At 43.3% G+C, this 72,089-nt stretch overlaps 1 protein-coding gene, 1 non-coding gene and 2 pseudogenes across 2 annotated transcripts; all 4 read left to right on the top strand.

Annotated features, from left to right (window-relative positions):
* Positions 1–13,690: 13,690 nt before the first annotated feature.
* Positions 13,691–13,794, top strand: LOC149447741 (U6 spliceosomal RNA). Its single transcript, XR_016305830.1, has one exon. It is a non-coding gene; the product is annotated as a U6 spliceosomal RNA (small nuclear RNA).
* A 23,944-nt stretch (positions 13,795–37,738) lies between these two features.
* KCNJ5 (potassium inwardly rectifying channel subfamily J member 5) lies at positions 37,739–60,561 on the top strand. Its single transcript, XM_089652079.1, has 2 exons — positions 37,739–38,687; positions 59,865–60,561. Exons 1-2 carry the CDS (start codon positions 37,751–37,753, stop codon positions 60,146–60,148), a joined length of 1,221 nt encoding a protein of 406 aa, XP_089508205.1. The 5' UTR covers positions 37,739–37,750; the 3' UTR covers positions 60,149–60,561.
* Positions 60,562–62,186: 1,625 nt separating this feature from the next.
* On the top strand, positions 62,187–62,301 carry LOC149447739 (U2 spliceosomal RNA; annotated as a pseudogene).
* A 4,861-nt stretch (positions 62,302–67,162) lies between these two features.
* Positions 67,163–67,278, top strand: LOC149447738 (U2 spliceosomal RNA; annotated as a pseudogene).
* Positions 67,279–72,089: the final 4,811 nt, after the last annotated feature.

Below are 72,089 nucleotides of genomic sequence, written 5' to 3'. Positions count from 1 at the left end.
CAGACAACATGCAGAGGAGTGGCAGAGGAGGCAATGTTTTAGGAGCGAGCAGACGTGGCAGCAGAGGAAGGGGTCGAGGCAGCAGTATTCGCAGCCAGAGGCCAGTGCTCCCGGTGTCATCCAGCGGTCGTGTCTCCACCGACAACCCTGCCGTCATTGATTGGTTGGCTCGGTCGTCTTCCTCTTCCCAGGTCACCTCTGACACCTACAGCCAACGGTCGGTGGGTACGTCAGACACAACCGTTAGTTGGCATGGCCCGGGACCAAGCCCACTGAAATCACGTGTCCTCTACCTGCCCCTGTCCTTTGCTGTTCCCTCACCAAGCGAAGTATCGCATGCTGTGGGCTCAGCCCCACTGTACAGTGAGGAAGAGCTAACAGAGGGCGGTCAGGAACGGGGGGAGACATCGGCCTTTTCAGCAGCCAAGCGAACAAGTACTGGCGAGGAGAGTGGCTCGGTAGCCGGTCTAGAGACAGGTCTGTCTCCTGACCCAGACGCAGCCGAGGGGGCTAGTAGTGAGGCGGAGACCCTACTTGATGATGAGGAGGTTGATCGCACTTGGCAGCCTCGTCGTCATCAGGCAATTTCTTCCGCATCATCAGGAGAAGAGGGTGGCAGCTTGGCAGCGAGCAAAACAGTCGGTGGGTTGCCCAGGAGACAGCAGCAGGGTCGCATCAGTGTCAGTGGAGCCAAACGTCCACGGAGTAGAGCACCAGCTCCACTGCAGCCTACCACCACGGCCAGTAGTGGTGCCGGTGCGCACGGAGGAAGTAGCAGTCAGCCAGTGAAGAGTAGCGGGGGCAAAGTTTCCTACTCGGTGGTGTGGCAATTTTTCCTCAAGCCGCCCGAGGAAGTAAACGTAGCCGTATGTCGACTATGTGGCCAGAAATGCAAGCGTGGCCAGGGGGCCCATGTTGGGACTACAGCGTTGCGTCAGCATATGCAGCGTCACCATTCGGTGGCCTGGGAAAACCGTGATAAACATACGGCGGTTCTGCCTGCCCCAGCCCCCGCTCCATCACCCGCTCCGTTACTTGCTCCGTCACCCGACGTCGTCAATCGCCCTCTATCAGCCAGTCAAGGCTCCAACACCTCTGCTGAGGGGAGTTGTCGCTCATTGGCATCTTCCGCTCGTTCAGATGCTCCTTCTCCTGCTACTCCTCTTCTCGGATTCCGTCAACAGTCTTTCTTGGAATCCGTATCCAAGAGACAACAGTTTGCGAGCACGCACCCGACGGTGCAAAAGCTGAACGTCCTCCTGTCCAAGTTGCTGGTGCTGCAGTCCCTCCCTTTCCAACTGGTGGACTCAGCACCTTTCCGAGAAATGATGGCTTGTGCCGCGCCGCGGTGGAGAGTGCCAAGCCGTCATTTCTTTGCCCAAAAGGCAGTGCCAGCCCTGCATTCACATGTAGAAGAGATGGTGGGCCAGTCTTTGAGCATGTCGGTCTCTGCCAAAGTGCACGGCAGCGCCGACGTGTGGAGCTGTAACTACGGTCAGGGACAGTACATGTCATTTACGGCCCACTGGGTGAACGTGGTGCCGGCACAGCCGCACCAGCAACTTGGACAGGTCACGACGCTTTTGCCTCCACGTTTGCACGTCCTTGGTCCAGCAAGCATGTCCGCCTCTACCACCTCTTTTTCCGCCGTGTCCTCAGCCGCCACCCCCGTGCCAAGTCCCATTACCCGACCGGCATATCACATGTGCAGGGCGCAACGGTGTCACGCTGTGCTGCACCTGGTATGCCTTGGCGAACGTAGTCACACAGGGGAGGAACTGCTGAGTGTAATGAACAGAGAAATCGACAGATGGCTGTCTCCGCGCAAACTAAAAATCGGAACCATGTTGACTGACAACGGAAAGAACATGGTGTCTGCTCTGCGTCAAGGAAGGTTGTGCCATGCGCCATGCATGGCTCACGTGTTCAATCTGGTTGTCAAGCGGTTCCTAAAATCCACCATCCCACTGCAAGACATCCTTAAAATGTCACGTAAACTGTGCATGCATTTCAGCCATTCCTACACCGCAAAGAACACCCTCATTGAGCTGCAGCGGCAGAACGGAATTCCACAGCATCGCCTGATCTGCGACGTTGCAACAAGGTGGAATTCAACCCTACACATGTTAGACCGCCTTTACGAGCAGCGAAAGGCCATCACCGATTTCCTGATGTTACAAGCGGATAAAGGTACTCCCCTGTGTAACTTAGATGTCAGCCATTGGCAGCTCATGCGTGACACCTGCCGCTTGCTCAGGCCCTTTGAGGAGGCCACGCTATTCGTGAGTCGGCAGGACTATGGGATGAACGACGTCATTCCTCTGTTGCACGTCCTGGAACAAATGCTGTTAACAATGGCTGGTCAGGGTGCGGTAGACGTGGCGCACAGATCTCAACGCCACATGACCCCTGTGGGGGCAGGACAGGAAGAAGAGGAGGAGGTAGAGGAGGACATTTGTGCTCAGGAATTATTGAGTGAAATGGGTGGTTTTTCCACTCAGCGGACAGGAGTGGAGGAGCAGGAGCATCTGGTAGAGGAGGAGGAGGAGGAGACAGAGGACCCAGACGCACCGTGGCAGTATGCTGTGGAGATGGAGGCAGGGAGTCCCTCGCATTCCTTGGCACAAATGGCCCATAGCATGCTCGGTTGCTTGCGTAGCGACAGCCGAATAATAACCATCAGACAGAGGGATGACTTTTGGCTGTCCACCTTGTTGGACCCTCGCTACCGGTCCAAAATGGTGGCCTTTTTCACACCTGCTGAGAGGGAGGCCAAAATTACGTACTATAAAAACCACCTATGTAGTCAGTTGGTCTCTGCCTTTGTGCGCCAACGTCCATCCTCAGACACTGTGGGCCCTGTGCGCTCGCGTTCCGCTGGCATGGCAGCAGGGGAGGGGTGGGGTGGTAGGAGCAGTGGCAGCTCCACCAGCAGCGGCTGCCTCAGTCTGCAGTCGATGATGAGTAGCTTTCTTCACCAGCGCAGTGAGGAAACTACTAACCAGCCGCAGCAGCAGCAGCAGCATCAGGTGGACCTGGAGCAGGAGCTCAAACAACAGGCTTGGGCCTACTTGGACAGCACCCTGCCAACCGAGGTAGACAATCCCCTTGACTACTGGGCAACGAAACTTGACCTTTGGCCCCAACTAGCTGAATTTGCCCTTGAAAGGCTGTCATGCCCGGCCAGTAGCGTGGCATCGGAGCGCGTGTTTAGTGCGGCAGGAGGTATTGTAACTCCGCGGAGGACACGACTGTCCACCCAAAGTGTGGAGAGACTCACGTTTGTGAAAATGAATCAGGCGTGGATTAGTCTGGATTTCAAACCACCAGTTCCTGACACAACTGACTAAATCCGCCATGAATCATGCCTCAAACATGTGCCACTTTCAGGTCTCCTCACACTGCTGGTGTGTTGAATTTTTTGACATAGGGTGCTGGCAGATTACGGGCCTCCTATAGCTGCTGCCAGGCCCCTAATCTGCCATAGGCCCCTATATACCGCCTCCTCCTGCTGCTGCCAGGTCCAGAGTCTCTCATGGGTCCCTGTACGGCCTCCCATTGCTGCTGTCTCCATCGCCACACTCTGCTGCCATGTGCCACTTTCAGGTCTCTTCACACTGCTGGTGTGTTAAATTTTTTGACATAGGGTGCAGGCAGATTACGGGCCTCACATAGCTGCTGCCAGGCCCCTAATCTGCCATGGGCCCCTATATACCACCTCCTCCTGCTGCTGCCAGGTCCAGAGTCTCTCATGGGTCCCTGTACGGCCTCCCATTGCTGCTGTCTCCATCGCCACACTCTGCTGCCATGTGCCACTTTCAGGTCTCTTCACACTGCTGGTGTGTTAAATTTTTTGACATAGGGTGCTGCAAGATAACGGGCCTCACATAGCTGCTGCCAGGCCCCTAATCTGCCATGGGCCCCTATATACCGCCTCCTCATGCTGCTGCCAAGTCCAGAGTCTGTCATGGTCCCTGTACGGCCTCCCATTGCTGCTGTCTCCATCGCCACACTCTGCTGCCATGTGCCACTTTCAGGTCTCTTCACACTGCTGGTGTGTTAAATTTTTTGACATAGGGTGCAGGCAGATTACGGGCCTCACATAGCTGCTGCCAGGCCCCTAATCTGCCATGGGCCCCTATATACCGCCTCCTCATGCTGCTGCCAAGTCCAGAGTCTGTCATGGTCCCTGTACGGCCTCCCATTGCTGCTGTCTCCATCGCCACACTCTGCTGCCATGTGCCACTTTCAGGTCTCTTCACACTGCTGGTGTGTTAAATTTTTTGACATAGGGTGCAGGCAGATTACGGGCCTCACATAGCTGCTGCCAGGCCCCTAATCTGCCATGGGCCCCTATATACCGCCTCCTCATGCTGCTGCCAAGTCCAGAGTCTGTCATGGTCCCTGTACGGCCTCCCATTGCTGCTGTCTCCATCGCCACACTCTGCTGCCATGTGCCACTTTCAGGTCTCTTCACACTGCTGGTGTGTTAAATTTTTTGACATAGGGTGCAGGCAGATTACGGGCCTCACATAGCTGCTGCCAGGCCCCTAATCTGCCATGGGCCCCTATATACCACCTCCTCCTGCTGCTGCCAGGTCCAGAGTCTCTCATGGGTCCCTGTACGGCCTCCCATTGCTGCTGTCTCCATCGCCACACTCTGCTGCCATGTGCCACTTTCAGGTCTCTTCACACTGCTGGTGTGTTAAATTTTTTGACATAGGGTGCTGCAAGATAACGGGCCTCACATAGCTGCTGCCAGGCCCCTAATCTGCCATGGGCCCCTATATACCGCCTCCTCATGCTGCTGCCAAGTCCAGAGTCTGTCATGGTCCCTGTACGGCCTCCCATTGCTGCTGTCTCCATCGCCACACTCTGCTGCCATGTGCCACTTTCAGGTCTCTTCACACTGCTGGTGTGTTAAATTTTTTGACATAGGGTGCAGGCAGATTACGGGCCTCACATAGCTGCTGCCAGGCCCCTAATCTGCCATGGGCCCCTATATACCGCCTCCTCATGCTGCTGCCAAGTCTAGAGTCTCTCATGGGTCCCTGTACGGCCTCCCATTGCTGCTGTCTCCATCGCCACACTCTGCTGCCATGTGCCACTTTCAGGTCTCTTCACACTGCTGGTGTGTTAAATTTTTTGACATAGGGTGCTGCAAGATAACGGGCCTCACATAGCTGCTGCCAGGCCCCTAATCTGCCATGGGCCCCTATATACCGCCTCCTCATGCTGCTGCCAAGTCCAGAGTCTGTCATGGTCCCTGTACGGCCTCCCATTGCTGCTGTCTCCATCGCCACACTCTGCTGCCATGTGCCACTTTCAGGTCTCTTCACACTGCTGGTGTGTTAAATTTTTTGACATAGGGTGCAGGCAGATTACGGGCCTCACATAGCTGCTGCCAGGCCCCTAATCTGCCATGGGCCCCTATATACCGCCTCCTCATGCTGCTGCCAAGTCCAGAGTCTGTCATGGTCCCTGTACGGCCTCCCATTGCTGCTGTCTCCATCGCCACACTCTGCTGCCATGTGCCACTTTCAGGTCTCTTCACACTGCTGGTGTGTTAAATTTTTTGACATAGGGTGCAGGCAGATTACGGGCCTCACATAGCTGCTGCCAGGCCCCTAATCTGCCATGGGCCCCTATATACCGCCTCCTCATGCTGCTGCCAAGTCCAGAGTCTGTCATGGTCCCTGTACGGCCTCCCATTGCTGCTGTCTCCATCGCCACACTCTGCTGCCATGTGCCACTTTCAGGTCTCTTCACACTGCTGGTGTGTTAAATTTTTTGACATAGGGTGCAGGCAGATTACGGGCCTCACATAGCTGCTGCCAGGCCCCTAATCTGCCATGGGCCCCTATATACCGCCTCCTCATGCTGCTGCCAAGTCTAGAGTCTCTCATGGGTCCCTGTACGGCCTCCCATTGCTGCTGTCTCCATCGCCACACTCTGCTGCCATGTGCCACTTTCAGGTCTCTTCACACTGCTGGTGTGTTAAATTTTTTGACATAGGGTGCTGCAAGATAACGGGCCTCACATAGCTGCTGCCAGGCCCCTAATCTGCCATGGGCCCCTATATACCGCCTCCTCATGCTGCTGCCAAGTCCAGAGTCTGTCATGGTCCCTGTACGGCCTCCCATTGCTGCTGTCTCCATCGCCACACTCTGCTGCCATGTGCCACTTTCAGGTCTCTTCACACTGCTGGTGTGTTAAATTTTTTGACATAGGGTGCAGGCAGATTACGGGCCTCACATAGCTGCTGCCAGGCCCCTAATCTGCCATGGGCCCCTATATACCGCCTCCTCATGCTGCTGCCAAGTCTAGAGTCTCTCATGGGTCCCTGTACGGCCTCCCATTGCTGCTGTCTCCATCGCCACACTCTGCTGCCATGTGCCACTTTCAGGTCTCTTCACACTGCTGGTGTGTTAAATTTTTTGACATAGGGTGCTGCAAGATAACGGGCCTCACATAGCTGCTGCCAGGCCCCTAATCTGCCATGGGCCCCTATATACCGCCTCCTCATGCTGCTGCCAAGTCCAGAGTCTGTCATGGTCCCTGTACGGCCTCCCATTGCTGCTGTCTCCATCGCCACACTCTGCTGCCATGTGCCACTTTCAGGTCTCTTCACACTGCTGGTGTGTTAAATTTTTTGACATAGGGTGCAGGCAGATTACGGGCCTCACATAGCTGCTGCCAGGCCCCTAATCTGCCATGGGCCCCTATATACCGCCTCCTCATGCTGCTGCCAAGTCCAGAGTCTGTCATGGTCCCTGTACGGCCTCCCATTGCTGCTGTCTCCATCGCCACACTCTGCTGCCATGTGCCACTTTCAGGTCTCTTCACACTGCTGGTGTGTTAAATTTTTTGACATAGGGTGCAGGCAGATTACGGGCCTCACATAGCTGCTGCCAGGCCCCTAATCTGCCATGGGCCCCTATATACCGCCTCCTCATGCTGCTGCCAAGTCCAGAGTCTGTCATGGTCCCTGTACGGCCTCCCATTGCTGCTGTCTCCATCGCCACACTCTGCTGCCATGTGCCACTTTCAGGTCTCTTCACACTGCTGGTGTGTTAAATTTTTTGACATAGGGTGCAGGCAGATTACGGGCCTCACATAGCTGCTGCCAGGCCCCTAATCTGCCATGGGCCCCTATATACCACCTCCTCCTGCTGCTGCCAGGTCCAGAGTCTCTCATGGGTCCCTGTACGGCCTCCCATTGCTGCTGTCTCCATCGCCACACTCTGCTGCCATGTGCCACTTTCAGGTCTCTTCACACTGCTGGTGTGTTAAATTTTTTGACATAGGGTGCTGCAAGATAACGGGCCTCACATAGCTGCTGCCAGGCCCCTAATCTGCCATGGGCCCCTATATACCGCCTCCTCATGCTGCTGCCAAGTCCAGAGTCTGTCATGGTCCCTGTACGGCCTCCCATTGCTGCTGTCTCCATCGCCACACTCTGCTGCCATGTGCCACTTTCAGGTCTCTTCACACTGCTGGTGTGTTAAATTTTTTGACATAGGGTGCTGCAAGATAACGGGCCTCACATAGCTGCTGCCAGGCCCCTAATCAGCCATGGGCCCCTATACCGCCTCCTCCTGCTGCTGCCAGGTCCAGAGTCTCTCATGCCATGTGCCACTTTCAGGTCTCTTCACACTGCTGGTGTGTTAAATTTTTTGACATAGGGTGCAGGCAGATTACGGGCCTCACATAGCTGCTGCCAGGCCCCTAATCTGCCATGGGCCCCTATATACCACCTCCTCCTGCTGCTGCCAGGTCCAGAGTCTCTCATGGGTCCCTGTACGGCCTCCCATTGCTGCTGTCTCCATCGCCACACTCTGCTGCCATGTGCCACTTTCAGGTCTCTTCACACTGCTGGTGTGTTAAATTTTTTGACATAGGGTGCTGCAAGATAACGGGCCTCACATAGCTGCTGCCAGGCCCCTAATCTGCCATGGGCCCCTATATACCGCCTCCTCATGCTGCTGCCAAGTCCAGAGTCTGTCATGGTCCCTGTACGGCCTCCCATTGCTGCTGTCTCCATCGCCACACTCTGCTGCCATGTGCCACTTTCAGGTCTCTTCACACTGCTGGTGTGTTAAATTTTTTGACATAGGGTGCAGGCAGATTACGGGCCTCACATAGCTGCTGCCAGGCCCCTAATCTGCCATGGGCCCCTATATACCACCTCCTCCTGCTGCTGCCAGGTCCAGAGTCTCTCATGGGTCCCTGTACGGCCTCCCATTGCTGCTGTCTCCATCGCCACACTCTGCTGCCATGTGCCACTTTCAGGTCTCTTCACACTGCTGGTGTGTAAAATTTTTTGACATAGGGTGCTGCAAGATAACGGGCCTCACATAGCTGCTGCCAGGCCCCTAATCTGCCATGGGCCCCTATATACCGCCTCCTCATGCTGCTGCCAAGTCCAGAGTCTGTCATGGTCCCTGTACGGCCTCCCATTGCTGCTGTCTCCATCGCCACACTCTGCTGCCATGTGCCACTTTCAGGTCTCTTCACACTGCTGGTGTGTTAAATTTTTTGACATAGGGTGCTGCAAGATAACGGGCCTCACATAGCTGCTGCCAGGCCCCTAATCAGCCATGGGCCCCTATACCGCCTCCTCCTGCTGCTGCCAGGTCCAGAGTCTCTCATGCCATGTGCCACTTTCAGGTCTCTTCACACTGCTGGTGTGTTGAATTTTTTGACATAGGGTGCTGGCAGATTACGGGCCTCCTATAGCTGCTGCCAGGCCCCTAATCTGCCGTAGGCCCCTATATACCGCCTCCTCATGCTGCTGCCAGGTCCAGAGTCTCTCATGGGTCCCTGTACGGCCTCCCATTGCTGCTGTCTCCATCGCCACACTCTGCCATGTGCCACTTTCAGGTCTCCTCACACTGCTGGTGTGTTCCATTTTTTGTCATAGGGTGCTGGCAGATTATGGGCCTCCCATAACTGCTGCCAGGCCCCTAATCTGCCATGGGCCCCTATACCGACTCCTCATGCTGTGACGTTGCAACAAGGTGGAATTCAACCCTACATATGTTAGACCGCCTTTACGAACAGCAAAAGGCCATCACAGATTTCCTGATGTTAAAAGCAGATAAAGGTACTCCCTGTGTAACTTAGATGTCAGCCATTGGCAGCTCATGCGTGACACCTGCGCTTGCTCAGGCCCTTTGAGGAGGCCACGCTATTCGTGAGTCGGCAGGACTATGGGATGAACGACGTCATTCCTCTGTTGCACGTCCTGGAACAAATGCTGTTAACAATGGCTGGTCAGGGTGCGGTAGACGTGGCGCACAGATCTCAACGCCACATGGCCCCTGTGGGGGCAGGACTGGAAGAAGAGGAGGAGGTAGAGGAGGACATTGGTGCTCAGGAATTATTGAGTGAAATGGGTGGTTTTTCCACTCAGCGGACAGGAGTGGAGGAGCAGGAGCATCTGGTAGAGGAGGAGGAAGAGGAGACAGAGGACCTAGACGCACCGTGGCAGTATGCTGTGGAGATGGAGGCAGGGAGTCCCTCGCATTCCTTGGCACAAATGGCCCATAGCATGCTCGGTTGCTTGCGTAGCGACAGCCGAATAATAACCATCAGACAGAGGGATGACTTTTGGCTGTCCACCTTGTTGGACCCTCGCTACCGTTCAAAAATGGTGGCCTTTTTCACACCTGCTGAGAGGGAGGCCAAAATAACGTACTATAAAAAACACCTATGTAGTCAGCTGGTCTCTGCCTGTCTGCGCCAACGTCCATCCTCAGACACTGTGGGCCCTGTGCGCTCGTGTTCCGCTGCCATGGCAGCAGGGGAGGGGTGGGGTGGTAGGAGCAGTGGCAGCTCCACCAGCAGCGGCTGCCTCAGTCTGCAGTCGATGATGAGTAGCTTTCTTCACCAGCGCAGTGAGGAAACTACTAACCAGCCGCAGCAGCAGCAGCAGCATCAGGTGGACCTGGAGCAGGACCTCAAACAACAGGCTTAGGCCTACTTGGACAGCACCCTGCCAACCGAGGTAGACAATCCCCTTGACTACTGGGCAACGAAACTTGACCTTTGGCCCCAACTAGCTGAATTTGCCCTTGAAAGGCTGTCATGCCCGGCCAGTAGCGTGGCATCGGAGCGCGTGTTTAGTGCGGCAGGAGGTATTGCAACTCCGCGGAGGACACGACTGTCCACCCAAAGTGTGGAGAGACTGACGTTTGTGAAAATGAATCAGGCGTGGATTAGTCTGGATTTCAAACCACCAGTTCCTGACACAACTGACTAAATCCGCCATGAATCATGCCCCAAACATGTGCCACTTTCAGGTCTCCTCACACTGCTGGTGTGTTCCATTTTTTGTCATAGGGTGCTGGCAGATTACGGGCCTCCCATAGCTGCTGCCAGGCCCCTAATCTGCCATGGGCCCCTATACCGCCTCCTCATGCTGCTGCCAAGTCCAGAGTCTCTCATGGGTCCCTGTACGGCCTCCCATTGCTGCTGCCTCCATCGCCACACTCTGCCATGTGCCACTTTCAGGTCTCCTCACACTGCTGGTGTGTTCCATTTTTTGTCATAGGGTGCTGGCAGATTACGGGCCTCCCATAGCTGCTGCCAGGCCCCTAATCTGCCATGGGCCCCTATACCGCCTCCTCATGCTGCTGCCAGGTCCAGAGTCTCTCATGGGTCCCTGTACGGCCTCCCATTGCTGCTGTCTCCATCGCCACACTCTGCCATGTGCCACTTTCAGGTCTCCTCACACTGCTGGTGGGTTCCATTTTTTGTCATAGGGTGCTGGCAGATTACGGGCCTCCCATAGCTGCTGCCAGGCCCGTAATCTGCCATGGGCCCCCGTACCGACTCCTCATGCTGCTGCCAGGCCCGTAATCTGTCATGGGCCACTGTTGTCGCTTGTTGGCATATTCCGCTCGTTCAGATGCTCCTTCTCCTGCTACTCCTCTTCACGGATTCCGTCAGCAGTCTTTCTTGGAATCCGTTTCCAAGAGACAACAGTTTGCGAGCACGCACCCGACGGTGCAGAAGCTGAACGTCCTCCTGTCCAAGTTGCTGCTGCCAGGCTCGTAATCTGTCATGCGCCCCTGTACCGCCTCCTCATGCTGCTGCCAGGTCCAGAGTGTGTCATGGGCCCCCGTACCGACTCCTCATGCTGCTGCCAGGCCCGTAATCTGTCATGGGCCCCTGTACCGCCTCCCCATGCTGCTGCCAGGTCCAGAGTGTGTCATGGGTCCCTGTACGGCCTCCCATTGCTGCTGCCAGGCCCGTAATCTGCCATGGGCCCCTGTACCGACTCCTCATGCTGCTGCCAGGCCCGTAATCTGTCATGGGCCCCTGTACCGCCTCCTCATGCTGCTGCCAGGTCCAGAGTGTGTCATGGGTCCCTGTACGGCCTCCCATTGCTGCTGTCTCTATCGCCACACTCTGCCATGTGCCACTTTCAGGTCTCCTCACACTGCTGGTGGTTTCCATTTTTGTCATAGGGTGCTGTATGGCCTCCCATTGCTGCTGCCTCCACCGCCACACTGTGGCTCCACACTCTGGTTTTGGCCCCGTGACTGCCCAAATGAGTGAAGTGTGCGGTGATTCTAAGATCGACGGCACTCATCTGCATGTCATACTGACTGACAGTATTATTTCTCTTCCCCAGCAGACTCCAAGGGCATTTAAATTAAAGGTACAGTGTTCTGCACTAATATTAAGTCTCTCTGAAGCCTAGAAACACCCTTTTTTAAGTTAAATTCACAGCGAATTTATTCGACTCGAATCGAATATTGTCCACGAATTCGCCGAATCAGTCGAATCGAATTTTTCATTTCTTCGCTCATCTCTAGTTGGTTACCATCATAAGTTCCAAGAGACCAGTGCTTCTAATGTCTGCAGAATACTATTGCACTGTAATTTTTATTAAACACTGCCTGGCTGGAAGTAATGAGGTATAGTTCATTGGTCTCCTTTATTGGTGAGTTACTGGTAAATAATCACGTTAATTCTATTATAGCAATTTTTTTAAAGCTAAAATGGACTTGCAAAAGACTTGTAGAGGCAGGGGTGGACATGTCTGCCAGGAGGCAACTTGCTTCGGCAGCACATACAGTTGCAAGAAAAAGTATGTGAACCCCTTGGGATTATGCGTAGTTTTGCATGAATTGGGCATAAAATGTGCTTTGAACGTCATCTAAGTCACAACAATAGAAGAACACAGTCTGCTGAACATAATACTACACAAACATTAGATGTTGCCATGGTTTAATTGCACATAACATGTAAACATTCACAGTGCAGGGAGGAAAAAGTATGTGAACCTTTGGACTTAATAACTGGTTGACCCTCCTTTGGCAGCAATAACTTCAAGCAAATGTTTCCTGTAGTTGCAGATCAGACCTTCACAACGATCTGGAGTAATTTTGGACCACTCCTCTTCACAAAACTGTTTTAGTGTAGCAATATTCTTGGGATGTCTGGTGTGAATCGCTCTCTTAAGGTCATGCCACAGCATTTCAATCGGGTTGAAGTCAGGACTCTGACTGGGCCACTCCAGAAGGCGTATTCTGTGCTGTTGCAGCCATTGTTTTGTTGAATTACTTGTATGCTTTGGGTCATTGTCCTGTTGCATCACCCATCCTCTGCGGAGCTTCAGTTGGCAGACAGATGGTCGCACGTTTTTTTGCAAAATGTCTTGATAAACTCTGGAATTCATTTTCCCATCAATGACAACAATCCGTCCAGGCCCTGAGGCAACAAAGCAGCCCCAAACCATGATGCTCCCTCCGCCATGTTTTACAGTGGGGATGAGGTTTTGATGTTGGTGTGCTGTGCCTTTTTTTTCTCCACACATAGTGTTGTGTGTTCTTCCCAAACAACTCAATCTTGGTTTCATCTGTCCACAGTATATTTTGCCAGTAGTGCTGTGGAACATCCAGGTGCTCTTTTGCAGACTTCAAACGTGCTGCAATATTCTTTTTGGACAGCAATGGCTTCCTCCGTGGTGTCCTCCCATGTACTCCATTCTTGTTTAATGTTTTCCTTATTGTAGATGTGTCAACAAAAATGTTAGCATGTGCCAGAGATTTCTGTAGGTCTTTAGCTGACACTCTGGGATTCTTCTTTACCTCATGCAGCATTCTGCGCTGAGCTCTTGCAGTCATTTTTACAGGACGACCACACCTAGGGAGAGTAGCAACAGTGCTAAACTTTCTCCATTTGTAGACAGTCTGTCTTACCGTGGACACATGAACATCAAGGCTTTTGGAGATACTTTTGTAACCCTTTCCAGCTTCATGCAAGTCAACAATTCTTGATGGTAGGTCTTCTGAGAGCTCTTTTCTGCGAGGCATGGTTCACATCAGACAGTGCTTCTTGAAAGCAGTAAACCCAAAACAGGTGTGTGTTTTTTAAGGGCAGGACAGCTGTCAGCAACACATCCAATATCATCACACTGATTGGAGTCAAGGTTGGCTCACTCCTGGCTCCAATTAGCTCTGGGAGAAGTCATTAAGCTAGGGCCTCACATACTTTTTCCTCCCTGCACTGTGAATGTTTACATGTTATGTGCAATTAAACCATGGCAACATCTAATGTTTGTGTAGTATTATGTTCAGCAGACTGTGTTCTTCTATTGTTGTGACTTAGGTGACGTTCAGAGCACATTTTATGCCCAATTCATGCAAAACTCCACGTAATCCCAAGGGGTTCACATACTTTTTCTTGCAACTGTATACTAAAATTGGAACGATACAAAGAAGATTAGCATGGCCGCTGCGCAAGGATGACATGCAAATTCATGAAGTGTTCCATATTTTTTTTGATGACATCAAGCTTTGCAGTGGAATAACGTCCTTACAGAATGTCTCCAACTTACAAGCCAACCTCAATGCACCGTTGAATTGAACTATATGGCAAATGAGGTTTAATGTAGATAAATGTAAGGTGATGCACTTGGGGGCTAAGAATATGCATGCATCATGCATATTAGGGGGGGGGGTACAACTGGGGGAACCAATGGTGGAGAAGGATCTGGGAGTTCTGGTAGATCACAAGCTTAATAATGGCATGCAATGCCAAGCTGCAGTTTCTAAAGTGAGCAAAATCCTCTCTTGTATTAAGAGGTATAGACTCCAGAGGGAGCGATATAATTTTACCCCGGTACAAATCATTAGTAAAACCTCATCTGGAATATGCAGTTCAATTTTGGCCATCAATTCACAAAAAGAACATTGGGGAACTGGAGAAAGTACAGAGAAGAGCAACCAAACTGATAGGAGGCATGGAGGAGCTCAGCTATGAGGAAAGATTAGAGGAACTGAATTTATTCTCTCTTGAGAAGAGGATATTGAGGGGGGATATGATCAATATGTATAAATACATCAGTGGTTCATATAGTGAACTCGGTGTACAGTTATTCACCCTGAGGTCATCACAGAGGACAAGGGGGCACTCTTTTATATCAGAAGGAAAAGAGATTTAATCTCCAAATACAGAAAGGTTTCTTCACAATAAGAGCAGTAAAAACGTGGAATAGACTCCCTCAAGAGTTGGTTCTGCCCAGTTCAGTTGATTGCTTTAAAAATGTCCTGGATTCTTTCCTAGATACACAGAATATAACTGGATACTAACATTTATAGGTAATGTTGATCCAGGGAATATCAGATTTGCCTCTTGAGGGATCAGAAAGGAATTTGTTTCCCCTGCAGGAGTAAATTGGATCATGTTTTGCTGGGTATTTTTGTCTTCCTCAGGATCAACTGTGGGTATAGGATTATTTTTTTTGTTTTTTTTTTGGTTTAACTGGATGGACTTTGGTCTTTTTTTTTTTTAGCCAGAATAACTATGTACTGTAAAGTAACAGAGAACCAAGCACTTGAACCAACAGGAAAAGGCCAAAAAATACTTGTTACTGGCTGTATTTTCTAGGTACATTGGCCACCTAGCTCCTGGCTTTTAGACATTCCTGAAATAAGATGACATTGGGACATAACCTATCAAATAAAATTGTCCTAAAGAACTGTGTTTTCACAAAAAAATGATAGGGAATTTTATCAAAACCGGAGCAGCCAGAATCTGTTGCAGCTGTGCATGGCAACCAATCATCCTATATCTACAGCTTGTTCAGTCTAGCTTTGAAAAGGGAAGCTAGAAGCTGGTTGCCATGCATAGCTTCAGCAATTTCTAGCTGCTCTAGTTTTGCTAAATGTTCCCCAATATTTTTCATCCAATATTGGGCCTGCATTGAAAATAAGGTGTATTTGCGCTTTGATATTTTACTGTTGCCAATGCAAACCATTTCCATTTCAGATGAATTGTACCATGCATCCCTCACCAGAATTATTTAGTGCTTACCTTTTAGTCCTGAAGTTGTCCCTCCTGTAGAAGACCCTCTGGCCACTGTAGATGACAACAGAAGGTTTGGAGAAGGCTCATGGAGTTCTGCCTTGTAAGGGACACAGTGAAACTAAATCACACCTTCGCTCTCAGTTTAAGTCTGGCTTTCCTTGGTTGACCTTGTATACAGTAGATTTAGCCTTGATTAGGGCATTACTTTCATGAGTAAATAAGGAAGTGTCACCTCCTTCCTCTTTTTTTTTTTTTTTTATCGCACAAACATTTGCTAAAAAAATGTGTATTCAGTGCATGCACAACTTGTTTTCCCACATGTTCTTTTATTGTGGATTAAACCTGGCGTTACTGATACTTTTCAAAGTTTAGTTGGTAAATGTTGTGGGTTTTGTTACTGACATTTGATAATCACATATACTGGTGACTTGTTCACTGCTTTGTTTACCTTCCCATAGGGTGGTGGCACAATGGGCACCCAATGTTGGCACTGAAAGTTTGTATAGTCAAACATCTCTAAGCCTTAATTACATTTATAACGCCTGTAACATGACCCTATTATAATTTCTAACCATGTTGGTCTATACAAGTGTCTACTTTTTTGTATGGTGTCCTTCTGGCCTTAAATGTCAAACATACAGAAGTCCCAATTTCTTTTCCCAGCACAGTGTCTCAGCTTAGTTACAGTGGTGAGAAAACAAGTTGCATTCCCATCATGTAACGCAAGTTGTTTTATTTTGTGTAAGGTGTCCTGTTGGCATGCAATAAAGGTCTGCATAGGCACAACATTTTTAAAGATGTCTGATACTAGGCATAAAACTCACTCCTACCCCATTGTCATTGAAGTAAAAAGCTGATGGTATTTAATGAGCTGGTATTTCTTCATTTTAAAATAATGTAGTTGACTTACTAAAAGCAGTAGAGGTTGTTCACCTACCAAAACAAATGTGGATGAATTAGGTGAACCTGTGTAGATCACTGAACCCAAAATGGGAGGGGGTGGGGGTTAACCTTTGTGGATCTGGATTTCAGAAGCACCTCTCTATCAGCCAGGGTGGTATCCTTTGTTTAGAGTGTGCAGAGAGTAAAGTGCTATAGATACAGTGTCAATTTTGTATTTTGCAAAATAGATCACAAGAAAAAGCCAATATGCCTGACTAGAAACCCAAATTCTATGCTTGGTTTTACAATTTGTTGTCCTGTTTTCTCCGTATTTTACAATCAACATCTAAGCCCTGGTAAAAGGGGAGTGTTGAACCCCAAAATGTGATTTTTGGTGATCTATTGTGCAAAAAACAAGCTTGGTTGAACTTACACTCCATCTGTGGTGCTGTTGTTCTCTAATCACACTCATTAAACTTCTCTGGGAACCCCCAAAGATATCCCAGCTAATGGAGAGCTGCCTCTGAAATCCACATAAGATGTCTCATCCTTCTTGTTTTTGGATCCAATGTTCTACCACAATTCATTTTATCGATATTCTGCAATAAAAGCATCTTATCTTCTTCCTCACAATCATCTTTATACTGTACACTGAGCTGTGCAAATGTAGGTCACAGTACCAGGTGTTAGGATGAGTTACCTTCCATGTTCATGGGCAGAAGTCAGGTCATCCTATGCAGAGTTATCAAGATGGTAAAACACCCCAAATATTGAGAAACCAGGGAGAAGATTGTTTGGATCAGTAAGGGACCTTGCAGATGTTGCATTGCAGGAGTAGAGGTGAATATAGGCGGAGTTTAGTATGTCTTCAAGCATACCACACATGAAACAATCTGACTGTACAGTCTCCTCTAGTAACAATTATGCAGTGCAAGGGTTTGCCTGATTGGATATAAGTTGATTGGATAGTTTAGGAGGTGTGGTAAATGGGCTTGGCCTGTCTGTGACGCTATCGCGTATCGGAGTGGATCCATGCTGTCATCCGCTCCTATTCACCGTCTCTCTGAGCTCTTTGGGCTGTTTGAGTTATCATCCTTTTTATGGACATTTTGGAGTTGTGGACCTAATAAAGGTGCTAGGTGTAAGAGTTTTTATATAATTTACTATGGGAGGTTGTATATGTATATATTATTTTTTTTTTTAATCTGATGATGTCCTAGGAAATGGTTGTATGGCATGGTGGAATCATCTCTAACCCTGACATACTGGGCACTTTATGACCATTTATAATCTAATGGCCCAGCAGATCTTGTAAGAGGCACATTTTTGGTCCTATCTAATGGTGGTGGAGCTTTTCGCACAGTGGATAGGAATTAATTACACTTCATGCACAAGTTTAAGGTTCTGTTGCTTTTTGAATGGAGATTCTTTAACCTCCTCCCGCCCGCCATATAGTACAATGATGGGCGCAAGGCGGTTCTCTTGTTCTGGGAGGATGTCATATGACGTCCTCCCATTCTAACCGCGCATAAGCGGCTCCGGGAGCGCGCAGCGCAGTGATCGGTGGTGCGCTGTGTCCCTCGGACACAGTGGATCACCGATCAACAGAAAGAGCCTAAGATGTCGGCTCGGTCATGTGATCAGCTGTGTCCAATCATGCTGACAGCTCGTGAGGAGAGGAGAGCTGGTAATCGGCATTCCTCGGAGGGGACATGTACACTGATCATCAGGGCACTGTTAGTGTCCATCAGTGCCAGCTCTCAGTGCTCATCCATGCCACCTGCCAGTGCCCATCAGTGCCACATCATTGCCACATTTCAGTGCACATCAATGCCACATATCAGTGCCCATCTGAGCTGCCTTTCAGTGTCACCCATCAGTGCCACCTATCAATGCCAGTCAGTGCCATATATGAGTGCTGCCTTTCAGTGCCCATCAGTGATGCCTGTCAATGCCCATCAGTGCCACCTACCAGTGCCTCCTCATCAGTGCCACCTATCAGTGTCCGTCAGTGCCCATCACTACAGCCTCATTAGCGCACATCAGTGAAGGAGAAAAATAATTTATTTACAAAATTATATATTATATTAACAAAAAAAGTTTGTTTTTTTTCAAACTTTTCAGTGGTTTTTGGTTTGTTTAGGAAAAAAAAAACCCAGAGGTGATTAAATACCACCAAAATAAAGCTCTATCTGTCACAACAAAATGTTAAAAATTTCATATGGGTACAGTGTTGCATGACTGCGCAATTGTCATTCAAAGTGTGACAGCGCTGAAAGCTGGAAATTGGCCTGGGCAGGAAGGGGGTATAAGTGCCCTGTAGGCTAGTGGTTAATGGAGGTCTTTCTATGGACATCATTTTTTCCTTTTATCTTTTACATATTTTGTATTTGATTTATATATTTTGTAATCTTTTATGCATTTTCATGTAACTGGGATTTAATATTTACCACTTATATATTTTGTAATTAGCGCTGGTTTTTATTTGTAGTATGTAATTGACTGGTATCATGGTTTTAAAGTGGCTGCTTTTTTTTTTTTTCCTTTTGTTGAATTGTATGACCTAGCTTGAATATTATTTGTTTACAAATCTATAAGAGATTGTACAATCAGTGAAATGTGTATGGTGAGCTTAATACTGATTCTAGTGTGTGATGGCATTATGGCATTAGCTACGCTGAAAGGAAGACTGATGCAAATGAGTAGATAAGATAAAAGCAGAACTATGTAATAAATCTAATCATATTATCATTATTATTTATTAACCTCTTTACCACCTGATGTTCCCTGATCACTTCCAGCAGCATTGGAAATTTGCAGCCCAACATTGGTAGGCCAATATTCCTTACTTCTGTATCTCTCCTTTTTTTTATTTTAAAATTTTACAACAGTATGATCACATACAGAAAAACATGAGAAACTAACTGAGAGAATCCTGTCTAAGGGCTTTCTCACACAGCAGCTGCACTTAACACGTGTAGTGTCCATTTGGAAGAATCTTTCGAGCATCACACAGTTTGCTTTTCCTCCTTTTTTTTTTTTTTTGTTGGAAGTGACATTTTTTTTTAAGTTCTATTGGCTGTGGTGTGATGCAGTGGATTGTGGCACACAATCATGCCACACTTTTATTTTGTGTACACATCACAGCGCAGTGGTTAGTACTGGTCTCATAGGGGACAAGGCCTTTTTGCTTTGTTTTGTGTTGGGACTGAGCTGAGATGCCCAGTGCAAGTTCCAATGTACCTGGTGTGAAAGAATAATTTCTGTGTTTGCTTTTCTTTGTGTTTTTTTTTTTTTTGTTTTTTTTTTTTTTTTTCTACCTGAATTTTTGTTTTCATGATCATTCTATTGGAAATTAGTACATGAAAATTAGCAGAAAATTAGACATGTCTACATTTTTACCAATGCAGTGCAACAGAATACAACACCGTGCACAGATGTGAATGACATAATTGGATTCAATACATTTTTCTGACAGATGAGTTTTTGTGCATTCCAATAATTCAAAGATGTGAACCAGGCCTAAAAGGGCTTGTTCGCTTTTTAATTTGTGATTGTGATTGTTTTATTTTTTTTCCCCCACTTTGTTTTGCTCTGCAGATGATTGTGCATTGTAAATCAATAATAATCCACTTGTTGCACAGTGCCATTTTTTGCTTAGTGTTGCCTCAAAATTCTGAAAGTAAAGTGTGTTGAGATGTGCAGTCTGTCAGTAAAGGTGGCGGTTATGCTGCATTCATCTCAGAGTTCAGTGACCTTCATAAATGCATTTGGCCTTGTATTTTTAATAATGATTTTGATCAGTAATCTGTGTGTAAACTATTAATTTATGCTGGAAATGTGTATATCCTATTTATAATGAAGACTGTCTGGGAACTTCCCTTTTGTCTAATTGGCTAATCTGATCTAACCTGGAACTGATAGTGACAAGATTTCAATTGTAAATTTACATCAAGCCTGGTTAGGTTTTTTTTTTTTCGTCCCTGAATATAAACCATAAAATGTGGGTCACCTGACATTAGCCTGTGTTGTCGCTTAGGGCCAACATGCAGAGAAATGCTAACTTCATGCCATGTTGTTTGTAGTAATTTATACCAGAACTCTATTGATGCACCATCTAAGCCAGCCTTTCTAAACCTTTTTAACCCAAAAGAACCCTTGAAATAATTCTCAGGAACCCCTGCTAAAATGAATTCCTTGAGGGTCAATGGGAAGAGTGCCCCTTGCATTGGTAGTCAGTAGGAAATATGCCCCCTTTTACTGTGGTGGTCACAATTCTACCCTTACAAACAGCTAAAAAATATGATTGTTATCATGCTGCTTGTCTTGCCAAATGGAATTAAACCAGTAACTATGCAGGAACCATCAGATAAGAGGTCACAGCTCAAGGAACCCCTAGCAAACTCTGGAGGAACCCTGGTTCAGAATGGCTGGTCTAAGCAGTTAGTTTCTGTGTTCCCCATACATATGGCAATAGCTGTTTTTACATTTGTATTTTCCAGCATGTTTCTGCTGGCATAACTGTGAGCTGTTCGAGAAAAGTCTACTTCTGTCTGATTTTATTTTTTAATTCTTTAAAGTGATTCTAAAGGTTGCAATTTTTTAAAATAACAAACATGTCATACTTACCTGTTCCGTGCGATGGTTTTGCACAGAGCAGCCCTGATCCTCTTCTTTTTGGGTCCCCTGTCGGCACTCCTGATTTCCCCCCCCCCCAGCTGAGTGCCCCCAATAGCAAGCCTCCAGCTATGAGGGCACTCGAGCAGGCTCACTCCCTACATTGTCCATTCACATGTACAGTGTGGCTCAGTCCCGCCCCCCGGTTTCTTCCCATTGGCTAGCTGGCTATGATTGACGGCAGCATTTGAGCCACTGAGAACAGAGAGACCTGGGAGCGCCTTGGCTGTCATGCCCTACACTGGATCGAGATGGTATGTGGGTAAGTATAAGGGTGGAAGGAGGCTGAGGGGGGAGCTGCACCCAGAAGGTTTTTCTACCTTTTAATACATAGAATGCGTTTAAGGTTAAAAACCTTCTGCCTTTAGAATCACATGAACAATTTTTTCATAAGGACAGCGAAGCAGTCACAGAGATCATAGCTATTGTACACACAAGTGAAGGAATCAAAAGCCACAGTAATATGTATATAAGGTATTCCATTAGAAAATGTGACAATGTCCTGAGACATCTTAGATATCATTTAAGGCCTTGGCAATGACGCGGCCACTGTCTGGTCTCAATCATATATTCAAAACCAACCGGAAAAAGTAGCACTAGCAGAGAAAAGAGAAGAAAAAGGAGGGGGGGGGAAAAGAAATCTAGGAAGAAGAGGGAAGATAATAAGGGAAGGGGAAAGGAGGGGGATCTCTGAGGCTATTCGCTGCTTGTCCCCAGGCTGCTGGTTAGGTAAATAAAACGGAAGGTTGAAAGTTAAAGGTTAACCTTTTTGAAATAAATAATAAATGCACGTATTTTTGCAGGGAACATTTTTTTTTTTTTTTTTTTTTTTGAAGCCTGCATAACACTCATGACCAGTGGATCTTTGGTGCAGTGTCATGTTCCTGTATGCAGGGGCGGACTGACAACTCATGGGGTCCCCGGGCAATAGGGGATCATGGGGCCCCTGTGTCCTTGCCCAAACTCAAAAAAGCCTATGAAAAATGTACCAGGGGCATCTCATGGGGCCCCCTACTGACCCCGGGCCCTCGGGCAGTGCCCGAGTTTCCAAATGGTCAGTCCGCCCCTGCCTGTATACACTGCCTACATCTCTGACGGTGCTGACCAGAGTGCTTATGGTCAGTTGACACTGCCTACAGCTCTATAACTGAAAGCCTGTACACAGTCCTTTGAAAACTAAGGTCCATCTGCCACGGTGGCAGATGGGACTTGAAGTTTGTTCATTCACAGGTCTCTGTGTATAAATGACACTGCTGTGCGGGCAGACAGCTGTACTGTTTTAAAGAACCCCTGGACACTGACATAGGGAGGATATGTTCAGTGTAACAATCTTGATGAATCAGAATTGGGTTTATGAACATTTATATCTAGGATTTTTGATGCTGGAGGGGTTTGATTTTTTTTAAAATGTGGTGCTCCCCTGAGTGAGTGCACTGCAGGGGTAGGCATGGTTCACATACATTGAGTGTTTTGTTTGTTTTTTCGGTTTCGAAACCTAGAGCCCTGATCAGTCCCTACACACTGCATTCACTATTTTGACAGTCTCCCTTATGCAGTGATACTTCTGATTACCGCAGGCGTCATAAGGCTTGTGATTTCTGCCTGTTGTGTGTATGTCATTGTGTGGTGGGTGAGGTGCGCCTTATGTACATACAGTCATAACACTCAGCCAAAGTGTTTTGAGGGATTAGGGTTCTCAGGAATGTTGGAAGCTGAAAACTTTTTATGCACTAGACTAGAGTGGTGTATCATCCATGTGTGCAATCTGTGCAGTGCACACAGGTCCTAAGGGATGTGGGGCCCACTGTGCCCTTACACATTGCACAAGAAGTGTGGAGGAAACACCATTAGCCTCCTCCTTCTGTGATGCTAAGGTCTGTAATAAGTGACACAGAGTCTAGGTGTCATTAGTAGATAAGTTACTTACTGCTTACCCCTGAACATGTCAACGCCTAATGCACCTCTACAGACACTGTGCTGTGCACTTCCTATTCAGCACTGTCTCATTCTAAACTATGTAAGTCAACCCACATTCTATGTAGTCACATCCTTTAAATCACGACCAATATTCAGTGCAGCGAGAAACAGGCTCATTTCTTTGCCGTGGCACACCAGCGCACTGCATTTCCTTGTGAGGCAAGGAAGCCCAGCTTCTAATTGTAGCACCCTCATAGCTAGTGTAGGTTGCTAGGTAAATTTAGTTTAGCTCTTCTGTGGTCAGCAGAACAGGGGTTGATTTTGCTCTGGTCTGCTCAGTGTCTCGCAGGCTGCTGATTAGATTGCTTCTCCCTGCATTCTAGAGGATTCTAAAATCATAGCAGGAGAAAGAATAGAGAAGCAGCTTGAATATTTATTAAGATCCAGCCAATCCCTGGGACGGTGTGTCCAGTAGGTGTATGGAGAGCTCATAAATAGTTTGAGACCTGGGACAGAGTGTGTGGATCTTGGGTTCACTCCTGCTGAGAGAAGACCTTTGCTGTGTACCTGGATGTGTGAGCACCAGGGGCTGACTGACCATTTGGAAACTCTGGCACTGCCCGAGGGCCCGGGGTCAGTAGGGGGCCCCATGAGATGCCCCTGGTACCTTTTTCATAGGCTTTTTTGAGTTTGGGCAAGGATACAGGGGCCCCATGATCCCCTATTGCCCGGGGGTCCCATGAGTTGTCAGTCCGCCCCTGTTGAGCACTAATCTTGGGGAAAGGAATCCGTAATTATCAGCGGCTCTTTTTGGGGTGTACTGTATAATCTTGCCCACCATTCCACTGGTTTCAAAAAACATCCCTGACTAGACCTGACTTCTGTGTTCTGGCTGCTCCTCCAGGTGCAGTTATGCTCCATGCGCACTATCGTTTTTAAAGCTCCTAGAAGCTGTTATTTGCATTTTCTTCTTCTAGAAGTTAAATCATGTTATTCTATGTGTCCGTACGCACTACTTTAGGCTATTAGTGTTTTTTGAGCGTCATCGTCTAGGAGCACAAAAAAATAGTTTTTATAGTGTTTTTTTTTTTTTTTTTTAAGCGTTTTTCCAGCAGAAAAAAAGCTAAACACTCCTAACAGCTTCTTTTCTAGCTTTTTTTTCTACATGTACTGTATAAATGCTAATAAAACACTAAATGCTATTAAAACGCATTTTTTCCAGTATTTTTTGAGCGTAAAAAAAATGCTAGTGTGCATAGAGCCTTACACTTGGTGGTGTCTGAGTATTACATGATAAATTCAAAACCTGATCGCAGAATTTGTAAGTTTTCAAGCAAAAATTTTAAAGTGGTTGTAAAGGCTGAAGTTTTTTTACCTTCATGTGTTCTATGCTGCTTGCTGTGGTGGCACCTGACAGACAGGAGGAGCCAAGAGAGCCTGTGAGGGACCCAAGAAGAGGAGGATCAAGGCTGCTCTGTGCAAAACTACTGCAAACAGTAGGTAAGTACAGACATGTTTGTTATTTTAGAATTGCTTTAAGGCTAGTTTGTTAACCTTTATATGAGTTCTTCAAATCTGCTTAATAATGCTAACATATTATTCATCTAGGGTGTAAACAATTCCCCATCTTTGGTATTGGGGAGGAAATAGTGCCCAATCAATGGTGTCAGTGGAAAGAAAAGGGCCCCATTGTTGGTGTCAGTGGGAGGAATAGGGCCTCAACATTGGTGTCAATGGTAGGAATAGTGCCCCATCATGGGTGTCAGTGGGAGGAATAGTGCCACATTGCTCATGTCAGTGCCATGAATTATGCCTCAAGGGCAAGCAAAGGGCTGCATCTGGCCCCCGGGGCCACAGTTTGGAGACCACTGATGTAAATCATCCTCACTGTCCTTTCTGTAATATAGTAGACTATAGTAGAGCTCTGTTTCCTTTGCAGAAATCTATTTGCCCCTAATGGGCATGTAATAAGTGCAGAATGACTCCTTTTCAGGTGCATGCTGGCTTGGTTCAGCACCTTTTGTAGACCTGCTTTTTACATCACCTTCCAAAGTTAACCTTTTAAAATTTATATTAGGTCATTTACGAAACTGAAAGATTAATAGTTTTTTAAATACTTTCCAGGGTTGGTCAGAAGTTTACATTTAAAAACTATGCTAATTAAGGTTAATTGTGTAGAGTGTAAATTGTTAGATCCCAGTATTTCTAATTACATGCTAATCCAATGCAGTTTGAATATTGATTTGGTGGTTGCCTCCTGACAATTGTACATTCCTTTTCCTTGATTGGCCAATCTAACTTGGGCTGAAACTGATCGTGACAAGATGTCAGGTGTAAATATAAATCAAAGATAAGTAATAAATCCTAAAGCCAAGGACTCATTAATTTTCCTGTTAGATCTTTTTGGCCCTTGATGAAAACCACAACATGTACAGTGAAGGAAATGAGTATTTGGTACCCTGCTGATTTTGAATGTTTGCCCACTCACAAAGAAATGATCGGTCTAAAAATCGAATGGTAGGCGTGTTGTAACAGAGACAGAATAGACACAAAGCATTCAAAAGAAATGCATGTCTAATAAATGATGCACTGATTTGCATGTTCATGAGGCAAATAAGTATTTGATCCCCTTCACAAAACATGGTACTTGGTGGCAAATCCCTTGTTGGCAATCAGAGGTCAGACGTTTCCTGTAGTTGGGCCACCAGGGTTGAGGGATTTTGGCCCACTCCTCTTGGCAGATCCTCTCCAAGTCATTAAGCTTTGGTGGCTGATGTTTGGCAACTCAAACTTTCAGCTCCCTCCACAGATTTTCAATTTGGTTAAGGTCTGGAGACTGGCTAGTCCACTCCAGGATCTTAATGTCCTTCTTGTTGAGCCACTCCTTTGTTGACTTGGCCGTGTGTTTTGGGTCAGTGTCATGCTGGGACACCCATCCACGACCCATTTTCAATGTCCTGGCTGAGGGAAGAAGGTTCTCACTCAAGATTTGACGGTGCATTGCCCTGTCTATCGTCCATTTTGATGCGGTGCAGTTGTCCTGTCCCCTTAGCAGAAAAACACCCCCAAAGCAGAATGTTTCCACCACCATGTTTGACAGTTGGGATGGTGTTCTTGGGGTCATAGGCAGCATTCCTCCTCCTCCTCCAAACACGGCGAGTTGAGTTGATGCCAAAGAGCTCGATTTTGGTCTCATCTGACTACAACACTTTCAACCAGTCCTCCTCTGCATCATTCAGATGTTCGATGGCAAACTTCAGACGGGCCTGAGCATGTGCTTTCTTGAGCAGAGGATCTTGCGGGCACTGCAGGATTTCAATCCTAGTGTGTTACCAATTGTTTTCTTGGTGACTGTGGTCCCAGCTGCCTGGAGATCATTGATAAGATCCTCACGTGTAGTTCTGGGATGATTCCTCACTGTTCTCATGATCATTGACACTCCACGAGGTGTGATCTTGCATCAGACCTAGGGAGACTGACAGTTGTTTTGTGTTTCTTTCATTTGCGAATGATTGCACCAACTGTTGTCAACTTCTCACCAAGCTGCTTGGCATTTGATAGCCCAGTCCAGCCTTGTGTAGGTCTACAATCTTGTCCCTGACATCCTTTGGACAACTCTTTTTGGTCTTTGTCATGGTGGAGAGTTTGGAATCTGATTGTTTGATTGCTCCTGTGGACAGGTGTCTTTTTTTTTTTTTTTTATACAGGTAACAAAATGAGATTAGCAGCACTCCCTTTAAGATACTGTTTCTAATCTCAGCTTGTTACCTGTATGAATCTCAGCTTGTTACCTGTATGAAAGACACACCTGGTAGCCAGAAATCCTGCTGAATGATAGGGGATCAAATACTTATTTCCCTCATGAACACGCAAATCAGTGCATAATTTGTTAGACATGCATTTCTTTTGAATGTTTTGTTGCTATTCTGTCTCTGTGTTACAATACACTTACCATTCGATTCTTAGACTGATCATTTCTTTGTGAGTGGGCAAACATTCAAAATCAGCAGGGGATCAAATACTTATTTCCTTCTCTGTAGGTGACCAGAGCATTAGGTGGAAACCTGCCCGACATAGGAAGAACATGCTAACCTAAAGTAACACTATATAGTTTCGTTTTTTGTTTTGTTTTTTTTTTTAAACAACAAACATGTCTATACTTACCTGCTCTGTGCAGTGATTTTGCACAGAGAAGCCCTGATCCTTTTCTTTTCGGATCCCCACCAGCGCTCCTGGCTCCTTCCCGTCAAGCAGTGCTTGCAGGAAATCCACTTGCCCTGGGGGAACCGCTGCATTCTCATTCCTGAGCTACTACTCTATGCGTCCATAAGACACGTAGAGGGGCGGCTTGGGCCCGCCCCCACTCTTTCCTCATTGGCACACTCGCTGTGATTGACAGCAGAGAAAGCCAATGCTGCTGTCTCAGCCAAAGAGGAGAAAGAGTCCCCAGATAGAAGAGGCTGTCGAGAACGTTGCTGGATCAGAGGGGGCTCAGCTAAGGATGGGGGGGGGCACCTGCACACAGAAGGTTTTTTTTTACCTTCATGCATAGAATACATGAAGGTAAAAACCTCAAGCCTTTAAAATCCCTTTGATGCCATGTTCCTAGTAGGAAATTATCCCAGAACTGTAGTGATGCAACATCTAATCTAAGCCAGCCATTCTCAACCTTTTCAACACTGTGGAACCCTTGAAATAACTTTTCAGACTCAGGGAACCCCTGCTAATAATTACTATATCTATAGCTCATGGTACATTAGTGTGATGATCAATGGAAAGAATGTGCCTTACATTTGTAGTCATTGGGAAGAATATCACCCTTACAGAGACCTGGCATCAGTGATTCCTCTTCCAAGAAGTTGCCCATCTCTCACTGGAACCCCTAGCAACCTCTGGAGGGACCCTGGTTGAGAGAGGCTGATCTGAGCACTTATTTTCAACATTCCACATAAAAATCTACAGCTTACATTTACTATGTCATTTAGAATTTTTCAGCACTTACTTGCTGGCATGAGGAAAGTTCACTGCTGTTTGAAGTTCTTTGCTGATCAAAAGGACTTCTTCCAACCAAACAAGCCTTTTGTTTTATAGTCCTAATTCTGCTCCAAAGGAGTGCATTGCAGGGGGATGTTTTGCAGTGTGATTTGGATATATTTTTCTGTGTCACAGCCCAGTAGATAGGTTCATCTTTTCAAAGCAAGATGTCAGTCAGGGTGTAAACTGTCCTCGACGTCCTCTTTTTTTTAATATGTAAAACATTCCAATGTTGCAGCTTTGTTTCACCTGCAGAATTTGTCCATCACTTTTCCTCTCATTGGTCAAATATAAATGGTGCACAATGATTCCATTTCAGTTTTGTGCTGGCTTGGTTCAGCCCTTGTGCAGTCCTGCTTTGTATAAATTCACCTTATTTTTTGATTGAAAAGATACTTTTATTGCAGAAGCATCAAAAACAACATGTTACGTGTAATCGGGGTACATCTCACCCTGTACTGCGACGCAGCGCACCACATGGCAATACAGTTCCAAACATACGATAAATACATTCAGGCAAATAAATACATTCGCTCAGCGGTATGATGCCTGACGTGATGTGCACAGAGGATGAATCCCCCGGATCACCACGTCATGCATGACGCCGCTTACCCCAAAAACTGTAGCATCCTAATACAATATACATTTCCTAGTCTCTATGTCATGCACGAAAACGATAACTGAAAAAACACTATCAACAATAGGCATCGGGTGTGTGGGGGGGGAAGGGGAGGGAAGGGGGGAAACACAGGCCCGAAGCTTTATTGAAGGGACAAAGACACGCAAGGGGGAGTAGGGGGAAGGGGGAAATCTTCAGACGTCCTCTTCCTCCTTAAAGTCCAACAAGGAATAGTCTCTGAGCAGACTGAGGATCAGTCTGCGGCAGTCCTCAATGGACATCCTCTCCCGCTGGTGGATGAGGCGCTTTCTGGCGCACCATAAAGCGTCCTTAAAACAGCACAGCACCCGCCAGGCGCCGTCAATGTCCTCCAAAGAAAAAGTTCCACAGAATAGTCCATTCAACACCCCAAAGTGAGTGATGGCTGTCTGTGGCACAAAGTCCTTGAGTTCAGGTTCCAGGGCCCCCAACAGGGCCTGAGCAAATGAGCACTCCCAGAAAACGTGGTAGGACGTTTCCTCATGGATGATGCAGAAGGGGCAGTGTCTGTATCTGCTCAGGTTCCTGGCATGCATAAATGTCCTGAGAGGCAGTCCCCCCTGGATAGCCATCCATGCCAGGTCTTTGTGCCTGTTGGTGAGGATGTTGGAAGAAACATTCCTCCAGACCACCTTGCAGGTGTCTGAAGGCAGGCCTGGAACCGACTCCAAAATGTCGCTGGCTCGGATGAGCTTGTAGATCGTCTTTGGCTTCCACAAGTCCGGCTTGACTCCCTGCAGCCCTTGCTCCCTGATGAACTTGAAGGTATCCAAGTAGAACCAAGGAGTGTCCCAGTTGTAGGGGATGGAACTATCCCAAGTGTCCCACCCCAGGGACCTCCAGAGAGGCAACAGGAAGAAGCGAGACATTGCGTTCCCGCCAGAGTCCGTAGTCCGTATAAATTCACCTTATGTATAGTTGCCCTACACCAGAATGTATATTAAGTCATCTGGACAGCAGCTATACATCTGAAAGCTTAAATAGTTTTGGAAATACTTTTCACAGTAATTTACACTAAAAAGCATTTAATTGAGGTTGATTGTGAATGATGTAAACAATTAGTTTTGATAATTCTAATTGCATGCAAATCCAAAGCATTTTCAATATTTACTTGGTGGTTGCCTCACCACAAATGGACAGCTTCACAGAGTGATGCCAATCTGTGACAATGCCTGTGACAAATTATGCGCAAGTGAATTAGGTTGATAATATCTTTAGTACAGTCTTGCTGCCCTGATTTGAAGTACCTGCCCAGCCAAAGGTGTGTGTGTATTGTTTTTTTTGTTTTTGTTTTTTTTTTAATTTTGGATTGACTGAGAAGTATTAGAACTATTGTCAAGTTTTATGTCCTTCTGGGACTCAATTAGAGAGATTTTTCCTCATTGTCACAGTGACAACCGTTTCACCAGACAGGAATTGAGGATAATTCTGCAACAGAGACACTGAGAACCTAAACCTAGAAACTAATGGAGTCTTCAGCCTTCCCCTAGACTACTCTTCAACTTTGTTTTCTGGAGATTTCCCAAACAGAAGCCGTGTACTTGGCTGCACAACATGTGTATTTGGTGCTCTACCTTGCTTTCCTGACCCTTCTTTTTCACATTGGGTTTTCATCTCATTTTAATTTCCTCCCGTATAAAACCAAAAAGAACCTCCACCTTACCAAAAATAAATACATAAATGTGATGTGTTGCTGCTAATCACTTCCACACCCATCAATTATAAATATAGCAAAGTGCAGTGCAACGCACAGAAAAAAAAAAAAAAATGGACTATACTTAATCTGTGTAAGCAAAACTAAAAAAAACTAAAATAAAAATTATATATATATATATATATATATATATATATATATTAGTGTGTGTGTATGTATGTATATGTGTATGTATGTATGTATATGTGTATATATATATATATATATATATATATATATATATATATATATATATATATATATATAATCTCATACTCCATAAACAAAAATGTATAAATATGCATTCAATATAAAATTGCATGTGTAATTGTAAAATAATAAATATGACCAAATATATCATACCTACCCCAAACAAATATTTATCTGTGATAATGCAAAATGAACCCAAAACTTCAAACTATGTCCTATGATTAAGTCACTGTATTGCATGACAAAACATGTCAGGGGAGGGGTGCATGTCATCACGCCCAGAAGTCAGAGGTCAGCCATCTTTTACATCCATCCATTGACATTCATCCTTAAGAGGACATTGTGATTTTAAAAAGGCGATTTTATCTACTGCACGGGAAGTTTTTAGTGCACTTTTGTTAGTTGATCTTTATTTCTGACTGCTATAATTTAAGGTGTGTGTTTTGATACTGCACCATGAGAGTCTCTCTATATTATTTCTTTTGCTGAATGGTTTGGAGCCTGTGATGTTAAACTGATCAGCACCTACTAAAAGATTGCTGTGGAGTTGTAACCCAGGTTTCCGGGAAAGCATTCTTTGACCTTACCTGTCTGTGTGTGGGTCAATCCTTGAGCTAAGCGGCTGCAGTGAGAGGTGGTGGTACACTGTAGTGGAGCAATTCTGCAAATTGTTTATGGAATACTCATAGAACACACATGTCACTATACACTGACATCTCTGAAGAGACACAGAACTGAAAGGAAGGTTTTGGACTGGATATACACTATATTGCCAAAAGTATTGGGACACCCCTCCAAATCATTGGATTCAGGTGTTTCAATCACCTCCATGACCATAGGTGCAAGAAGTCCATCCGTGAAATTTCTTTGCTACTAAATATGTTAATTATTTCTTTACCTTTTTACTGTTCACCGTTTTTGTTGATTTGGGTTTACACATATTTTATGTATGAAAGTCATTCCATAACGTTAGTTAATTACAGTATGTCTGGTTCATTCATACCAAAATGCCAGATTTTAGAATTTGAGTTACTTGTACTTCCTAAACATCCCCCTCAGACATGTTCATTTGAATGTTTACAATGTTTGTGGTTAAACATGCATGGACTTGTATACATTTGGGCCAGATTGGATGGAAGCAAATTAATCTGACGGTGTTTTTTTTTTTGTTTTGTGGGAGGGGTTCTGCAGCACCTGGAACACTCAAACATGGGGAGAAGGTAGCGGCTCCATTCAACTGTTAGCTAATTTAATTTTGTCTTCAGATTAAAGTCCTTAAATGATTGACACCAGCACTGTGGGAACCCTGGGAAAGAATACCTTAATTCTCCAGTCAGTGTGTTTCACAGAATAGAAACGTCTGGTGTTTGGATTCCTTGCCATAGGTGTATATCCAACATGCAAACATCCTTTGGCTTGCTCATTGTTTAGGAAGTGTGATGTTCGTTTGGGATTGGGATAAGGCATGGAGAAGTGAATGATCCCGCATGCCTTTCCTCGTGCCCATTATGCTATTATCTGAGTGACTTTTATCTGCTCAATGTGGTCAGGAATGTTCTGCAGTCTTTGCTGTGACACAGTCCTGGCAGCACAGTGCAATAGCTTGAGGGTAACCCTTTATGTTCAGGCATAAGTTTTCTATAATCCTAAAATTTCCATAAAGTATGCAGTGGTGCATAGTCCTCAACTGCACAGCTGGAAAATGCTTATTTGTGGGCACCCCTGCATAGTCCTCTAAGGTCCCAGATTATGTTCACTACCTGCTTTTATATACTCACAAAACATATCTTTCTCCATTTGTGCCCCCTTTTTTCTTTCTCTCTCACTTCCTCTCTTCCATATAGTTTTATTATATTACAGCCTTTCCTAATTTGTGGAAGTGAAATTTGAATTTGGATAGATGTGGGTTTTTTTTTTACTGAATGTGACTGCTCATATCTGTTCACTGTGGATCACTGGTTCCACATGTGATTGCTCCTGCTGTACACACTCTGGTCCTTTCAGCCTGTGTTGTGTGAAGGGGTTAATCACACATCAGTAGGCAGAGGATGGGAATGTCAGAACAGTAGAGACCTTCTCGCATAGAGGAAGAGACTGACTGTCACACATGCACCTGTGAGTGACCCTCCATGCTCAGTGGATCATCTCCATAAGGTATTCATGTCATTGACATGCTGGGACAGAGGCCGGGGTTGAACAGGGTCTCCTGATACAACTGAGGGGTTTGTATAATCCTGGGTAAGGTCTGTGTTTTTTTTTTTTTTTTTAGTTTTGCTACTGTGGTCTGTTGAGGACAGTCCATCGTTTTCATTGTCTGCGATTTAACTTAGGAGATGGTAACAGAACTGCAATGAGGACACCATGACGGCTTCTCACTATCATTCATCTTTTATGACACTTATCAGAGGTCATTTACATAAAAGTATTCTTTGTTAATTTTTGTGTAATTCTTTGGTTGTGTGGTTTTAGAGTGACTGCATAAAATGTATGAAAGGGAAAAAACGGTATACTTCCAATTTGCTCAAATGACTACATTTTTCCTTAATCGTATGACATTTATATATTAAGATTTCAATAATTTTGTCTTATTTCATCTTTAAGTGCAAATTTGTGATTGGTCATCCAAAATATAGGGAAACCTGCTTTTGGTAGTATGATAGGTAAACATAGCATTGGTGTCTTACCAGCCCTGGTGTGATGGAATAAAGTACTTCCAGTTGAAACTGTTATCAAAACTTGTAATAGAGAAATTACAGCTACAAACAGATTTCTAGAGGCAGCACTTACATTTTCATCAACTATACAAAAGGTTTTGTTTTTTTTTTTCTGGTGAAATTTCAGATTTAATGTTGAAGCATATAAGCCATGAGTTTATTTGTGTATAATATATATTTTTTCCTTTTGGTAAAGTGCTAGGTGTACTGTATTTATCTTTGTTTTTGTGATTGCTTTTATTGAGAAAGTTATCGTACTAAGGGACTTATGTAGACTGCCTTTTCTCATCAAATGCTACATTTGATAAGAAGACCAGAGTTTCACCTGCTTTGCCTGCAATCCAAATACATTTTTATTGGACAGACTGTGTCCAATGAAGGTAATGGGTATCTACTGACATGTGTATGACATACATGTCAGATGCAGGAAAACAAGACCTGTCCTTATGAGTATTTATAGAGTTAGTTTCAGTAAATTTTACATTCTATTGTATGTTGTGTATTCCTCCCCTATATGGATACCAATCACAGACTTTTGATGTTCCCTTCTCCTAGGTCCTCAGTCTTGGAGCCCTGCAGTATATCATGATTTTCTTGCCGCTTGACAGCCCAATATTACATACTGTAATATCTCACAACATTCGTCATTCTTTCACAGTGACCTTTATCTGGTTACTGTACCTATTAACCACTTGGTTTCCTATTTTGTTATGCATTGATTTTGGCGCCCACATGGAACCAGTAGTGTATTGTATAGGACGTAATATTGTCAAACATATATCTTGAAGTCTTAGTGGTTTATTTTCATCATGGTGTTATAGTTCTTGCTCTTCTATTAGACTGAAGAGAGGGGGTGGAGGTTAACTTGGAGTAGAAAAGTAATAAAGAAGATTATTCATAGAGCAGTGATTGAGAGGCTGCTGTCCCCATTACTATTACAATCTATCAAGACTGATATTCCTGTGTAATATTCCCAGCTCGCACCCACAGACCTAAATCATATCTACAGACTAAAATACAGTGGAATTAAAGTATATGGCTATGCAAAGATCAATTATACAGTATATGCCTCCCTTTTCTATTTATTATCTATAGAAATATTAATGTGGCACTCTGAATGTCCCTCAGGTGGTATTACTATATTTTTACGATTTTTCTTTTTTTAATACACTTTTTTTTTTTTTTTTTTTATCCTTTTTAAATCAAAAAAACAGTTATAGATGGGAAAATATTTGTTTGTTCATTCATATTTTGCCAATAGATGGCATATTGGAAGCACTTTTTAGGTTGCTGACTTTGCTAATATAAAGCGAAGTAACATTTTGAATAATTAAAGTAAGTGATAGAATAATTTAAATACTTCACTTTCTTTTACAAAATATTGCTACCAGCCCCTCTTGTGTTGGTCTCAAATGTCAAGGCTTAAACTCTTGTTCACATGATGCTTATTGAGGGTTTGATAAAAAAAAGTCTAAACTCTAATCCTCTCTTTTAGCAGTGCTCACATGACCAAGTGCCTAGGCATTCAGACATGAGTGGGACTGTATATGCAAATTTGCAAGCTTTTTTCTTTTTTTTTTTTTCTTCTTTTACATTTTGTTTGATGTTTTTACATTTCAAAAAGGAACACAAGAAATAGTCCTGGAACAGCATGAATGGGCTTATTCCCCAAAACAGTCCTAGAAACTTGTACAGTGGGTTCTGATTAATGTGATTTCAGTCACCCATAGATATCTGGGAGCAGTTTAATGTGCATGCATGGTCCTACTGCCAGATAAGAGGTTAGGGTGGAAAGTGCACAGACATGACCGCTTGGATCGATTAAGCATCAAGTTTGTTGCTTTGAGGAGAGGCAAGTCAGAAGAAGACTGCCAGTGACACAATAGCGATTAGCATCAGAAAGGATGGATGCCTTGTCCTAGAGGACATGGGGCTTCTATAGACTTGGCACAGTTGCCAGATCTGACCCAATCTGACTAATTTTGTCATGTCACAATTTTGGTAGTTTGAAATGTAATTGAAGACAAATGACTGGCAACCGGAAGTGAGAGGAAAGCCATCAAAATGAGGGAATCCCTGGTTGGTACTAGGGTCACCAGGATAAGTGTCAACGTTGGAAGATATCCCTGCTATTGCTGTTCCAGGGACAACCTAAAATTTTGGATTTTTTTTTTAAAATTCACTTTAGATGATAACTGTAAACATGTTAAATAGGGGGAATCTCTTTAACGGGGACACAGGCAACAATAAAATCATGACAGGTGTTTAATCCCTCTCTGTTCTATCCAAAACTAAAATAAAGTATTGCCTTTTGGTTATACTTTCAAGGTCAAGTTCACCTTCTTTTCTAAATTCCAGCTCCCCTATGTACCAATATACCATTAATGTACCTGTTGTAGTGTAATGTTGCGAAAAAATAAAATCTTTCTTTGATTTGTAGAACATGGCCTTACCTTAGCCCCTGTTGTGTTCCATAGAAAACTTCATGACTTCCTGGTATGTAGATTTAAGACGTGAAAACCAATAAGACACAGGAAGCAGTTCACCAGCTGACCTCATTGGCACAGACACCCTGCACCCATGAACTATGTTTGCATGGCATCCCTCCAGGCTTTCATTTACCGGTCTTGTCAATGTAGGCTACCACAGCTGCTACATTTGCATTGCATCTTAAGTATCCCTGCAGACGTGCCCGAGCCGCATGCTAAACTTTATGGGGACGTGAGTTGGACACCTCTGATGTAATGCCGGACCTGCCTAATTGGATAAAAAGTGAATAGATAGGTGAGTTCTCTTGCTCCATAGTTTGGCAAATATAAAGTAAATTTTAGGCAGGCCTTTGGACTATATCAGGGGGGTGTCCAACCTGTGGGCAGCATGCGGCCCCAGAGAGCTTAGTATGTGGCCTGGGCCCATATGGTGGAACACTGGGGATGCCATGCAAACATAGCTGTCTGTGTGCTAATGAAGTCAGCTGGTGAACTGCTGCTTGTGTCTTATGCAGGCCATACATGGTTCAAATTCCGAACGATTTTTCGTCCGAAAATCAAAAACCTTGTTCGCTCGTTAATCTGATGGTGCCATTATTGATTTCGAAAATCGGCCGACCAAGTCATAAAATTCACCCCATATAACATGCAAAACTTCTGTTCCTTCCAGGTCAGGGCTCATGCACATATTCTTTTCGGAAAAACGTTTGTATGATTTGACCATCATTGAGTCAAAAATCGGTAGTTTTTCACGAATTTTCCAACATGCCCGATCCCTGAAAAGGGGAGGAACCACATGAAAATCAGTCGGTGCCATTGACCCACTAACAGAGCGAAAATAAGACGATTATTCTTTGGTCTGATTTTCAGACGAAAAATCGGTCGAATTTCGACCCATGTATGGCCGGCCTTTTCACATCCCAAATCTACATACCAGGAAGTCATAACGTTTTCTATGGAACACATCAGGTGCTAAGGTAAGACCTTATTCTAAAAATCATAGAGAGTGCTTATTATATTAATGTATACTGGCACATAGGGGAGCTGGAGTTTAGAAAAAAAGGGGGTTAACTTTTAGCCTTTGCACCTGCAAAATGTTTAAGGACCTGTAGTGAAGGAAGAACTGTTTTATGCTGCTCAGGGAAACCAATTTAGATATGATGGTGAACACAAGTTAACACTCCTTCCTGTCACTTTTAGTCTGGATTACACTCCTAAGCAAGTAGCAAGCAATTGCCCTATTACGCATTCCTTCAGTATAAAAAATTGTGTTGCGGTGAACAAGGTTTGCTTGTATTGGAAGGCACCATAGAGTCAAGGAGGCAGTGTTGTGCTGGAAGGCCCAACATCAGACCTCGGCTATGAAATGTTTCCATCGGTCTTAAACTTTTTTCATCTTTTGTCAGATATCAGTGTTCCTTACCTTTTGCAACCACTTCCTGTCCACATGCATGGCAGCGATGGCTGCATAGTATATTTTAGGGCGGGTTTCCTTATGGTGAGAACAGTGGACTATGCTTGCTTAAATGAAATGGCCACATGTAGCCTCTATCCTAAGCCTGTATCACAGGCATAAGAGAGTGAATGGTAGACAGGGAAAGGACAAGCACTAATATATAGCAGGATTTCCAATGACTATTTTATAAAAGTATATAACATTTACGTGATGGGGTTTATATCTACCCTAAAGAGCAATTGTACTAAAATTATCCATTGCAGCCAAATATAGGAAATTGACACATATTTGTGGTGGGTTTATAAGCTTCATTAATATGTTCTGGTTAACATTCTCTGTCTGTGCCTAATACTGTATGTCACCAGTAAGAGAGAAACCTCCAGGAAAAGTCTGGTGGTTGGGAGCTTTAATTGTTTTAATTATACATTGTGAGAAATGGCAAGCCTACAGTTGGTGTATTTGGAAACACATCTCCTGCACCACACAGATAAGCATTTAGGGACTCCCAGATAACTGGAGATTTGGAGTGGGAAGTTTATTACAGCTATTATAGAAAATAAGCACATCTCAACCCTCTATTTTCAGTATTTCTGCATTTATTTACTTTTTGTTGTAAGTAAATCAGTTTATTGCATAATTTAAACTTCCTCACAAATTTTTCAATATTTTTTGGCTTCCCACAGTTATACACCCATTATGGCACGAGATTTAAGAGTTCCCATGGATCAGGATTTGGATGTCAATATTGCACCCAGGGAGCCTAAAAAGTTACCCAAACAGGCTCGTGAAGATCCAACTTTGACTGTTGACCGTTCCCATCTCTTAGCTGAGCACAAAAAGCCCCGTCAGCGATATATGGAGAAAGACGGCAAGTGCAACGTTCACCATGGCAATGTGAAGGAAACCTACCGCTACTTCAGTGACATGTTCACCACTTTGGTTGACCTAAAGTGGCACTTTAGCTTGTTTATTTTCACTCTTGTGTACACAGTGACATGGTTATTTTTTGGCCTAATTTGGTGGTTTATTGCTTATCTCAGAGGAGACCTGGAACATTTAGGGGACAAGGACTGGGTTCCTTGTGTGGAGAATCTAAATGGCTTTGTCTCTGCTTTCCTCTTTTCCATTGAGACAGAGACCACCATTGGCTATGGCTACCGAGTTATTACGGAGAAATGTCCCGAAGGAATAGTTCTGCTTCTCATTCAGGCAATTCTTGGCTCTATTGTTAATGCACTCATGGTAGGGTGCATGTTTGTAAAGATAAGCCAGCCAAAAAAACGAGCTGAAACCCTGATGTTCTCCAACCATACAGTGATTTCCTTGCGGGATGGCAAATTATGCCTCATGTTTAGAGTAGGAGATCTCCGAAGCTCCCATATTGTTGAGGCCTCAATCCGAGCCAAACTCATTAAATCCAAGCAGACCAAGGAAGGAGAGTTCATCCCACTCAATCAGACGGACATTAATGTTGGCTTTGATACAGGAGATGACCGCCTCTTTCTGGTCTCCCCACTAATCATTTCACATGAAATCAATGAAAAAAGCCCATTCTGGGAGATGTCCCGTGCACAACTTGAGATGGAAGACTTCGAGATTGTGGTCATCTTAGAAGGCATGGTGGAAGCTACAGGTAAGTCATTTGTAGTAAACCTTTATATGAGGAACACAGAGGTTGCCAATGACTACCTCCTTTTCAAAATGCGGGTTGATTGGCTGTTACATTGATGTTCTTGCTATAATAATTTTTGGTCACTGAGCAGGAGTACGTTTGCCGATGAGGGAATTTAGAAAAAAGTTATAAGCCCTTATCTGCATCCTTGTGGTACAGTGCCTTGAAAAAATATTCATACCCCTTGAAATTTTTCACATTTTGTCATGTTACAACCAAAAACGTAAATGTATTTTATTGTGATTTTATGTGATGGACCAACACAAAGTGGCACATTGTGCAGTGGAAGGAAAATGATAAATAGTTTTCAAAATTTTTACAAATAAATATGTGAAAAGTGTGGCGTGCATTTTGTATTGAGCCCTGTTAGTTTGCAAAAGACTTGAGAATGGGGCGGAGGTTCACCTTCCAGCAGGACAAAGACCCTAAACATACAGCCAGAGCTACAATGGAATGGTTTAGATCAAAGCATATTCATGTGTTAGAATGGCCCAGTCAAAGTCCAGACATAAATCCAATTGAGAATATGTGGCAAGACATGAAAATTGCTGTTCACAGACACTCTCCATCCAATCTGACAGAGTTTGAGCTATTTTGCAAAGAAAAATGGGCAAAAGTGTAACTCTCTAGATGTGCAAACCTAGTAGAGACATCCCCAAAAAGACTTGCAGCTGTAATTGCAGTGAATAGGTGGTTCTACAAAGTATTGACTCGGGGGGGCTGAATACAAATGGACACCACACTTTTCAGATAAATATTTGTAAAAAAATTTTGAAAACTATTTATCATTTTCCTTCCACTTCACAATTATGTGCCACTTTGTGTTGGTCTATCACATAAAATACATTTACGTTTTTGGTTGTAACATGACAAAATGTGGAAAATATCAACGGGTATGAATACTTTTTCAAAGCACTGTAAATCATTGACTTCATAGTTGGCTGTACATGCAACAATTTGAGACGTCTTCAAATTGAAACTGCCAATGCAGCTTTTAAGTGGGTCTCCATGGCTGGAGCCCATCCATGTTCACTCATAATATTTTTACTCCAATCTGTTTAGTGAAATATGCAGATTGTACTGGACATGTTTTGAATGCTGAATCACACATAGATAGTGATAGTTATTTGTCAAGGCTCATGTCTGCATTTTGTCAGCAAGTATGTTCCCGATAAACCTTTGGACCAGTAAAGTGTGTTATGTATGATTGTTTGTTATACTGATTGTTGCTGAAGTGAAGTTATTTTCCTGGACCTGCTTACTAAAATAAGGTAAGGTTTCAACTACGACAAACTGCAAGATTAAAGCTTCTCAGTGGTCATGTGTATGGATTAGTCCAGGTGTGAGATGACAAAGCTGAAGGGTAAGTGAAGAGAATTTGTATCAACACTCGGTCAGTTACACAGGAATGTTGAATTGCTGTATTTTAAATTATTGCTGTTTTCATCATATCCTGTTGCACACCACCCTCATTGTATAATAGCCTATATGCTGACATGAGCAAAGCAGTACACCTGCATTCATTAATTCAGCTGTTCTCTAGTATGCAAATGTATAGTCCGATATTAACATACCAGTAGACGTGTATGTATGCGGTGTGCTTGTAAGTGAGTGTAATAAATATATATAAAATCCGCACCTTGTGTTTTAAATGGAAATTAATTTATCTTTGCTGTTCAAAGCCTCTAGAGTATTTTGGTTGGCATTGTTAGACTCCTATCCAATATTTTAGAGATTACAATCTCTCTCTGGTCTTCTCTGTATGGGCAAGATACATAAGTAAACAGGGCAAGATTAAAAGTAAAACTGTGTGCAAATATATATGGGAGATCCCACTACATTTTTTAAAGCATATGCTTCAGAATGTCATCTAGATTCATGTATCACTGACTAGTGAGTTCCTGGGCTGGAACAAATATGCAATAGACTTCATTAGCTATTTGCTTGTTCTGTCTAAGTGACTTCTGAAACTATGGTAAGATGTCAGGGTTAGAACTGCACATTTAAAATCAGAGCCATTCTGGCTCCCATATCCCCGTCCTGCAGGTTCACTTTAAAGCAAAGCCACATAACTATTACGCGTATCTGTTTTTGTGCTGCACATTCTAAATGACCAGACATTTTATGTACTACTCATACTGGTTTATTGACTCCAGTTAGACCCCAATCTGCATGGAATTGTAGTGTAATGTGGGTCTACTTCAGTGCCCAGGTTTCCTTTCAAAATTGTAAAAGTATACTAGTTGGTTACTTGGTGTCAGGCTCATTTGTATTTAGTATTCAAGGAAGGCCTGGCACTATACTTTCCTTCTTTTCTTTACCTCCCCTGACAATCCTAGAGAATAGTCACAATATAGAACATTTCTGAAGGGTTGTAAGGAGTCTACTCTGTTACTAGACACCCAAAACCACTAGGAAGAAACCAAATGTAACAGCCTAATATACTCTTTGTAAATCATGACTCCAGACTGTGTAGATCTACTGCTTTTGGTTCTGATTGTCTTCAGGTAAACTTGTGATGTAGCGAGATACTTGAAAAAATGACCGGTGAGATTTCTAAATGTGTAAGCATTGTTTGTCCTACAGGAATAAAAATACTTCTGGAGAATAATATAGGATGCCATGCATCATATTATTATTAAACTGCTCATGGCGTTTCTTTTGTAATCTTATTTTAATTTTTATGTTTATTCTTCAGGTGACATTAAATATTTCACTGGTATTATGGAAATTTATGATGCATGTGCTCCATATTAGTAGTATTACTTCCTCCTCACACATTAATGGCCTTATCATTACAGACAGTGCCAGGTGCACTTTATTGGTTTCCTTAAAGTGTAACTAAAGGCAAAACTTCTTTTTTTTTTTTTTTTTTTTTTTTTTTTTTAGATTGGAGAGGGATTAGAACAGTTGTCAGTTTTTATTGCTGTTGGTGCCCCTGTTAGGGAGTGAAAAGTGAAAGTAAAAAACTCCACTGGTCACAACCAGAGATTCCCTCACTTTGTAGGGTTTTTTCTCACTTCCTGTTTTGGTTTGGGACAGGAAGTAAAAGGAAATCTCCCCTATAGCAGATGGCAAAAAAACTGACGGGATATAACCCTCACTGAATCTAAAATGAAAAAAAAAGTTTTGCCTATAGTTACTTTGCTTTTATTTTTTTCTGACTGGCTGTTGCATTACAGTGAATAATAGAATACTTATTTCTCCATACATTTGACTTGTATGTCAGCCTTGGTATGGGGTTGTGTTAATAGAATCTTGATTACTGGCCTGGCAGTTTCTGCAAGCTGAAGGCTTTTCAACAATCACCTTTGGTTGTGATGGGGATGAATGAATCCTGAATTGCAGTGCTGCACAGTGCAGTTGTTTTCCAATTACAGGTTGATTATAAAGTCATCTCCATCATGGCTAAAATTACAACACAAAAAGCACAGTGGCTAAATGGTTAGCACTTCCACCTGGCAGTACTAGGGTCATTGGTTCAAATCCTAACCATGGCACATCTGCCTGGAGTTTGCATGTTCTCCCTGTGCCTGTGTGGGTTTCCTCCGGGTACTCCACTTTCCTCCCACACTCCAAAGACATGCTGGTAGGTTAATTGGATTCTGTCTAAATTGGCCCTAGTATGTGTATGTATGAATGTGAGTTAGGGATCTTAGATTGTATGCCCCTTGAGGGTTAGAGACTGATGTGAATGTACAATATGTATATGTAAAGTGCTGCGTAAATTGACAGCGCTATATAAGTACCTGAAATAAAGTTATACATTCTCATAACACATGATTCAGAATGCTAGAGAACAAATACCAGTAAGGCTGATAAAAGTGTGAAAATATTAAATCAATAAAAGTATTAATAATACAAATGGTGGTAATGAGGATGAAAAGTAATTATTATTAAAAATAGCATCACTCATATTGTAATACCATATCAGTATTGGCGACAGCAGTGAAATATTATCAATAATACCAATAATATATGAAATAAGGTAGTATAAAATGAAGAAAATATTTTTTAAAAAAATGGTCTTCAAGAATGAAATCCTTAAAAATATTTAATAATCTGTGTTAAATATGAATTATAATGAATACAAATTTAGAATTTTATAAAATTCATGTGTATGGGCTATAAAAAATTAATGTATCAGAACTATGTGTGGCTGTGATATGTGAAAAAGCATCTGGCTTACTAACCATGACCTTTTGAACATTAGATGTCATACAGTGAGGAACAGAAGTATTTGAACACCCTGCGATTTTGCAAGTTCTCCCACTTAGAAATCATGGAGGGGTCTGAAATTCACATTGTAGGTGCATTCCCACTCTGAGAGACAGAATTAAAAAAAAAATTCAGGAAATCACATTGTATGATTTTTAAAGAATTTATTTGTCTTGCACTGCTTAACATAAGTATTTGAACACCTAAGAAACTGCAAGAATTCTGCTTCTCAAAGACCTGTTACTGTGCCTTTAAAAATTCCACCTCTACTCCACTCATTAATCTAACTTAGTAGCACCTGTCTGAGCTCTTTAAAGACACCTGTCCACCCCACAGTCAGTCAGACGCCAACTACTACCACGGGCAAGACCAAAGAGCTGTCAAAAAACACCAGAGAAAAAATTGTGGACCTCCACAAGGCTGGAAAGGGTTACGGGGCAATTGCCAAGCAGCTTGGTAAAAATAGATCAACTGTTGGAGAAATTATTAGAAAATGGAAGAGGCAAAAGACAACTGTCAGTCTCCCTCGGACTGCGGCTCCACGCAAGATCTCACCTTGTGGGGTATCACTGATGATAAGAAAGGTGAGGAATCAGCCCAGCACTACAAGGGAGGAGCTGGTCAATGACATGAAGAGAGCTGGGACCACAGTTTCAAAGGTCACTGTCGGTAGAACACTACGCCGTCATTGTTTCAAATCATGCATTGCAAGGAAGGTTCCCCTGCTCAAGTCATCACATGTTCGGGCCCGTCTGAAGTTTTCCAATGACCATCTGGATGATCCAGAGGAGGCATGGGAGAAAGTCATGTGGTCAGATGAGACCAAAGTAGAACTTTTTGGTCTAAACTTCACTCGTCGTGTTTGAAGGAAAAAGAAGGATGAGTTGCATCCCAAGAACACCATCCCTACTGTGAAGCATGGGGGTGGTAACATCATGCTTTGGGGGTGCTTTTCCGCAAAGGGGACAGGACGACTGCACTGTATTAAGGAGAGGATGAATGGGGCCATTTATTGTGAGATTTTGAGCAACAACCTCCTTCCCTCAGTCAGAGCATTGAAGATGGGTTGTGGCTGAGTCTTCCAACATGACAATGACCCGAAGCACACAGCCAGAATAACCTAGGAGTGGCTCTGTAAGAAGCATATCAAGGTCCTGGAGTGGCCTAGCCAGTCTCCAGACCTAAATCCAATAGAACATCTTTGGAGGGAGCTGAAACTCCGTGTTGCTAAGCGACAGCCCCGAAACCTGACAGATCTACAGGAGATCTGTGTGGAGGAGTGGGTTGCAGTGTGTGCAAACCTGGTCAAGAACTACAGGAAACGTTTGACCTCTGTAATTGCAAACAAAGGCTTCTGTACCAAATATTAACACTGATTTTCTCAGGTGTTCAAATACTTATGTTCAGCAGTGCAAGACAAATTCTTTCAAAAACATACAATGTGATTTCCTGATTTTTTTTCTTTAAATTCTGTCTCTCAGAGTGGGAATGCACCTACAATGTGAATTTCGGACCCCTCCATGATTTCTAAGTGGGAGAACTTGCAAAATTGCAGGGTGTTCAAATACTTCTGTTCCTCACTGTATAGGGTTAATAGTGCCCATTTTCAAAGTGTGAGTGTGGTTTGGACAACTTGTGGTGTTTTAGAATACCATTGTCATTTTTTTTATTGTGGTGTAGTAAATGTCCATTTATTGCTTTTGGTATTATTAAGAGTTGGTTTAAAGTATTATTAATTTTGATAAATCTTGTATTGGCCTATATGACCATCTTGTGACTGTATTTGTGGCTAGAAAAGTTTTTGTGAGTGTTACATGATTAGAGGACAACATTCCATTTTGAATGAGCCGGTCTGTCTTGATTAAAATTCAGTGAGACTTCCAAGGCTTTTGAGAGTTTTTACCATAGTTCTAGGTTTACAAAATCAATGGTTGTAATTTTAATTCTAATAATTATATAATGATGTATCATGTAATGAAGTAATTATTATATAAATATAGTGTTTCCTTTTAGGACAACCATTCATTTAATTAGACTATATTCATTATGACCCATATTTCATACACAGAATAGGCGTAAGATGCATTAAGTTTGGAACACTATATACCACTTAAGCAGGTTGTGAGATGATAATCCAAGACATCATGGTGAGTTCCATACTTTACAAGCAACAATGGTGATAGGATTCATTGATTTGATCTTTCCAGTGTGTATAGATGCCAAGAGAAATGTCAGGTCATTAATAAGTTAGGAGAATAATAATTTGTTTCACAGTGATCCTCAATCGAATACATAGTCCGGTTAAGAAGAAGGAAGATGAGAGGGAACCAGTGGTTGGCATAGAACAAAGATGGGAAAGATGGCTGGCTGAATGGAGAAACTGGACTGCTGGCTGAATTCCTGCCAGAAGCTGACCACAATCTTGTGAGACCTCAGAGAAACTGCTCATTGCACAGGACCTTTCCTCAGACAGGAACTTTCTCCCTGGTGTGGCAGGGTGAGGCTATGCCACTGTGTGATTAAGTAGTTTAGGCCAACATTTGAAGGAAACAAGAACATTAATGATCAAAATAAAACAATTCCTGTGAATTAAGAACATTAATGAGCCCCACTCTCCTGAGGGGGTCAGTGACTGCACAGGAGCAGTGAGAAAGAGGTGCATGCTGCACTGATGTGTCCAGGTCAGGACAATTTGAGGGACAAGCCATTGAGTATGGGAGACAGTGAGGGACAAAGCAGCTGGGACGCTGCAGAAAGGACACCGAGCTGAGGTACAATGGTTCGTGCACGAGCACTGGATATGTTTGATGGTCAGGAGGACAAACACTGTCTAAGTTGTGCTGCAAAGCTGCCTAAAGAGCCACGAGGCTGAATACTGTTGTATTGATGATGGTGAGAACTCCTGTGTGGGAAGCCTTTTTTTGTGAACTGTTGCTTTTGTTTTAAATAAAAGTGGGTTGAAAGCTCTGAAAAGTACTTCTGGAGTGCAGTGAACTCACTGTTTGGCGCTACCAATGTGCTATTAAAGCCCAAATCATCACATTTGGAAGGTGTGTTGTGTGATTTGGATGCCTGGAGAGAGCAGTCTGTACTACAGAGCACTCCCACCATTTGTAAGGAAGGAAAAGAGGGACTGTCTCAGCAGGGTTGAAGGAGAAATCACAGTAACTCCTATTTCTCTTTGAGACCTTGAACTGAATAAAAGTACACGTCTGGAAATCCAGAGATGGGTGCCTTGGGCCTGGTAAGAATCTACTAAAATTGCACAAGTTAATCTGTTGTCTGCTGGGAACTGTTGTTTTTTTCCAAGGGTCCCAACTTTGCCAGCCAGCATTTTTATCTTTCTTTTTTCTTTTTCATCTTGTATTGGGAAGTGGAATAAAACGGTGATTGTTAGAGCAAGTTAGGACTATTTTTATATACTGTTGCTAGGAAAAGCAATTCAGTTCTGTTAATTACCAATAGAATACTGCAGGTGTTTAACCACATCTCTGAGTAACATTGTTTTATTGATTTGTATAATTATACTTGTTAACTTGTGTTATCTTCGGGTATGCAGAGAAATCACAAGACAATTCAGCTCCTGTGGGGGTACCGCTACAAGTGGGGGCTTGTCCAAGGATTTGAATTTGGGCCTGAGAAAAAAAAAATGGATGACAGCCTCCACCAGTACAGCCACCATAGTGGACCCCATCACTACTACTGAGTGATGTGAAGAGCAGAATGGCCAGTTTGGGCTCTGTGTGGTTATGAGCCTTGTTGGTGTCACCTGAACAGATAAACAGATCCAGAGAATAGTATCAATATTAGTACCTGGCTAGAAAACATTTGTGGCGGACACCAACGTTGACCAGGCAGCCTCTTGCACTTATTCTTTCTTAGAATGGAGAAGAGGAATCCTGATCGACTTTCAAGGAGGTGGCCTACAGCTATCAGTGGATCTTGAAGCTCAACCTACACAGTCAGGTATGCTGAACAGACAGCCAGAAAGTTTCAGTTCCATAGCGTTGGTTTCAGGAACACCAGATACTGTCTCCACCCATCCTCCGGGTTCACCCCTGCCTCGTGCTTCACCAATATGGAAAGACAGGTAGAAACCCTAGTTCAGAACTCGGTGGCATCCAACAATTATGGGTATCACAAGTTGAGGTTCTATTCTGGAAAATCCCTGGTGCCATCAGGGGAAGATTTTGAGACCTGAATAGATCAAGTAGTCCAGACAGCGGAAGAGTGGGAAGTCACCGATACATTCAAGAGACCAAGGATAAATGAGAATCTGAGAACTCCTGCTTCTAACCTTGTTCAGAACTTAAAAAGAGAAAAGCCACACAGCACAGCTACTGAGTATCTAGAAGCCTTGTGCAAGAGTGGAAGACCTCTAAGACACCTATCAAAATGAGCGAGAGGCATTGTTTGCCTATGTTATGCGGCTGGATAAGATTTTATTCCAGATCATTCTGAAAGGTGGCATGGAATCAGGCAACATGAGCATGGCTTTGTTGACGTAGACTCTTTTAAAGGGGCTCTCCCATTAGATCTCATAATATTGAAACTTCAAACTAGAGACCAGAATGAGCCATCAACCTTCAAATTGGTTATGATTATTTGAGAAGAGGCTGTGTGTAAGTCTAAGAAAGCTGATGTTGGTTCACCAAATGCATCTATTGCTGAGGTAGGAATTTTAGGCACAGTGGAGGTCCAGTCTAAAATAGCTGCTTTAAAGACAGATGTCCCAGATAATGGCACTAATGACTCTGTCTGCCAGGTTTGCTGCACCTTCAAGGATGAATGCGTCAAGACCTATCCAGACGGAGGCACCACATAATGCTCCCCTTTGAAAAGCTGTCCAGATCAATGGTCTGCTATAATTGTGATAGTGTTGGTCACTATCACTGTGACTATCTCAACCTACCAAGGCCACAGAGAGAACATTATAAGTCAACCGGGTGCCCTACTGAGGCAGTTCCCAGATTCAAAACAAATGGCAGGTGTGGCCCAAACCTTGTGTCAGGCCTCATCTAACACCTTGATTAGGCCACTAAATGTGGAAGGGGTTGATTGGCGTTCCATGATAGTGGGGACAAACACTGACTTGGCCAGATGGTTACTCCCTATGCTCCAGAAAGTGATGCCATGGCTGAAAGTGTCCCCTGTTGTAGTCAATATACCAATATTTGGTTCAATAGCATGAGGCCTCAGCTGGAGGAGTGGGAAAGCATTGGAAGTTGGACAAGATGACAAAGGTCTTGCAGCCAGGTGAATAATGTGTTTGCTGACTTCAGTCAAATTGAATTGGGATCAACTTAGTCTTTGTTATTCTTGACCATGAACCCAGAGTGAAGATTCGGGTTTTGCATTGATAGCAGAAGTAATTTTGACAAAGGCTCTACAGAGAACCCATTGGAAAGTTCCTGTTAGTATACACAATATTACTGGTTCTCCTGTAAAACTTTGGGTTTGAATGATGGGTCAAGTGAACCCAGCTACACCCTTTTCACCACATGACTTTGTGGGGGAAGCCACAAAAGAGGACCAGTTCTATCCAAAGGACTCCCCTATGATGCATGAATGGAAAGATTGGGCCACAGCACAACTTCTAAACTGGTGGAAAGTGTTCTCCAGAAACGAGTTTGATATGGGATGTGCAGCATCACACTTGTCTGCAAGAGGACAAACCATTCTGAGAATAGTCTTGGCAATTCCCATTAGAAGACCTAGATCATCTCAAAGAACAGATTGCAGAATTGAAGTGGATTGAAGTCATATGGGAATCCAGACGCTCCTATGCTTCTCTCATTTTTGTAGTGAGGAAGAAAAACAGATTGAGACTGTTTTGATTATCACACACTCAACAAATAACCATCCCAGACCAGCACACCACTCCTTGAATATAGAATGATATGCAATGTCTTTTCGGGGCCACATGGTTCAGCATGCTGTACCCGAGAACAGGTACCATCAGATCCCCATGCACCCTGATGACTGGGAGAAAACTGCTTATATCTTCCCATTGGGGTTCTTCTGAGTTTATTCAGATGCCACAAGATCTAACAAGAGCCCCTGCAACATTCCAGTGTTTGATAGAGTGAACTGTTGATAAGATGAACCTTATTGAAGTGTTGGTGTATCTGGACAGCATAATACTCTTTGTTCACACTTTAGAACAGTGGTTCTCAACCTTCCTAATGTCACAACCCTTTAATACAGTTCCTCATGTTGTGGTGACCCCCAACCATAAAATTATTTTTGTACTTCATAACTGTATTCACATCAACCACAGCTGAATATAAAAAGACAGATCAGCATCCAGATTAGGTTCCCATGGTACAGATATTTTTTTTTGCAGTAGTTGATGATTTTACATTACATGATTTTACATTTACCCAGTAATTTATAATTTATGAAGTGTCGTTTTACCTCCAATACTGCTGCTTTCAACACAGTAGCTGCTTTCAACACAGCAGCTGCTTTCTACACAGTGGCTGCTCTTTACACATGTGACTGGTCCACATAAGTACATTACAGCGCCAACCCTGTCACGTACACCTGTATTTGTACGGGGTGTATGTGATGGGGCTGGCGCGATGATGTTATCACGCCGGGTACTCGTATGTGGGCGTATCTGCATGTGGGTGGACCCGCCTGGAGACGGATAGAGAAGCCGTGTCTCGGTTCCTAAGACCATCGGAAATATGTGTTTTATGATGGTCTTAGGCGACCCCTGTGAAAGGGTCGTCCGACCCACAAGTTGAGAACCGCTGCTTTAGAAGAACGTGTTTAGAAATGTTTTGAATTGACCGTATGAAGGTGGGTTGAAATTCTTTTGAAAAGTACCAGTTCTATCAGTCATTGGTCACCTAACTTGGGCATGTTGTATTCACTGAGGGAGTGGCCACTGACCCCAAGAAGTTGGAATATGTCACCATTTGGCCCAGGCCCCAAAATGTGAATGAACTGAGATCATTTCTGGGGCTCTATTCTGTTCACAGGAAGTTCATGAAAGGGTTTGCAAAGGGCCAAGAAAATCCCAAGAGTCCATGGAGGGAGAATGGTCTGACCAATGTGAACAGGCCTTTCTTCACTTGAAATGGAGTATGACCAATGCAGCAGTTCTGGCCTGTACTGACCCTGCCAAGTCTTACCAGTTACACATTGACACAAGCAGGGAAGAACTGGGTGGTGTGTCAAAAAACACGATGGACGCCTGAGACTTGTTGATCCACAACTTAAGAGTTTTTGGCTTTGCATTGGAATGGTGTGGTCAAGCTGAAAGGATATCTGTATGAGGCAAAATTTAGAAGTTAATACCGATACCTACCTGCTTACATAGGTTCTTACCACGACCAAACTGGATGCCACGGGACATCGATGGGTGGCGGTGATGTCTGGGCAATGTTTCAGTTTTAAATACTGCATTGGAGTTGGGAATAGGCACGCAGATGCTTTGTCAGGAGGACCCTATGACTCAAAGATTCCTAAGGAAGAGATATTGAATTCAGAGTCCAATATTTGTGTCATAGAATTTAATACAGAGTCAGAGGGGCAATAGGTAACAAAGTCTTTCTTTAGAGTCATCACTTTTGGCATCCTAAAACTCTACTGTAATGTGACCCATGTGAGAAATGAGGATCTGCCTAGTCTCTCCAGGAAAAACCAAGCAGAAGATCCTCTCTGCTGTTTTGACTTTAAAAGCCTTGGACAGTGGTCACAAAGAGCTTCTACTACCCACAAGTCAGGGCTTGATGATTTGCTTTAAATCTAGGAGCCCGCTAAAAAAATTAAGAGCCAGTGGTTTTTTGTTTGTTTTTATTTTTTTTTGAGTAACAGGGCTGTATTTTCAATGATGGAATTGGTAGATCTTGAATTTGCACATGGAGCGGACTAGAGCCAAGAGTGCTGCTGGGTGGGATGACTTTCTTATTTGGTGGTTTCAGGCGATGCGTGTACCTTTTTGGGGCTCTCGGAGTGTGGGGATTTGACACTTGAAATTGTTGGGCTGAGGCTTTTGGTGTGGGTGTGTAGCATGCTGTGTGGGTTGGACTCTACTGGCCTCCAGCTATGCACGCGGGGAGGAGGAGGGGTGGGCCATAGTGCATACAGATTGGCTGGTGCCGAGGGAGCAGTGGCGAGTCTGCTGGAGGAGGGGGCAGAGGGTGCATGGGGTTGTCAGTGTGTGGAGATAAAGAGAGAGAAACTTTGGCTTTGCTGTGGGTAAGCAACCGAGCTGAAGATTTTTGTTTTTTGTTTTGTTTTTGGATGTGGATGTTGGAGTCTCCCACAAAGACCAGACTTCTCCCATGGTCAGTAGTAAAGGCAATTCATTCTTGCAAGTAGTCTTTTTGCCTACAGAGCACAATACCCCTCCCCCTGGCTTTCAGCCCCTCCCATAAGGACCAAAGGAGAGAGGGGTGCCAGATTAAGTGCAGTATTAGCAATGGTTTAATAGCGCACAAAGATTGGAAACTCACTAGATACAAGTGGGTCAGAGTGTCAGGGACTCCGGGAATTATCGCGGTGCATGAGTCTGCGCATACGCGGTCCGTCTAGGCGCACTAGCGTGCGGGCGCTAGGACCTGGGCACCTGCGACGGCAACGGCGGCCGTGCATGCGCACTCGCGGACGTGCGCCTGGCAAACAGACTCTGGCAATACTCAAATTGCCGTATGGTCTTTCCTGCTTTTCCTGTTATCCTGTCTTCCTGAGCGATTGCTAGTTGCCGACCCTGCCTGACCCTGATCCGTTTACCGTCTCCTGCTCTGATCCCTGGCTCGTCCCTGACTACTCTTCTGCCTACTCTTGAATTATTTAACCTCCTATTGCCGAACCTTTGCTCATGACCCGGTTACTCTCTGCCTGCTGCCCTGTACTGTTCTGCCTCTGCTGTTACCGACCTGGCTTGTCTGACCCCGCTATGCTCCATACTGTCATCCACCCATCCATCCCGCTCGGATCCAGTCGCTACTGTCCAGGGCCTGCAAGCCTCTTCACATCAGGCTCTCCTCCTGTACATACCTCCGGCGGTCCTCTCTACCACGGTTGGGCGTACCCAGGGGCCTCGACCTGGTCTCAGTTCTGCTCCAAGTCTATCCTCGCCATCAGGGGCTCTGGTGAATAAGCAGACTGGGGCTTAGACTCAACGCCCTGGGGAATCCCGTTCTGTGGTTCACTAGAAATACCGCTGGGCGGTACCTAATACAGAGGCATGTATAACAGGTGAATGTCATCTTGGTGGAGTTTCAGAGGCAGGAAGGGGAGGATAGAAGGACATCTGGGGGCCAAGGCTGTGGAGGAAGCCAGGTCTCCTGACTCACAACATGTCCCGATCAGCGTACCGCAGGTACAGTGGCCAGTCATGTATCCTGTCTTCTGCCTGCTTGACTCTCCTGCTTGACTCTCCTGCTTGACTCTGACTCTGCTAGAACTCCGCCTGCACCGACCCTGGCTATTCCTGACCATTCTCCTGCCTGCTCCTGTTGTACCTTATCTGCCCGATTGTTCCTGACCCGGCCTGCCTGACCACTCCACCTCTCCAGCCCTGACTACACTTATACATATTAATATTAGTTTAAGGTTTAGTTTTTGTTTGCACTGCGTTTGTATATTTGTGCTCTTAATACATTTTATTATAATTTCATCATTTCTGAAGCCTGCTGTTCCCTGTGTCAGTCCACACATCTCTGGTCATACCTGGATCCCTGACAAAATTATTTCACTTTCACGTCAGAATACTAAGCTATTATGAGCAACTCTCAGTACTCTTAGATGAAATCTCATCTCCAGAAGAGATATTCTTGCTGATGACACCCTTCTGATGTGCAGGGTTGGATGGGATGCCATAATTACCCCCCACAAACACATATTCAGTCTCTCCCCCCACTATCCCCTTCATTCCCCACCCATTGTTTTTCTTTTTTTTTTTTTTTGTCTTGATTTTTAAAGATTTTCCCGCTTTCTCCTCCCTTTGCCCTCTGCTCTATGTTTTCTGATGTTTTTTCTTAAGGAAACACTAAGATAATATCTGTCTCTTCCGTAGCAAGTTTCACTGATACCACGCTCGTTACTGTGCCACCTAGGACTCAGAGTAATTACTTTCTGTTACAAGCAGGCAAGATCCATTGCATGAAAACTCAACCAAATCTGCCTCCTTGTTGAAGCTGACTGGCAATTACAGGTCACATCCTATTTCTCATGTGCCATGATTTCAAATAAAGCGGTTACAGGATTAAACCTCTCTAGGAACACCTTCAATAATTCTTTCCTCTGCAACTAGAGATGTTATGACCGTTTGTGTAATAGTCTAAATGGCCTATATATTTCATGTTGTTTACGAAGTGACTGATTCTGTCACTGTCAATTGCCTATTGTAATATTGCATAAATATCTAAAAGGGGCCTTATGAAGTGATAGAGATTTTCCAGGCCCATGTAACTTCACCATGTTCTTTTTGTAGGAGTCTTTGAGTTGGGCGAACATGGCCTTTGTGTCCCACTTGATATGGAGTAGAGAAGTATTTCTTGAATACACTTACAAATGCAGGATTAACATTGCCCTGTTCATTTTTAGAGGGGTTGGGGTCAACAGTGGAAGCATCTGAACCTGCCTGTTCAGTGTGCGGTGATGGAAAATGTGGGGCTATTGCAGCCTCTTAGGATGCCACCTTGAGATAGAGTGACAAGGCTACAGATCTGTAGAAATATCCAAAAAAAGGACTCCATGTATGGTCTGAAGGTCGCAGGATATATATTTTTTGTTATTACATATTAAAGGAGTTCTGTAGTCACAGCATTCACATTTTATTTTATCATATAACAATATAAACAAAAGTTGTTGCTGTGGGTTTTTTTCACAGTCCAGTGTAACCACTTCAGCCCCGGATGGTTACCCCTTCCCTCCCCTGCCTGTCCAGGGCATTATTTTGCTATTTAGCACTGAGCTATTTCAACTGGTGGTTAAGCAGTCATGCAACACTGTACCCAAACAAAATGTATGTCCTTTTTTTCACACAAATAGAGCTTTCTTTTGATGGTATTTGATCATCGCCGTTTTTTTTACTTTTTTGTGAAATAAACGAAAAAAGATTGAAAATTTTAAATAAAACCACTTTCTCTATAGTCTAAAAAAATCCAATAAACTCAAACTTAGTTTGTGTGAATATTATAGTGTCTACAAACTATGGTGTGTGTGTGTATGTACATATGTATATGTGTTTATGTGTATATATATATATATATATATATTGGAATTTATGCAGCTTTCACTTTCTGACTGCCACACTTCACATTTCTTGAGGTGCTAAAATGCCAGGGCAGTACAACCCCCCCCCCCCCCAATGACCCCTTTTTGGAAAGTAGACACTCCAAGGAATTTGCTGAGAGCCATGTTGACTCCAGAGAAGATGTTTGTTTTTTGTAACAAATTTTTTTAAAAATTACAAAAATAAAATGTTTTTGTATACAAAGTTGTTACTTAAATGATGTATTGCTCATGCATGCCATGGTTATATGTGGAATAACACCCCAAAACACATTCTGCTACTTCTCTTGAGTATGGGGATGCCACATGTGGGAGATTTTTTGGCAGCCTAACCACATACAGGCCCCCAAAATCTAATGACCACATTTTAGGCTTTCTAAAGGCATATTTCCTTATATCACTTCCTGACTACCTATCAGAGGCCCTGAAATGCCAGAATAGTACAAACACCCCCGCCCCCCAATTACCCCGCTTTGGAAAATAGATACCTCATGGAATTTACCTCTGCCCTTAAAGCATTTGCTGCATTCTTGGGTTCCCCGATGGGACGGGGGAGCCCAAGAAAGCAGTGGAAAATTGTGGGGGGGGGGGGACATCCCTTCCTACTGCTTGTAAAAGTGATCCAGTGGTCAACTGGCTGCTAGGATTGCTTTTACATGAAAGAACTGCCAGATGAAGAAAAAAGGCATCATCCTGCTATAACCACTCAAAGTCCAGCGACGTTTCAGTACGTTGCTGGTCCTTGTTGGGCATACATGTAACAGTAGAGAACATTGGCATATGGTGAATCTGATCTGTGGACTAATATGGCCACAATTCATTCAATTTTTTTGTAATGCTTATATTGAGGGTTAGGCCCAAAAAAGTTTTACATTTGGAAACCATGATAGGTTTCCATGCGAACTGTGGCAAGAGCTGAATTTTGGTGGGTGGCAATGTATTTTTGTGTGTATAAATAGCTTTGGCCCACAATCAATTGATACAAATCTTAAAATCTTCCGTGAAAAACAGCAAAGAGGCTAAACGCTAATGCTGGCAGTGAACAGGGCTGATCCTACTAACGCTGCGTTTTTGGGGACACTATACTAAGGCGGCACTAGTATAGTTCTGTTCATGATCTATATATTGATCAGTACAAACACTATGCTAGTAATGGGATTGATCAGTGACCTGTAGCGCAATTGCGATAGTGTGCGGGCAATCTACGCTAGCTGACCCTGGCTGAGAGGGGGGAGGGGCAATAATTGACCCTGATATTATCTGATGTCCCTAGTGGCAGTAATACAGTGAAAAAATCTATATACTGACACTGTACTAATGGCACTGGCTGGGTGACAAGGTGATTAAAGGGTTGTGGTGTGTGCATGTGTGTGTGTAAAGTAGTATGGTGTTCTCTCTTCTCACCCTGGACCAATTGGAGGGGGGCAAACATACTTTCATCAGAGTAGTGCAATGTTACCACGGTAACATTGTACTACCCGAGGGGGGGGGTGATCAGGGATATATATATGTTTTTAAACTTTACTTTGCAGGAGCAATAAAGAATATTGCTCCTGCTATGTAATGCTTCCTTTGAACTGTCATGAATGTGTTAAGTTCATGACAGTTCAAAATACTAGTGATCTGAGATTGGCTACAGCTGATCACTTGGCAGTGTGCTGTGATTGGCCCATGTATCATGTGAGAGCTGTGGGCCAATCACGGCTCACTGGGAAGGGAAGCAGAGCTGTTATGAATTAGATTGATTTATAACAGCTTCGCTAGCTTTGTGATCATGTGATTGCATAGCGAACACATGACCACCGGGTCCCATTTACTGAGATCCACATTCCGGACACCGTGGTCGCGGGGTGTGGGGGCGCTGCACTCCCCTGTGTCAGTACAGCCCAAGTGACATACCAGTATGTTGCTCTGCCTATAGCTGCCGCCCTTCTGCAGTAAAAGTACCGCTGGCGGTCAGCAAGTTGTTAAGCTTATTTTAGAAATCTCCTTTCATGTTGTGCATGCTCTCTGTCTGTTGGCCATCTTTTCCCACAATCTTCTGGATTCCCTGCATGCTTAGTAGCTTCTCCTCTGGTGTTTATTAGGACTGCATAACCCATGGTACCTTACTGCATTGAGCGGGACTTGCGAGCAAGCACACATTAGTGCCCCCATAGAAAATAGCTTGGTATTGGGGCACTGGTCAAAGGGGAGGAGTCAGGAGTGTCGGCGGGGGACCCAGCAAGAAGAGGATTGGGACTGCTCTGTGCAGGAAAGTGTGATGTGTTTGTTTTTATAAACAAACTTTAGAATCACTTTCAATTTTGACCATAGATATGCTTCTTTTCTGCTTGTTTATTGTATACATTATAATACTATCATACATTTTATATTATTGGTATTATCAATCATTTCACTATTCTAACCAATACTGCTAATAGTATGAATATTATCAATTTATGGTCATCCTTATTTTAATTACCATCGTTTTGATGATTAATCCTATTATCAATTTAAAGATGAAGTTTACCCTTTGGAACATGTTACATGTTCCACCCATATTTAAGGTGGAACCTGTAGCTTGTTCCAGCTCCTGCTGTCAGTTCCCCTCCCCCCCCCCTTCAGTGTGGCAGCAGGCGGGGGGATTTTATTCTTGCAAAAATATGTGCATTTATTTATTTCTTGAAAGGTTAACTTAGCCTTTGGGGCCAATTCACACAATATGTGGTGACAGACGTTTTGCCGAAAGGACACACAGGAAACAATCATTTCCTATGTGTTCCATTCACACTGCAACACAGCCTAGCGCTGAACTAAAATGTAGACCTGCTGCATTTTATTGCAGTTCACCAGCCTGAATCATGCTACAATGTCAGGCAGTGCATTGTGCTGCGGTGAATGTAGTGCATGTTTTGTACACTTCAAATAAAGCATGTACAAAAAAAGGAGCCGCGTGATGTGCTGAATCGCGTGCCACACTGCAAAAAAGCTTCAGCTGCTCTGCGATTTCCCAGTTTGCCCTGTGTGAATTTGCCCTTAATGTTTTCACCCTTTTATTTATGCCCTGATTTGTACTGGATCTTGTTTCCTTGATTTCTGAAATGTGTTATAAAGAATTGATTCAAGATTTTTGTTTTCTTCTATCTTTGCTGCAATTTTATCCCTGATGAAGAAGGCAGAATTACAGCCCCCAAAATGCACTGGTTTTATAAACAGACTGTTATTGGAGTAAACTTGTATCTGGACTTAATATTACAAGGTGCCATTCCTGTTCTAGGTTCATACAGCAATATGTACCATTGGGTCTCTTTATATAGGAAATTCTACTGAACACACCGCTCACTGAAATGTAGTGTTCTAGTTTCCAGACCATTACATCACCTTGAACATTCTGTGCATTCTGTGCATTCAATTTTTTTTCCCATTACTGATCGAGCTAAGATAGCCAAGCAGCAACTGATCATGTGAAATAAGGGACATATTTGCAATGACTTTATTTGATGATGTTTGGGCACAGGAGCCCATAAATCATTCTTTGACCCCTGTGACTCTCAGGTTAGCACTAAAACTAACTTTATTCTGTGTTTCAAGGGACATTAAGCAGGGCAATAAATAACACACGCTGTTCAGTTACACAGAGCCTGCAGCTAGACTGTTAACCATTTGTAGCTGATGCTGCTGAAGTGATAGAGCTGATTATTTCTATGTTGAGGATGATAGAAGATATTTATACATTCATAGTAAATGGATATGTAGAGCAAAATTGTGCAGTAACCTATAGAGAAGAAGTTTCATAATTATGAAGCTAGATATACATGCAGGACTCTGATTTGTTGGAACTAAACAATCAGATTTATGAACAACTCTCTGACATGTTCATCCACTGTGTTGTGTGTATGGTGATCTCCCCGGTATAGACCATGAGGGGGTGCTCCAGGGGAGATCACTAGTGATGTTGGTGTCCATCCCCTTGTGGAACAGTTTGTGCTGAGGGTTACTAGTACATTGCTCCTTGTCTCACAAATTTACATGTCAGAATATCCCTGGGATACTATCAGATCTGTTATTCAAAACAAAAGAAGTTGAACACTTAACAAATGACCAGTATCACCTTATTACAGGCTGTATTTCTAGTAATCTGTATATACCATCCTCACTGAATAGCATTAATTTATTTTTTAAAGCAGACCTCCAGGCAAATACATAAATACACACATGAAATACAGTACATATAAGGAGTTGTTTTACCTGCCAAAGGCTTTGTATTCCTGTCAATCCAGTTCTAAGATGTGTACAACACTGTCATGCAGCACAGCCCTGTCTGGCGGGGCAGGACACCTACATTTTCTCTGATACATTTAAGTAATGCTTACATTGAACATTTTAAAAGTGAAAGGAGAAGCAACATCCTAATGAACTCCTCTCTCATTTTGTTCTCTCCTTCTGTCCGCATGTTCTCTGTCAGCATGTTCTCTGTCAGCACATAAACTGACTGGCTCATTGGGGCGTTTCTCCCTCTCCTAGTCAGAGCTCTGTTGTACAGGGCCTGCAAAAGGCTGATGCAAACTTGGGTACTTACACTGCTTGCATTTAAAAAAAAAAAATACATGTAATGATGTAGTAATGAACAAAAATCTCATTACTGTGTCTTTTTTTATGTACAGGTGAAACTCGAAAAATTAGAATATCGTGCAAAAGTTCATTTATTTCAGTGCAGCAACTTAAAAGGTGAAACTAATATATGAGATAGACTCATTACATGCAAAGCAAGATAGTTCAAGCTATGATTTGTCATAATTGTGATGGTTATGGCTTACAGCTCATGAAAACCCAAAATTCACAATCTCAGAAAATTAGAATATTGTGAAAAGGTGCAATATTCATATATTTACATTAAAATCCATGAAAATGCTTGGAAAATGGGTGTGCATCGCCCTCCAGTGGCATGCATTTTTATGTGCGTTGACACTATTTTTGCATGTTAAATTGCTGTGGGTCCTAAGGGACAAAATAATAGCTCTTTGTTTTTTCCCTTAATAGAACTGCATCACATTGATGTGCATTTAAGTGCATTGTGTTAAAATGCATACATGTAGAATTTTAACACCACACTGCACATGACACCAGCCTTGTGGTGTGAACAGGATACTTTGAAAACAATTGTTGTCTGTGTGTCTTTGCAGTGACCTTCTTTCTTCCAGTGCAGTATAACACAGGTCATTGCAGTATGTGTGAGCATGGACAGAGTTGGTAAAGGTGAGACGCTGTGCATACAGAGAAAAGACTGCTGTCTGCTATACACAAGAGGACATCAGTATGCAGCTTGTATGTATCCAGGGAGGAAGAAAGTGGATTTTTAACATTCAGCCTATGTGAAGAAAGAATGCAACACCTTACTTCATATGCATTCAGCGGTGTACAGAGAGAGTAGCTAAGCATTATCCTTACACAATTCTTCAATAGAAATGGGATTATAGCTGCCATGATTATGGATTGAATCCCCCTTTAATATTGAAGCATAAACATACATGCAGTATCTTTTGTGTTGTTCAGTTGCTGTCTGTGGCTGTTCTTCCTGTTATAGACTGTGGCCTTGCATCAGTTTGTAGCAGTTTGCTATGTACTAGAACAGCTGTCCAAGACTCTCCTGCAACCTCAACGCCCTTATTTTTGCCATCTTTTTAGGAATGACCTGCCAAGCCCGCTGCTCCTATGTGGACACAGAAGTTTTGTGGGGGCACCGCTTCACCCCAGTCCTTACCCTAGAAAAAGGTTTTTACGAAGTGGATTATACAAGCTTCCATGATACTTATGAAACTCCCACACCAAGCTGCAGTGCCAAGGAGCTGGAGGCACTCCAGAGAAGTGATCGGCTGTTCCACCGACTATATTCTCCACAAACGTATGAAGGAACGCAAAATGGAGCACCCAGATCAGAGGACACTAAACTTACATCACAACCAGACTGAAGAAGATACTGTGTACTTATAGGGTCTACTGTCCCTCAGGGGTAAGGAATATGGACAGCTATTCTCTACTAGATGGAGCACTTACTGGACTTTAGGGTTGGGTCATAGAAGACTTGGCCACAGTTAGCATTTTTATGTAAGGTGATAACTGGTCATAGACACAGGGCAGGTTGTAGTAACATCCAAATAGTGTAATTCAGCCTTTTTTTTCTTCAGAAATTTAATTCCTGACTCATTCTTGTTGTGTCTTGAAGAGTAGTCAGAAAAACTATACAATCTAATATTTATGTTCACAAGTGCACAATGAAAAACAGAATTAGTCTTTGGTCATTTTCATATCGGACATCTCCACAGTGCAGACTTTCACTGTTTTTGTGAATATGACATTTAAGAAAATAAAAATGTTGAAAATATCAATTTGTGTTTTTTTTTTTTCTGTACGTTAATTAAACCTGCACATTATAGGAATATAAATATCACAGGGTCTCATTTAAAAGTATAAATTAAGCACCAAACAACAAAAAATAAAATAGTTTGATAACAGTCCTCTTTCCATGTCAACTCCACTAAGCTGCTTTGGATTCCTTTTCACAAAGTTTAATAGTACATACATCGTCAGGTATTGCAGGGATACATCCATTGTACCAAGCCAAATCTGGTTAATGCAATATAGGTATCAACCTCTTTAACATTGTTTACCACATAGCAGGTTTGTAGACGTTATGCCTACTCAAACAATACATTTGGCATAATGTTCCTTATAACTTCTTAACCTGACAAAGACATATTACATTAAGAAAGGTTTCAGAAACTTTAACATAACTGTTAAACCAAACATAGAATAAAAGAAAAAGTAAGAACAAATATATTTTTTCATTGTGCTTCACTCTAAATGTACTAGAATAGAGAAATGGTAATAAGGGTACTGTGGATTTTTATGTCACCAGATCAAGTTGATTTGTTACCTTATGTTTTCCCAAGGAGTCCATTGTGCATGGAATATAAATATGTGAGACTGATTACATGCAATACATTTTTCATATTCGTATGTTAATGCCAAATGTTGTTTAACCTCCAATATGCTTGGAGGCTCATTGGATTTCCAGCTCCTAGTTATAGCTAATCTGGCATCCATCAATATATGTATTGTTAGTGGTCTTAATTGAGTTGGGATGTTATCTATGCCGATACTTAATTTTGCAAATTCCGGAGTAGGTGTAAGGATTAAGCCTGTAATAGATGTTATTAACCTGTAGATACCTTTCCAGAAGCTTCTCAGGTGCGGACAGGCCCAAAGCATATGGATTAAGGATCCTATTTGTCTACATCCTTTCCAACATTTATCATCGTTAGATCGAATTTTGCTTTAATATATGAAGTAATATACCATCTAAGGTGGATTCATTTCGGGCCAATGTTTAAATGATGATGTATTTGGAAGTAAAAATCTTAATACAGCTAGAGGTAGAGGGACCTGAATACTTGGCTTGTTAGAATTATGTGTTTTTCAGGAAATATTTCCATGCCTGTAATATGGCTGTTGGTACCCCCTCTTATTGGTATTGTGAACAAAGAACAGAAAATATTCTTATGACAGCTGTTCCTTAGTAATCATTGCAAAAATATCTATATGGTACATTCACATACGTCGTCTTGTGTACGCACATTTTCATAGCATAGAATTATGTATTTACTACCTATCATGTTTATAGGTAAATGTATCTACCCACCCCACCCCCCTTCCCAGAAAGTTACCTATTGCAGCATAGTAGACCTTAGATGGGGTGGCTCTATTAGTTTTTTTTCTTTTTTGGTTAGGCTTTTTCCCTTTAAATTCTGCTGTTGACGCTGCCAGTAAAACACTTCGAGTCCTAGGCTGTCAGCACTCTATCTGTAACTATGGAGCAGTGTAGTCACTTTTGGACAATGTCACCATGTGGAGAGGGTAGTGTTAGGTGGTCTAGTAGACTTAAGGTGACCATACACTATGCAATCTGATTGTACAATCTTCTTTTAGGTCTACCAACTGCTATGTAGTATCGCTTCTCGGCCTTTTGGCTAAGATCAAGTGTAGTATCTGTTCTTATCAGTGTCCAGTGGGGGTGCTCCCGACCATTCTAGTTTACGGGGATGGCTGTTGTATAGTACCCTCACTGGTATGATGGGGGTCCGGAAGGCTAGTACCGGAGGGACAGAAACCAGGGAGCGCCATGATTCGTTCTGGGGCCTTGGGAGTAATTCCTCTGGGGAGACCGGAAAGACCCAGTACCTCCTGATCTGAACGTGCTACCTTGGTCTGGCCTGGGGCTGGGGACGCAAAAAGTCCGCAAACTCAGTGCCCCCTGGGGAAGACGCTCTCAGGGGTGTCACTAGTAACACTTGGGTGTGGGACCCCACGGTGTGAAGATGACACATGGCCACTGTTTTTCACATCTTTTTGCACAGCGCCCTAAGGACCAGGTCTTTTGGCTAAGTCCAGGGCAATTTTTGCTACGGGCCTCAGGGCCTGGTCTGTGCACATTTCGGCACGGTACCATTTTTATTATTTTTTTACTTTATCTTTTACTTTATTTATTATGCACTCCCACGTTTGTCACTTTTTCTTTGCCTTATGTGTGTGTTTCACGGATGGAGGGTGTGGGTCCTCGGGCCTACCCTGAAGTCTAGGGGGAGGATGTGTGGCCATACGGTTCCTTCCTCCCCTGATCCCTAGAGGACTCTTCTTCGGGAGAGTCCCCTTGCCTAGTACTGAATGTCCGGCTTCGGCTTGGCATAGGGAACGGTGGTCCACCCGGCCTTTTGGTCAGGAGGACCAAGTGGGAACCTAGTCCCCGTCAGGAGCTTCGTGCCCCGGGGGATCAGGGACAGCGGTCCAAGCCCCTTTCGGGGTAGGACACAGCACACCCCTAAGTGCACGTTTTTTGTGTGGTGTTTTGCACTTGCACTTTTTTGCGGACACTTACGGGTTTTTTCGATATAGTTGCACGTTTGCGGACTTAAAAAAAAAAAAAAAAAAAAAAAAAAAAAAAATTGCTCCTTGTCTCACAAATTTACATGTCAGAATATCCCTGGGATACTATCAGATCTGTTATTCAAAACAAAAGAAGTTGAACACTTAACAAATGACCAGTATCACCTTATTACAGGCTGTATTTCTAGTAATCTGTATATACCATCCTCACTGAATAGCATTAATTTATTTTTTAAAGCAGACCTCCAGGCAAATACATAAATACACACATGAAATACAGTACATATAAGGAGTTGTTTTACCTGCCAAAGGCTTTGTATTCCTGTCAATCCAGTTCTAAGATGTGTACAACACTGTCATGCAGCACAGCCCTGTCTGGCGAGGCAGGACACCTACATTTTCTCTGATACATTTAAGTAATGCTTACATTGAACATTTTAAAAGTGAAAGGAGAAGCAACATCCTAATGAACTCCTCTCTCATTTTGTTCTCTCCTTCTGTCCGCATGTTCTCTGTCAGCACATAAACTGACTGGCTCATTGGGGCGTTTCTCCCTCTCCTAGTCAGAGCTCTGTTGTACAGGGCCTGCAAAAGGCTGATGCAAACTTGGGTACTTACACTGCTTGCATTTAAAAAAAAAAAATACATGTAATGATGTAGTAATGAACAAAAATCTCATTACTGTGTCTTTTTTTATGTACAGGTGAAACTCGAAAAATTAGAATATCGTGCAAAAGTTCATTTATTTCAGTGCAGCAACTTAAAAGGTGAAACTAATATATGAGATAGACTCATTACATGCAAAGCAAGATAGTTCAAGCTATGATTTGTCATAATTGTGATGGTTATGGCTTACAGCTCATGAAAACCCAAAATTCACAATCTCAGAAAATTAGAATATTGTGAAAAGGTGCAATATTCATATATTTACATTAAAATCCATGAAAATGCTTGGAAAATGGGTGTGCATCGCCCTCCAGTGGCATGCATTTTTATGTGCGTTGACACTATTTTTGCATGTTAAATTGCTGTGGGTCCTAAGGGACAAAATAATAGCTCTTTTTTTTTTCCCTTAATAGAACTGCATCACGTTGATGTGCATTTACGTGCATTGTGTTAAAATGCATACATGTAGAATTTTAACACCACACTGCACATGACACCAGCCTTGAGGTGTGAACAGGATACTTTGAAAACAATTGTTGTCTGTGTGTCTTTGCAGTGACCTTCTTTCTTCCAGTGCAGTATAACACAGGTCATTGCAGTATGTGTGAGCATGGACAGAGTTGGTAAAGGTGAGACGCTGTGCATACAGAGAAAAGACTGCTGTCTGCTATACACAAGAGGACATCAGTATGCAGCTTGTATGTATCCAGGGAGGAAGAAAGTGGATTTTTAACATTCAGCCTATGTGAAGAAAGAATGCAACACCTTACTTCATATGCATTCAGCGGTGTACAGAGAGAGTAGCTAAGCATTATCCTTACACAATTCTTCAATAGAAATGGGATTATAGCTGCCATGATTATGGATTGAATCCCCCTTTAATATTGAAGCATAAACATACATGCAGTATCTTTTGTGTTGTTCAGTTGCTGTCTGTGGCTGTTCTTCCTGTTATAGACTGTGGCCTTGCATCAGTTTGTAGCAGTTTGCTATGTACTAGAACAGCTGTCCAAGACTCTCCTGCAACCTCAACGCCCTTATTTTTGCCATCTTTTTAGGAATGACCTGCCAAGCCCGCTGCTCCTATGTGGACACAGAAGTTTTGTGGGGGCACCGCTTCACCCCAGTCCTTACCCTAGAAAAAGGTTTTTACGAAGTGGATTATACAAGCTTCCATGATACTTATGAAACTCCCACACCAAGCTGCAGTGCCAAGGAGCTGGAGGCACTCCAGAGAAGTGATCGGCTGTTCCACCGACTATATTCTCCACAAACGTATGAAGGAACGCAAAATGGAGCACCCAGATCAGAGGACACTAAACTTACATCACAACCAGACTGAAGAAGATACTGTGTACTTATAGGGTCTACTGTCCCTCAGGGGTAAGGAATATGGACAGCTATTCTCTACTAGATGGAGCACTTACTGGACTTTAGGGTTGGGTCATAGAAGACTTGGCCAGGGATACCATTTTTATGTAAGGTGATAACTGGTCATAGACACAGGGCAGGTTGTAGTAACATCCAAATAGTGTAATTCAGCCCTTTTTTTCTTAAGAAGTTTAATTCCTGACTCATTCTTGTTGTGTCTTGAAGAGTAGTCAGAAAAACTATACAATCTAATATTTATGTTCACAAGTGCACAATGAAAAACAGAATTAGTCTTTGGTCATTTTCATATCGGACATCTCCACAGTGCAGACTTTCACTGTTTTTGTGAATATGACATTTAAGAAAATAAAAATGTTGAAAATATCAATTTGTGTTTTTTTTTTTTTCTGTACGTTAATTAAACCTGCACATTATAGGAATATAAATATCACAGGGTCTCATTTAAAAGTATAAATTAAGCACCAAACAACAAAAAATAAAATAGTTTGATAACAGTCCTCTTTCCATGTCAACTCCACTAAGCTGCTTTGGATTCCTTTTCACAAAGTTTAATAGTACATACATCGTCAGGTATTGCAGGGATACATCCATTGTACCAAGCCAAATCTGGTTAATGCAATATAGGTATCAACCTCTTTAACATTGTTTACCACATAGCAGGTTTGTAGACGTTATGCCTACTCAAACAATACATTTGGCATAATGTTCCTTATAACTTCTTAACCTGACAAAGACATATTACATTAAGAAAGGTTTCAGAAACTTTAACATAACTGTTAAACCAAACATAGAATAAAAGAAAAAGTAAGAACAAATATATTTTTTCATTGTGCTTCACTCTAAATGTACTAGAATAGAGAAATGGTAATAAGGGTACTGTGGATTTTTATGTCACCAGATCAAGTTGATTTGTTACCTTATGTTTTCCCAAGGAGTCCATTGTGCATGGAATATAAATATGTGAGACTGATTACATGCAATACATTTTTCATATTCGTATGTTAATGCCAAATGTTGTTTAACCTCCAATATGCTTGGAGGCTCATTGGATTTCCAGCTCCTAGTTATAGCTAATCTGGCATCCATCAATATATGTATTGTTAGTGGTCTTAATTGAGTTGGGATGTTATCTATGCCGATAATTAATTTTGCAAATTCCGGAGTAGGTGTAAGGATTAAGCCTGTAATAGATGTTATTAACCTGTAGATACCTTTCCAGAAGCTTCTCAGGTGCGGACAGGCCCAAAGCATATGGATTAAGGATCCTATTTGTCTACATCCTTTCCAACATTTATCATCGTTAGATCGAATTTTGCTTTAATATATGAAGTAATATACCATCTAAGGTGGATTCATTTCGGGCCAATGTTTAAATGATGTATTTGGAAGTAAAAATCTTAATACAGCTAGAGGTAGAGGGACCTGAATACTTGGCTTGTTAGAATTATGTGTTTTTCAGGAAATATTTCCATGCCTGTAATATGGCTGTTGGTACCCCCTCTTATTGGTATTGTGAACAAAGAACAGAAAATATTCTTATGACAGCTGTTCCTTAGTAATCATTGCAATAATATCTATATGGTACATTCACATACGTCCTCTTGTGTACGCACATTTTCATAGCATAGAATTATGTATTTACTACCTATCATGTTTATAGGTAAATGTATCTACCCACCCCACCCCCCTTCCCAGAAAGTTACCTATTGCAGCATAGTAGACCTTAGATGGGGTGGCTCTATTAGTTTTTTTTCTTTTTTGGTTAGGCTTTTTCCCTTTAAATTCTGCTGCTGACGCTGCCAGTAAAATCCTCCAGTCCTAGGCTGTCAGCACTCTATCTGTAACTATGGAGCAGTGTAGTCACTTTTGGACAATGTCACCATGTGGAGAGGGTAGTGTTAGGTGGTCTAGTAGACTTAAGGTGACCATACACTATGCAATCTGATTGTACAATCTTCTTTTAGGTCTACCAACTGCTATGTAGTATCGCTTCTCGGCCTTTTGGCTAAGATCAAGTGTAGTATCTGTTCTTATCAGTGTCCAGTGGGGGTGCTCCCGGCCATTCTAGCTTTGCGGGGATGGCTGTTGTATAGTACCCTCACTGGTATGATGGGGGTCCGGAAGGCTAGTACCGGAGGGACAGAAACCAGGGAGCGCCATGATTCGTTCTGGGGCCTTGGGAGTAATTCCTCTGGGAAGACTGGAAAGACCCAGTACCTCCTGATTCGGACGGATCTACCTTGGTCTGGCCAGGGGCTGGGGACGCAAAAAGTCCGCAAACTCAGTGCCCCCTGAGGAAGACTCTCTCAGGGGTGTCACTAGTAACACTTGGGTGTGGGACCCCACGGTGTGAAGATGACACATGGCCACTGTTTTTCACCTCTTTTTGCACAGCGCCCTAAGGACCAGGTCTTTTGGCTAAGTCCAGGGCAATTTTTGCTACGGGCCTCAGGGCCTGGTCTGTGCACAATTTGGCACGGTACCACTTTTTTTTATTTTCTATTTATTTAATTTATTATGCACTCCCACGTTTGTCACTTTTTTCTTTGCTTATGTGTGTGTTTCACGGATGGAGGGTGTGGGTCCTCAGGCCTACCCTGAAGTCTAGGGGGAGGATGTGTGGCCTTTTGGTTCCTTCCTCCCCTGATCCCTAGGGGGCTTTCTCTTCGGGAGAGCCCCCTGGCCTAGTACTGGATGTCTGGCTTCGGCTGGACACAAGGAACGGTGGTCCACCAGGCCTTTTGGCTAGGAGGACCAAATGGGAACCTTGTCTCTGTCAGGAGCTTCGTGCCCCGGGGATCAGGGTAACGGTTCAACCCCTCCGGGGGTAGGACAAACACACCTCTAAGTGCACTTTTTCGTGTGGTGTTCGCACTTGCACTTTTTTTGTGATCACTTACGGGTTTTTCGTTGTAGTTTGCACGTTTGCGGACTTAAAAAAAAAAACAAAAAAAAAAACTACTATGTAGTATGCGGCCCTGCCTGATTTAGATACAAATATACGAAGTGTTGTCTATCCCTATAATATATAGTTTTAGTAAAGCTAATGGAGATTGTACAGAAATTGTACAATTAGAATATATCGTGCATGGCCATCTTTAGATTGTCATTACATAAGTGACTAAAAGTTAAAGCCGAACGTAGATAACACTTGTTGGACTTGTGCAGATGTGCTGTAGGGCTTGGATACCGAGAGAGCCCTGCGGAACATCTATACATGTGCCAGGTCTCCTGGGTATCTGTATACATGTGGGTTTTCCCAAGCATGTGTAAAACCTAAGATCAGGGAAGTATGAAAACTGCCCAGGCTTTACGCAGTAAACTAACTGCATGTGTGCAGATGTGCCAACAAGCTCTTCCAGGACCTGAAGGCCAGGCAGAGCCTATGGGTCATATCTATGCATGTGCCACAAAAGAAAGAGACTGAATTTCCGCTTTAATTGAAGTTGAAAAAGAGCAGATTTACTGACAGAATCAACGGGGAATAAAGCCCCATAGATGATGCCATTTTTTTTCCTTCCACCACAGGTGGCAGTGCTATTGTGTTCTGTTGGCAGGAGCCTTCCCTAGATGAATTGAATAATTTGGGCCATAATAGACTTTTTTTGTGGTGCTCAAGGATGTACTTGTATTCCCTGACAGCAAAACACAATGATCATTGCTGGTAGCTATAGCCACCAGCAGTGATCGCATGGAAAAAAATACGACAGACTGGTAGTACTGAAGTCAATCAACGGACTGACTTCAGTACAACCAGCATAACCAGCCTACCCAGATACCGAGATGGATTGAATCTTGGCTGGTCCTTGCTGAACAACCATGATCCAATCCATCTGTGGCTGGCTTAAAACTTGATATAGAGGAACTCCGAAAAACTGCAATGTCATTTTTTTTTGTTTTTTTAATTTTGCCCAGAGTTTGACTTTAACTGCACATTGATGCACACCCAAACACACATGCTGAGCGCCATAGTAAAATAGACATAATTGACTCTAGTTTCCTCAGCTTTTCTTTGTGTGGTCTGTTTAAAGAAAGACTCCACTGATCATTATTTGCAGTTAAACTGACAATCCTCAATAGAATATTAATAATTAAACTTTGGGCATGTTGTGGTGTGTGTGTTTTTTTTTTTTTTTTTTATATTTTCCATTAACGAGCTCTTTTGCTAATGGATATTCTGTATATTTTAATCCTACAGAGGAAATTTTAAATGGCTTTGAGGCCATTTAAATTTCATCTGCGCACTTAAAAATGGAATTCCTGCTCTATAGAATATTGCTCTTCATATGGGGTGTATGGGTACATCCAGACAATATTCGTCACATTTATGTAACTACAATCAATGTATTCACTTTTATCCACTTGTCTGTCCATCCTCTCATACACTCCTTCCCCTCTGCTGAATGCCTGGGTACTTGCCCATCTAGCGAGCTATTGTGCACCAAACAGGTCCGTGTTCCAAACCTTTTAACTACCTGCTGTGACAGACAGAGGAGCATAGAACTGCACTAATCCTTTAGATGCACAAATGACAGGCTTGAGAACATTTTATTTATGTGGAAAAGGAAAATTATGGAGCTTGCAAACACAAACTTAGGGACTTCTGTAGACATATTTCACAATATTAAAAAGGTGGTTCGACTGACTTTTTTTTTTTTATTACACCTATATAGTTTATCCCAGAATCTATGGACTAAAATAGATTTACCAAGCTGTGTGACACAGGAGTGTTGTGGATACACAGAATTCGTACATTCCAAGCAGATGGTTTAAACGAATATTGGCCTATTGTAATTGCAAACTATTCTAGTAGATAATGATCATACTGAAGTAATTCTTGTTTGGGAAATATATATATATATATATATATATATATATATATATATATATATATATATATATATATATATACACACTATATTGCTAAAGGTATTGGGACTCCCCTCAAAATCATTGGATTTAGATGTTCCAATCACCTTCATGGCCACAGGTATAAAAAATCAAGCACCTATGCATGCAGACTGCTTCTACAAACATTTGTGAAAAAATGGGTCACTCTCAGGAGCTCAGTGAATTCAAGAGTGGTACTTTTGATAGGTTGCCACCTGTGCAATAAGTCCAGTTGTGAAATTTCCTTGCTACTAAATATTCCACGGTCAACTGTTGGTGGTATTATAACAAAGTGGAAGCAACTGGGAACAACAGGAATTCTGCCATGAAGTGGTAGGCTACGTAAAATGACAGTGGGGTCATCAGCTGTCTGCAGAGTCAATAGCTATGTAAGGGATTTCCGGCAAGAAGAATCGCGATCGGAAATGCGCATGCGGATAGGAATTCCTGCAGAAGAATTGCCGGTTGTGCGCATGCGTGCAGGAATGTGCGATCGTGCACGAGCACGGCGAAGATTGGCACCAGACGGTTTATTTAAGGAGTGCCTCTGCTCATGTTCAGTGCTGACTGGTCTTCAGTTCCCCCGTGTCCTGCTTGTTCCTGTGTGATTCCTTTGTTGCTGACCCGGCTTGTTCCTCACCTGACTCTGATTGCTCTCCTGATACAGCTTCCTGACTTTGGCTCTGCTCCTGACCTTGGCTTCTCCTTCTGATTCTGTACCGTGCTGCCCGACTGTTGATGACCCTGGCTATTTCATGACATTGCTCCTGTTTCTTGTCCTCACTACCTGCCTTGCTCTGGTGCATGCCTGGCAATCTGCAAAACCTGCTCTGCCCACTACTACTGTGCCAAAATCAGAGTATCATCAGCCTTCCAAGGTCTTCATCTGCAAGAGCTGCAAACAACAACTACTGGCACTCTTGTTCCCCTGGGTCCTAGACTCCCTCTGTTCCAACTCCAGCGGGGTCAGGGCTAGTGACACAAGTGAGGCCGACCTCGTCATTTCAGTCTCCCATCAAGTATGTAACAAGCTAAAGTCTGGGTTTGGCAGTTGCCAGGAAAACAAGTCTAAAGTTTAGTGGAGGGGGGATTATGGTGTGGGGTTGTTTTTCAGGGGTTGAACTTGGCCCATTTGTTCCAGTGAAGGGAAGTCTTAAGGCGCCAGCATACCAAGACATTTTGTAGAATTTTATACTCTTTGTGGGAACAGTGTGGGGATGGCCCCTTCCTGTTCCAACATGACTGCGCACCAGTGCACAAGGGAAGGTCCATTCTTCTTCTAGCCTTCACCTTTATTTTCTTTCTCAGGCATTGAGACATTTCTCTTCCATGTGGTCCCATTAATGACAGCATGAAATGGGAAGGGGTTTTCTTTAAGTAACACCCTTTTTATAATCAACTGTCTGCTGGACACCGGTTTAATGAATATTTAGACTCGCCTATAGTTGAATTCTTGTTTATTAGGATTTTGTTGAGTAAAATTTAGCTTTGCGCTGAAGACTTTCATTGGGGTATATCCATTTTTTTCAACATAGCCTTTATTAATTTGTTAGGGAAAAATACTTTTGTGTGTGCAAATTAACAAATCTTGTTTGCAATCAATGGCCTGCATTTGTGGAATTTCATTAGATCACTTATGTTACAGTCTATTTAATCATTGAATTATTAATGTGGGATATATTGTACCATCCAATAGTTTAATATTAGATTTTTCTATTCAGAATTATGATTGTCTTGAGTAAAACATAGTACAGTAGTTCCTTCTAATTTAAAGACTAATACAATATTTGACAAATACATTGATATATATATATACACACTCTCCTCCATTAGGTTGCTAATTGTAATATAACTGGATTTTCACAAATACATTTTTTATTTTATAATAGAATGTTCAGTTGTTAATTTTGTGAAGTAGAGCTGTAGTAAAACTTGGTATAGTTTTCTATTTTTTATAGTGATATTAAGTTGGTTGGATTTATATTATTTTTATAGTTTGCAATTTATTAAATCTGTGGAATA

The sequence above is a fragment of the Staurois parvus genome, unplaced genomic scaffold (assembly GCF_062004578.1).
Source record: "Staurois parvus isolate SC_StPar_1 unplaced genomic scaffold, SC_StPar_1.0 ptg000671l, whole genome shotgun sequence".
Taxonomy (NCBI): domain Eukaryota; kingdom Metazoa; phylum Chordata; class Amphibia; order Anura; family Ranidae; genus Staurois; species Staurois parvus.
The sequence above is the reverse complement of the archived record's forward strand: the minus strand, read 5'-3'. Positions and strand labels throughout refer to the sequence as shown.

Bases quoted from the DNA above. Each gene is read 5' to 3' on its own strand.
- KCNJ5 (XM_089652079.1), top strand. From the start codon at position 37,751: ATGGCACGAGATTTAAGAGTTCCCATGGATCAGGATTTGGATGTCAAT. The intron at 38,688-59,864 runs GTAAGTCATTTG...CCATCTTTTTAG, and splicing joins AGGCATGGTGGAAGCTACAG to GAATGACCTGCCAAGCCCGC.